Source organism: Lithobates pipiens, unplaced genomic scaffold, assembly GCF_037356315.1.
Source record: "Lithobates pipiens isolate NorthernLeopardFrog02 unplaced genomic scaffold, aLitPip1_a1.2 Scaffold_8, whole genome shotgun sequence".
In the NCBI taxonomy this organism is placed as follows: domain Eukaryota; kingdom Metazoa; phylum Chordata; class Amphibia; order Anura; family Ranidae; genus Lithobates; species Lithobates pipiens.
In genome coordinates this window covers 227517783-227589871 of record NW_027507903.1, presented here as the reverse complement: position 1 = coordinate 227589871, position 72089 = coordinate 227517783, and positions in this window count along the sequence as shown.

The following is a 72089-nucleotide window of genomic DNA, read 5'->3' as shown; positions in this document are numbered from 1 at the left end:
TTGATGTTAATATATCTCTCTCTTTGCCTTGCTGAATAAGCCCATACATATATTTTGCTTTCTTAGTGGTAGGGAGATGCATCAAGGAATACACAGAATATATTTTGTTACTCTGAATGTAAGATTTGATTTGGAATAGACTTCACTAGAAGTGCCCCTGACCCTATGGGAGCAGTCTTTAAACTGCCGTCCTTTGCTTTCCCTTGGGGCATTATTCTATCCAATGACACCAACAATGGGGCAAGATTCCGTCATTGACACCAACGATGGGCACAATTCCTTCCATTGACACCATTGATTAGGCATAATTCCTTCCATTGACACCAACAATGTGGCACTATTTCTCCAATTGACTCCAACAATGGGGAACTATTGCTTCTACTGACATCATCAATGGGGCACTATTCCTCCCATAGTCACCAAAGATAGGGCATTTTTTACTCCCACTGGCTATAATCTGCCCCTCTAAAGTCTAAAGGACAGTAAACTGGCCCTTTGTTTAGAAAGTTTGGAGACCCCTGCCCTATGGTAAAAATGATATATAGAATATGTCATATGGCATACATTTCCTCAAGTTTTTGCCCTTTTGAAGAACTTATGTCTGTCACCTTTGGGTGTGTGGGATACCTGTTTTTCCGCTGAGTGCTATGGTTCCTACCATTGGTTGCTACTTCACTACAGAACATAGTAAAGTAAGATTCCATAACTCTTTGGAATACTGATTGTGCCCATAGCTTTTTAAGAGAGTGAAGATTTAACTCACTGTCTGCTAGAATGATAAGTATGAAATCTCTTTTTTTGTTTACATGGTGCCTCTCTTTTATTTGTTGTAAAGTAACAAAAGGGTCACATTAAATTTCAGAAAATCAGTGCCAATGTTTAGGCATCACTTAATACTTTCTAAAAAATCAACCATTATTGTGATTGTATTTTGTGTTAAAATGTCATTAAACCCACATTAGGAACTACACATGGACCGCCATTATATACAAAAGTCTATACATCAAACATGAAAATAAGTCCCCCCAAAAAATATTTGTCTCTTCTACATACGGTGGTCATGTGACATCTGTTACTTGCTTCCTATTGCACTGTATAATCTGGAGGAAGAACAAGCAGAAATCCTCTGCTGAAGCCTGCATACATCAGTTCTGGGACTGCAGAGCTGATCGGCTGGGGGGGGGGGGGGGGAGAAGCCCCATCAATCAATCCTTCTAGAGCAAACCTGCAAGTAGACTCTGTGATAGCTGATCTGATCAAATTAATGGGGTGGGCAACTATATGGCAAATGAGGTTTAATGTAGAAAAATTTTAAATAATGCATTTGGGTGGCAAAAATATGAATGCGATCTATACACTGGGGGGAGAACATCTGGGGGAATCTAGGATGGAAAAGTACCTGGGGGTTCTACTAGATGATAGGCTCAGCAATGGCATGCAATGCCAAGCTGGTGATAACAAAGCAAATAGAATATTGTCATGCATTAAAAAGGGGTTCAACTTCAGAGATAAAACGATAATTCTCTCGCACTACAAGACTCTGGTCCGAGCCAAACTTAGAGTAATGCTGTCCAGTTCCGAGCACCAGTCCTCAGGAAGGATGTACCGGTACTGGAAATGGAGCGAGTACAAAGAAGGACAACAAAGCTAATAAAAGGGTCTGAAGGATATTAGTTATGAAGAAAGGTTGTGAGCACTGAACTTATTCTCTCTGGAAAAGAGACGCATGAGAGGGGATATGTTTTAAATTTACTAATACCGTACTGGCGACCCTACAATAGGGATAAAACTTTTTTGCGGAAGGGAGTTTAACAAGACACGTGGCCACTCATTAAAATTTAATTAAAGAGATTTAACCTTAAAATACGTAGAGGGTTCTTTACTGTAAGAGCAGCAAGAATGTGGAATTCCCTTCCACAGGTGGTAGTCTCAGTGCGGATCATCGATTAGTTGCAAAAAATGATTAGATAAGCACCTGAACGACCGCAACATACAGGGATATAGAATGTAATACTGACATATAATCACACACATAGGATGGACTTGATGGACTTGTGTCTTTTTTCAACCTCACCTATTATGTAACTATGTAACTGGGGCAGAGAGGAGGGGAGAAGAACATGCTGGGGTTACCCCTCAAGCTGACATAAAGAGTCATGTGGAGCAACTTCCAGACTAAAGAAAAATATGAAGCATGTGCACAGAGCGTAGCAATATGATAGCTGGAGGTTCCATTGTGATAGTGTTGCCACAGGCAAGAGGTAAGCGCATGGTAGTGGCAGGATCAACCAGGTATTTACAAATCTGAACTACATGGATGAGAGAAAGCTTTCGCAACAAGGTACAGAATAGACTTTTAAAGAAGAATACACATGGAAAATGTTTTGCTTTAATTGCACTTTAATACACCTAATGATAGTATTCACTTTTCTACTTTTTTTTTAATTCACAAACCTTTATTTATATTTTCTCTATATTTACATGCAAACCAGGTTTTCCAGCAAAGTGACAAGGATTGGATCAATCTATAATACTGTCTGAGGTGCCTAAAGTGGCCCTTCACCCTAAAGTGTGAGGTCATACTGCCATGCCTCCTCTTCTCTCTATTTGTTACAGTTGGTCATGTTTTAATACGGGTGACATTTAAAGTGGTTGTAAACCCTTACAAACCACTTTGACCTACAGGTAAGCCTAGATTAAGGCTTACCTGTAGGTCCAAGCAATATTTCCTAAACCTATATGGTTTAGGAGATATTTGCCCGAAAACGGCATGCGCCGTAGACAGCGGCGCACAGGCGCACTGAGCGCGGCATTCTCAGCGACGGAGCTGCCGCGCGTGTCGGCTCCCATGCGCATGCGCGGGAGTGACGTCATCGCGGCTTCGCCGAATGACAGCGGCGGAGCTGCGAGACCCCACCAACAAGATGGATGCGGCGGACTACAGGGGACAGCGGGGACTTCGCTGGCTCCTGTGTCAGGTAAGTGACACATAATGGGCTACTATGCGATGCATAGTAGTCCATTATGCTTTGCCTTTGCAGGGAATGAAAGAGGAAGTAAACTCATCAGGGTTTACTTCCTCTTTAATTGTGCATCAAAGCAACACTTCTTAATTTCATTCCATTGCCCTCCCCCCCATGCACGCACATGCACAGATGTGTTTTATGTGCATGCGCAGAAGCCAATCAGGGGAGGTTAGGAGACTTCACCATCTTTGTGCATGCACAAGATATCACCTGTGTGTACATAGATGTGCTGAAGGTCTCTTCCAGGACCCATAGGCCAAGCAGAGCCTTTCGGCACATCTGCACATATGATATAATGGTGGCACGAAAGAGGGGCAGAGCAATTACAGAGCGGAACTGAAGTTCTGTGTCAATTAGTTACCACAAGGGGTTTTATTTAAAGATGATTTAAACTGTGGGAATGACAGTTGTAAGTTATTCTTGCAGGATTTAAATCTTCTTTAAAAAAAATTAACTCTACCATTAATCCCATCAGAGTGAAACGCACCAAAGGGCAGTTCCTGAGCGGGGACTCTCTGCAGCTTATTGGTGGTCGTCATCATCATGTTACCTCCAGATTTTCATAAAAAAATTATTGTTGGAATTTCTCAGTAACCTTTATGTCCCAACTCAATTTTTTCTGAGGAGCTTGCTCTGCATATAAATATAAGGAAAACTATAAAGTAATGTGAATTAAAACAGGATTTTCTATATAAAATACTATCATTAATTATATCAACCCCATTTAGTTATCATAATACAATTATATAACAAAAAAAATGCAGCGCTATTGAAATAAACGAATGATAATAAAAAATTATAATTAATATAGCTGACATATTAAAGTGCATTAGTGCAAAAATCAAAAATAGTGAACCATACAAATCAATGGCAAAAATTAATTGAAAAAAAGTCCAGTATATCAATAATGCACAAAATATTCATATGATATATTTAAATAAATTACATCAGTTCATAAGGAATCTTGATGCGTTGTAAGGCGAATCATTCATAAATAGTGAAATAAGAACACTTGACCATGTGAGACCACCACCACAGGTAAAACAGGAGGCCTACCAGAAAGCCACTGACCACCCTTATTCAGGTGGGTCATTTCATTTTTACGCAGCAGTGCATTTCCCCTCATTAAAGCACTCTTTTATTTTTCCTTTTTTTTCTTTTATTTTCACTTACACTTTTGACCGTGGATTGGAGGGGGGTATTGCCCAATATCATCTGGAGGTGAGAGCTCAGCACATTGGATGATCGTTCCAGGCCTCTGGAGGTAAGAGCTCAGCACATTGGATGGTCTTTCCAGTCTTCAATCGTGTCTCCAAACGGATCACAGATCCAACAAGCCTTATAGGACCCCCTTGAATAACTGTGGTCACTGGCTTTCTGGTAAGCCTCCTGTTTTACCTGTGGTGGTGGTCTCACGTGGTCAAGTGTTCTTATTTCACTATTTATGAATGATTCACCTTACAACGCACCAAGATTCCTTATGAACTGATGTCACTTATTTAAATATATCATCATATGAATATTTTGTGCATTATTGATATACTGGACTTTTTTTCAATTAATTATTGTTATTGATTTGTACGGTTCACTATTTTGGATTTTTGCACTAATGCACTTTAACCACTTTCAGACGGACCAATTTGCTGGTCAAAGACCAGACCACTTTTTGCGATTCGGCACTGCGTCGCTTTAACTGACAATTGCGTGGTCGTGCGACGTGGCTCCCAAACAAAATTGACGTCCTTTTTTCCCCACAAATAGAGCTTTCTTTTAGTGGTATTTGATCACCCCTGCGGTTTTTATTTTTTGCGCTATAAACAAAAATAGAGCGACAATTTTGAAAAAAACGCATTATTTTTTACTTTTTGTTATAATAAATATCCCCAAAAATATATAAAAAAACATTTTTTTTCCCCAGTTTAGGCCGATACGTATTCTTCTACATATTTTTGGTAAAGAAAATCGCAATAAGCGATTATTGATTGGTTTGCGCAAAAGTTATAGCGTTTACAAAATAGGGATAGTTTTATAGCATTTTTATTAATAATTTTGTATTATTTTTTTTTTACTAGTAATGGCGGCGATCAGCGATTTTTATTGTGACTGCGACATTGTGGGGGACCCATCGGACATTTTTTACACATTTTTGGGACCATTGTCATTTATACAGTAATCACTGCTATATAAATGTAGTGATTCCTGTGTAAATGACACTGGCAGTGAAGGGGTTAACCAGTGGGTGGCAGTGTAGGGGTTAAGTGTTCCTAGGGGTATGTTACTAACTGTGGGGGGGTTGGGCTTTCATTTAGTGAACACTGATCTCTGCTCCATTCACATGGAGCAGAGATCAGCGTCACTAGTTGCTAGGCAGAATGGAGAAATGCTGTTTACAACAGCATTTCTTCATTTGGCCGCTCCGTGAGACGATCGCGGGTATGCTCACGGCGATCGAGTCCGCGGGTCCCGCGACCGGACTCACGGAGGTCCCGGCCAGCGCGGGAGCGCGCCGCCAGCGGCGCGCTCCCGATGGCAGGGCGGCAAATTTAAAGGGACGTACATGTACGCCCATTTGCCTGCCCGTGCCATTCTGTCGACGTACATCGTCGTGTGCTGGTCGGCAAGTGGTTAATACGTCAGCTATATTAATTAATCACTTTTTAATTATCATTAGTTTATTTCAATAGCACTGCACTTTTGTTTGTTATATATTTGCTTTTTGCCTACTACCCTGTTTCCCCTAAAATAAGACCTAGCATGAGTGTCGGTGATGGCTGCAATATAAGCCCTACCCCCCAAATAAACCCCATCCTCTTTCCCCAAAAATAAGCCCTACCCTGAGAATAAGACATAGAAGGACTTTAACTAGGGCTTATTTGGGGGTAGGGCTTATTTTGCAGCCATCGTCGACAATCACGCTAGGTCTTATTTTAGGGGAAACAGGGTATCTGGGTTTTAGTGCATAGCTGCTGTATGTTATTGTGGATCGTTTTTAGCGCAGATATTAATTTTTTTTTTTATCATAATACCATTTTTTTTCAGTTATGGTCATTTAAAGTATAACTTCAGGCTCGACACTATCCCACCAGTTGCCCTCCTCCCGTAATGGCCCCCCAGTGTGTAGTTTATGCTTTCACTTATTTTGTACTTACCTTTGACAGAGTCTCCAGGCTGGTCACGTGATGTTGCAGGCACCTCTTCATCAGTGCCTCTTTTCAGGGCTAGGTGGTTCTTGATATAGAGAGCAGTGCTGATGTAATGATGTCAGCGCCTCTGCCTGCACCCGTACACAGGGAATACAGGACTCCATAGTGACACCCCTTCAGGAGGTGGGCTCATGATGCCTTGCATTGACAACAGGTCCTAATTTTTTTTGGTTGATTGACCCTGAGCATCATTGAATTTAGAGGATTGAACACATCTTATGATGTTGCAATGGGCAGCTTAAGACTGAAGATTAAAAAAAAAAAAAAACAGCTCAAGCTGCTAAACTAAACACTTTAAAGGCCCCACAAATAAATAAATAACTCAGATTTGTCCTTTAATTAAAATTCACCGATTTTTTTGGCAACTGTCTCTGATGTTTGTCGGGTCTATCAGCAGATACTATAGTAGAAAGCATGAAGTTCTCAAAACTTTAAGATGTGAAAAAACACTGAATAATATTTTTACTAATCTAAGGCTGGTAAATAAGGGAAAAGTTAGGTTAATAAAATGAGTTTTGTGCATATAAAACACTTTAATAGTATTGAACGTTATAGGTTCACACATATGTGTGAAACACATTACACTGTAAATAGGTTCACATATAGAAAAAGTTTGATTGTATCATCACAGAGGGGTACTTTGGATACAAAAACCATACAAAAGTGCTGCATCCTGATAGGATTTGAAAACTAAGTGAAAAATTGATAATGGACTTTGTAGGCACCACAATACCAATGTTTTAGCATTGTTAAAACTTTTTTTTATAATATGTAATATAGATATTTGAATTTTATAAACATTCTTATTGTGGTGCCTACAAAGTCCATCATCAATTTGTCCACTTAGGTTCACATATAGCACATTGTAGTGCAACGCTGCCTCCTAAGATTTTCATAATGTCTATTGTTTTTTTCCCGAAGAAGTTAGCAGCTGTGCTCTATGTACAATTATTATTATTTTTTTGCACACAATAATCTATCTTTTTTTTATCATTTTTAGTAAGCAATACTGTGGCACAGTTCTGTAAAACTCTCTCTCTCTCTCTCTCTCTCTCTAACACTTGAATATGTAGTCAGAACAACACAAATAAAATTGTTTGTCTGCTTACTACATATATAGCATTTTTACTGTTATGAGTTTTCACTCCCTTTAAAGTAGGCCTTGTGAAAAGGGATATTCTAAAAGAATGCTTTTTGCACCTGTAAGTGGAGTTTGTAAAAATCTGAAAAGCAGTTATAAAAAAAATTCAGCAGATGGCAGCATAACGGTCAACATCTTTTACTTTAGCTTTGTCAGACTTCTGGCTTAGAATTTCCATCTTCATTCTGTGTCTAGAGGAAAACCTGGCAATCTTCTTGCCAGATTTTTTAATTATTAATTTTAGGTCTGTTTCCATAATTTGGTTGCTCAGCTGTGTAAAGTAAATATTTCAGCATTGTCCAATATTATGCTAGGCCATGTAATTAACTGAAAGGTTACTGGACAATACCAGTTGCCATAGTAGCAGTAATCCTGATGTCAATATAAATTAGTCAGATGACAGAAAATAAATAATTAAGAAAAAAATAATCACATTTACCAAAAATAGATGAAGGTACTTAGGTGTAAAGTTATACTTGCTGCTTAATAGGACTTTGTAAAATTGTTAGAAAAGTTATAGGCTGGAAATTAATCTACTGTTTCCCAATATACTATTTTAAGCTTCATTTGTATGTGATGTTTTTCATTTGTTACAGGCCTAATTCACAACCTGAACACACCAGATTAGGAAACAAGTGCAGCGCTCATATAAAATCCCTTATCAATAGTGACCAACGTAATTACAAAATATAGTCAAAACTTATATTGCATATAATAATGTGACATATAATAACGTGACAGTCAAAAATAAAAAAAAAGTGTCAAAAAGGAACTAAATTGTAAAGAGTCCCAAATCATATAGACATATAAAGTCCCAAGTAGCTCCGAAAAGAAAGCCAGTGGAGTGAATCAACCAGTGGGAAAATGTTATTATTCAATAGGTGATGATCCTCCATCATGGATAAATATAGAGGAACAATTGGATACAGATGGGCATGTACCCACTGGGTCCATTGAGCTTTAGAAAATGACAGCGTTCCACAGTAGCAGACTCCAGAAATCCTTTATAGAACTCCGAATAGCACGTATTTAAGGATTTAATTGCCAAAGAGGAAAGAAATAGATGGGCACATAGTGTAATTCTATTAAAAACTCAGCTCATTTATTAAAAAAGGAATAACACTCACATTTGTGATGAAAATTCAAGCACTTTACAAAGAGGCAGTAACAGTGGCATCAGCTATCCTTCCCGACGTTTCGTCCAATGGGACATCATCTGGGGTGAATAAGGGAACCACAGTTTAAATCATCTTTAAATAAAACCCCTTGTGGTAACTAATTGAAGCAGAACTTCAGTCCCGATTTGTACTTGCTCTGCCCCTCTTTCGTGCCATCCTTATATCATATGTGCAGATGTGCCAAAGGGCTCTACTTGGCCTATGGGTCCTGGAAGAGACCTTCAGCACATCTATGTACACACAGATGATATCTTGTGCATGCACAAAGATGGTGAAGTCTCCTAACCTCCCCTGATTGGCTTCTGCGCATGCGCATAAAACACATCTGTGCATGTGCGTGCATGGGGGAGGGCAATGGAATGAAATTAAGAAGTGTTGCTTTGATGCACAATTAAATGTCACCAGTATTAAAAAATGACCAACTGTAACAAATGAAGAGAGGAGGAGGCATGGCAGTATGACCTCACACTTTATGGTGAAGGGCCACTTTAGGCACCTCAAACAGTATTATAGATTGATCCAATTCTTGTCACTTTTGCTGGAAAACCTGGTTTGCATGAAGATATAAATAAAGGTTTGTGAATTAAAAAAAAAAAGTAGAAAAGTGAATACTATCATTAGGTGTATTAACCACTTTCAGACAGGACCAATTTGCTGGTCAAAGACCAGACCACTTTTTGCGATTCGGCACTGCGTCGCTTTAACTGACAATTGCGCGGTCGTGCGACGTGGCTCCCAAACAAAATTGACCTCCTTTTTTTTCCCACAAATAGAGCTTTCTTTTGGTGGTATTTGATCACCCCTGCGGTTTTTATTTTTTGCGCTATAAACAAAAATAGAGCAACAATTTTGAAAAAAACGCATTATTTTTTACTTTTTGTTATAATAAATATCCCCCAAAAATATATAAAAAAACATTTTTTTCCCTCAGTTTAGGCCGATACGTATTCTTCTACATATTTTTGGTAAAAAAATCGCAATAAGCGATTATTGATTGGTTTGCGCAAAAGTTATAGCGTTTACAAAATAGGGATAGTTTTATAGCATTTTTATTAATAATTTTTTATTATTTTTTTTTTACTAGTAATGGCGGCGATCAGCGATTTTTTATTGTGACTGCGACATTGTGGGGGACCCATCGAACATTTTTGACACATTTTTGGGACCATTGTCATTTATACAGTAATCACTGCTATATAAATGTAGTGATTCCTGTGTAAATGACACTGGCAGTGAAGGGGTTAACCAGTGGGTGGCAGGCAGTGTAGGGGTTAAGTGTTCCTAGGGGTGTGTTAATAACTGTGGGGGGGTTGGGCTTTCATTTAGTGAACACTGATCTCTGCTCCAATCACATTGAGCAGAGATCAGCGTCACTAGTTGCTAGGCAGAATGGAGAAATGCCGTTTACAACGGCATTTCTTCATTTGGCTGCTCCGTGAGACGATCGTGGGTATGCCCGCGGCAATCGAGTCCGCGGGTCCCGCGACCGGACTCACGAGGGTCCCGACCAGCGCGGGAGCGCGCCGCCGCCGGCGCGCTCCCGATGGCAGGGCGGCAAATTTAAAGGGACGTACATGTACGCCCATTTGCCTGCCCGTGCCATTCTGTCGACGTACATCGGCGTGCGCTGGTCAGCAAGTGGTTAAAGTGCAATTTAAGCAAAACATTTTCCATGTGTATTATGTGATTTACGCTCTATACTTATGGGAAAAGAACATCCTCCATCAACGAGTGATTTACACTCCATCATTGTGGGAAAAGACCATCCTCCATCAATGAGTAACTTATGCTCTAATTATTGTGGGAAAAGGCCATTCTCCATCAACATGCAATTTACGCTCTATACTTATGGGAAAAGACCATCCTCCATCAATGAGCAACTTATGCTCTATCATTATTGGGAAAGACCATCCTCCATCAATGAGCGATTTACGCTCTATCATTATGGGAAAAGACCATCCTCCATCAAAGAGTGATTTACTCTCTATCATTGTAGGAAAAGACCATCCGCCACCAAGAGCGATTTACTCTTTATCATTATGGGTGTTGCCTGTGGTGTGGAAATTTGCAGCATACTTTCTGCTATACAAATAAAATAAATTATACCTAAAAGATGTGTAATGCAAATAATAATTAGGAAATAATTTAAGTAGCCCTTAATAACATTAATGAGTGATCTAGATAAAAATCAACACTATACATATAACATATGTATAGTGTATAACATATTGGGGAGGTAATTTTCAGTACCAGCAGACTAGTTTTATACAGGAATACCCCACTTTTAAGTACACAATGGGGTTTATTTACTAAAGCTGGAAAGTGCAAAATCAGGCTCACTTCTGCATAGAAACCAATGAGCTTTCAGGTTTTATTACCAAAGGTTAACTGAACAAGCTAGGGTTAGAAGCTCATTGGTTTCTATGCAGAATTGAGCCTGATTTTGCACTTTCCAGCTTTAGTAAATAAACCCCATTGTGTACTTAAAAGTGGGGTATGCCTGTACTTTCTGCTATAGCCGCCTTAATAGGGCTTAAAATTTTGTACAACCACATCCTTGTGAGGCAGCCTGTGCAATTTCATTTCTCTGCCACTGCAGACTGCATGCAGCTTGGTGAGGCATTTCCTATCATTTTTGCTTAACCACTTGACCACTGGGCACTTAAACACCCTTAATAACCAGACCAATTTTCAGCTTTTGGTGCTCTCACATTTTGAATGACAATTACTCAGTCATGCAACACTGGACCTATATGACATTTTTGTCCTTTTTTTCACACAAATAGAGCTTTCTTTTGGTGGTATTTAATCACCTCTCAGTTTTTTATTTTTTGTGCTATAAAAGAAAAAAGACCGAAAATTCTGCGAAAAAATGAATTTTTCTTCGTTTCGGTTATAAAATTTAGCAGATTAGTAATTTTTTCTTCATAAATTTTGGCCAAAATTTATACTACTTCATATCTTTGGTAAAAATAAGTACAAATTGGTGGATATTATTTGGTCTTTGTGAAAGTTATAGAGTCCACAAGCTAATATGCCAATATCTGAAAATTGATCACACCTGAAGGACTGACGGCCTATTTCAATTCTTGAGACCCTAACATGCCAGAAAAGTACAAATACCCCCCAAATGACCCCTTTTTGGAAAGAAGACCAAATTCCAAGGTATTTAGTAAGAGGCATGATGAGTTTTTTGAAGTTGTCATTTTTTCCCACAATTCTTTGCAAAATCAAGATTTTTTTTCCTTTTTTTTTTCCACAAAATTGTCATATTATCAGGTTATTTCTCACACACAGCATATGCATACCATAAATTACACCCCCAAACACATTCTGCTATTACTCCCGAGTACGGCGATACCACATGTGTGAGACTTTTACACAGTGTGTCCACAAACAGAGGTCCAACATGCAGGGAGCGCCATCAGGCGTTCTGGAGCACCCAAGACAATTCTGACATTTCTCTCCTACATGTAAAAATCATCATTTATTTGCTAGAAAATTACAGAGAACCCCAAAACATTATATATATTTTTTTTTTAGCAAAGACCCTGGAGAATACAATGGTGGTCGTTGCAAATTTTTATCTCACACGGTATTTGCGCATCAATTTTTCGAACGCGTTTTTTTGGGGGAAAAACAGTTTTGTGCTTAAAAAAAACAAAAAAAACAGTTAAGTTAGCCCAATTTTTGCATAAAGTGAAAGATGAAGTTATGCTGAGTAAATAGATATCGAACATGTCACTCTTCAAAATTGCACATGCCCGTGGAATGGCGCCAAACGTCGCTACTTAAAAAATCCCCATAGGCGACGCTTTAAATTTTTTTTACTGGTTACATGTTTTGGGTTGCAGAGGAGGTCTAGGGCTAGAATTATTGCTCTCGCTCTAACGTTCGCAGCGATACCTCACATGTGTGGTTTGAACACACCGTTTTCATATGTGGGCGGGGCTTACGTATGCGTTCGCTTCTGCATGCGAGCACATGGGGACAGGGGCGCTTTAAATTTTTTTTTTTTTTTTATTGTTCATTTTACTTTATTTATTTTAGTTTGACATTTTTTTCCCCAAAAATACATTTTTGATCACTTTTATTCCTATTACAAGGAATGTAAACATCCCTTGTAATAGGAATATGGGGTGACAGGTCCTCTTTACAGTGAAATCTGGGGGTCAATATGACCCCACATCTCACCTCTAGGCTGGGAAGCCTGAAATAAAAAAAAATAAAAAAAAAAGATTCTGGCTTTGATCGTACTGGCGAGTTGGTAGAAGCACCGGAGGGCGGTGAGGGGTGGGGGGGCATCTATGGCTCGGTATTGCAGGGTATCACTGAGTATGGCTGGGTATCTCAGAGTATGGCTGGGTATGGCAATTTATGGCAGGGTATTGCAGAGTATTGGCGGGGTATTGGGGGGTATTGCAGAGTATTGGGGGGTATTGCAGAGTATTGGGGTATTGCAGAGTATTGGGGGGCACTGCAGAGTAATGGCAGGGTACTGCAGAGTATTGGGGGGTACTGCAGAGTATTGGGGGGTACTGCAGAGTAATGGGGGGTACTGCAGAGTAATGGCACGGTACTGCAGAGTAATGGCAGGGTACTGCAGAGTATTGGGGGGTACTGCAGAGTATTGGGGGGTACTGCAGAGTATTGGGGGGTACTGCAGAGTAATGGGGGGTACTGCAGAGTAATGGCACGGTACTGCAGAGTAATGGCAGGGTACTGCAGAGTATTGGGGGGTACTGCAGAGTAATGGCAGGGTACTGCAGAGTAATGGCAGGGTACTGCAGAGTATTGGGGGGTACTGCAGAGTATTGGGGGTACTGCAGAGTAATGGCAGGGCACTGCAGAGTAATGGCGGGGTACTGCAGAGTAATGGGGGGTACTGCAGAGTAATGGGGGGTACTGCAGAGTAATGGGGGGGTACTGCAGAGTAATGGCGGGTACTGCAGAGTATTGGCGGGTACTGCAGAGTATTGGGGGGTACTGCAGAGTATTGGGGGGTACTGCAGAGTAATGGCAGGGTACTGCAGAGTAATGGGGGTACTGCAGAGTAATGGCAGGTACTGCAGAGTAATGGGGGTACTGCAGAGTATTGGCAGGGAATTGAGGGGTTAAATTCGGTGAGCAGCGATGTGGGCACTGCAGATGCAGCCCACAGCGCTGCTGACACCAATCTCTTTTCCCTCCGCTGTACCGATCGGTACAGAGAGGGGGAGGGAGGAACCGGCGTCATAACATGACACCGGTTTGTTTACAAGTGATCACTCCGTCATTTGACGGAGCGATCATGTGGTAAACGGCCGCGACGAGCGGCCGTTTACCGTGATCCGTGATGCGCCGGGTCCACTGGACGCGGCGGTCACGGATGATCTTGTGTGCGCGCCCAAGGGGGCGCGCGAGAGCAGAATTCTGGGAGGCCGTTAATTAATGGCCTCTAAGGCCGCGTACACACGCGGGGACTGTTCGCCCAACTTTGTCCGTCAAACAGTTTCAGCAAACAGTCCGCTCAAAATTAGCATGGACGGACATGGCCACACACGACGAACGAACAGTTTGCTGAAACCGTGCGCGATGACGTGAACGGCACGTACGACGGGACGAAAAATACTACGTCCTATACACTGCATTATAACTTTCGGCGTGTAAATCCTTTCTGAGCATGCGCGGAACTTAGTTTGACGAACAAGCCTACACACGAGGGGACTGTTCGCTGAAACAAAGTTTCAGCGGACAGTTTTTCGGAATTTCCGAAAAACCTTGTTCAGCGGACTGTTCGCTGAAACTGTCCGCTGAAAGCCCACACACGGGCGGACTGTCCGCCGAAACACTGTTCAGCGGACAAAGTTGGCCGAACAGTCCCCGCGTGTGTACGCGACCTCAGAGTTAAACAACCGCCCTGAAGCCGTTAATCGGCAATGGGCGGTTGTTAAGTGGTTAAACGCATGTGACAATTTCTTGGATCCTGTCCTTTAACAGGTTAAGTGTAAACTATGCCTTTAGAGTGTATTGACCACATTCTTAATGAATGTGACAACCTGTTAGGTGTTGTCGCCCTAGTAAGGATAAAATGATCATTGGCGGGTCTTATGTTTTTTGGAGCGTTTGCGTTCAGGGTCTCTGCTCCTAAAACAATGCAAAACACCTTAATTTGCATAATTTCCTTGAGCACTCTTTTAAAAACCATATCCCACGTTGCCCACTCCTACCTTTGCTAATCTTCTTTGCCACTAATAGGTGTGGCAGTTATATTTGCACAAAATATATGGAGAAAAGCATATTATCTCTCACAAAAAAACATGGTAGCCTGTCTTTTTAAGACCCATCTGCCTTCCTCCACTCCATTCAGAAGTATCTGCACTTGAGCTCAGAAAGCATTTACAAAGGCAGACAGCAGACACAGTCAGAGCCTGAGACAAAAAAACAGTTAGGCCGCGTACACACGCGGGGACTGTTCGCTCAACTTTGTTCGTCAAACAGTTTCAGAGGACAGTCCGCTCAAAATTAGCATGGACGGACTTGCCCACACACGACGAACGAACAGTCCGCTGAAACCGTGCGCGATGACGTGAACGGCACGTACGACGGGACTAGAAAACGACGTCCTATACACTGCAATGCAACCTTCGGCGTGTAAATTCTTTCTGAGCATGCGCGAGACTTAGTTTGACGAACAAGCCTACACACGGGCGGACTGTCCGCTCAAACCAAGTTTCAGCGGACAGTTTTTCGGGATTTCCGAAAAACTTTGTTCGTCAAACTGTCCGCTGAAACTGTCCGCTGAAGCCCACACACGAGCGGACTGTCCGCTGAAACACTGTTCAGCGGACAAAGTTGAGCGAACAGTCCCCGCGTGTGTACGCGGCCTAAGACTGTCAAACCCACAGAAGTACACAGCATAGCAGGGGAGCCAGCACAGCCCATCCAGAGGCCTTTACCTGGCAGGACTGCAGAAAGAGAGGGAGAGAAGCCCTATCCTCTGCAGACCTCCAAGATCATTTACACCATTGCATGGCGTTTGGGCAAAAAAGAGAAGGGGCGGGGCTAGTGGGACTTTATATGAGGAAACGAATGGGTAAATTCATCTACCTCCATCCCTGTTATATGCTAAGAATTTGCAACATTGGCAAAAGGAATGTTGGGACTTTATATGAAGCGCAGCTAAGAAGATAAAGGTTAAAATCACGTGATCATGGGCTCCAGACATATAAACATTACGTCAAAAAATGTATGATAATAATAAATAGTAGTATAGTTCAATAGAATCTGAATAGTTTAATTATAGATAATAATGACATATTGCATAACAAAAATATAAATAATAATGAATTATAATAAATAATAATACAAAATGATAATTATCGTAATATACAATTCATGGACAACATGATTTAGTTGATGATAATAAAATATAAAATCAGTCTTATAGGTAATCGAAACGTTAGTACACGATAATGTAATTATATTAATTCATAAACAACAATCATGTAAACAATAAAAGAAGTAAATAAAATATAAAAATAAATAAATAAATAAATAAATACAAAATAAATAATAATAAAAAGTGATAATAAAATTAATATCACTAATTGCAGAGTCTCAAGATCACATGATGTTGAAGATGGAGCATAAGGCTAAGGCTCTACGCGTTTCGTGGGGACTCCCACTCATCAGGAGCAGTAAACAAGTATAAAGGATCTATAATAAAAAGGTAGAAAGTCACAAAGTGAACATTTGCTGGACAAAAAGGAAGGGGAGGCAAGAGTGTACTCAAACGTTCTTACCTATAATTACATAAAAGTATAATATAATTCAAAATGGAGGACGAACTGGGAGAAACAGAGCCTCCCCCGGAGCTGAGGCTACACAGGTAGGGCCACATCGAGGCACAGGGCAGGAGCAGAAAGAGCACTAAAAATTTGTGTATCATGGTGGGGTGTGTGGATACCATTAAGTTGTGAATTTTCTGTGGAAAGAGTGATTATGGTTAGTGTATATAACCTATCCATGTGCCCAAATTTGCAAGCAATTAAAAGAAAACCCAGTGAAAAAACTGGTGACCAAAGAATGTATATATATAATAGTGACCTGGAATTTTTTTTATATATACCTTAAACATCCCAGTAGGACATCATGAAAGCCAGTGTGTGTGAAGGGGGACAGGTAGTGTGGTGTGTGCTCCGTCAGCACACTGCCCTTAAGCCCAGAAACTTTTTCCTATGCTTTGCACTCTCCCTCACAAGCGGATTCCTATCCTCGACCATTTACTCACAAGAAACACACCAAAGTCACATGGGTTCCCTTATTTAAAAGGTTCCCAAAATGGCCGCTGAAATCTGATGAGAGTTTCAGTGTCCAATCAGACCAAATCGAGGCATTGTGTGGAACCTCTGACTTTTCGAGGGACTAGGTCCGACGGTCTTTCCAGCGGACTTTCGGCGGAGTTCCGACTGACTTTCCGAATGAATGGACTTGGCCACACACAATCACACCAAAGTCTGAAGGATTCAAACGTGATGACGTACGACCGGACTAGAATAAGGAAGTTCATAGCCAGTAGCCAATAGCTGCCCTAGCGTCGGTTTTTGTCCGTCGGACTAGCATACACATGGATTTCTCGGTCCGGCGGAGTTCCGGTGGAAAAGTTTAAAACATGTGTATAAAATAATAATAATAAAAAAAAAAGATTCTGGCTTTGACCATATTGGCGAGCCGGTAGAAGCACCAGAGGGCGGCGGGAGGGGGGGGATGTCTATGGCTGGGTATTGCAGGGTATCACCAACTATGGCTGGGTATTGCAGGGTATCTCCGAGTATGGCTGGGTATCTCCGAGTATGGCAATTTATGGCAGGGTAGTGCAGAGTATTGGCAGGGTATTGCAGAGTATTGGCTGGAATATTACTGCAGAGTATTGGCGGGTACTGCAGAGTATTGGAGGGTAGTGCAGAGTATTAGCTGGTGTTGCAGAGCATTGGCGGGTGTTGCAGAGTATTGGCGGGTGTTGCAGAGTATTGGCGGGTGTTGAAGAGTATTTGTGGGTATTGCAGAGTATTTGTGGGTATTGCAGAGTATTTGCGGGTATTGCAGAGTATTACAGAGTATTTGTGGGTATTGCAGAGTATTTGCGGGTATTGCAGAGTATTTGCTGGTACTGCAGAGTATTGCAGGGTATTGCAGAGTAATGGCAGGGAATTGAGGGGTTAAATTTCGGTGAGCAGCAATGTGGGCACTGCAGATGCAGCCCACAGCGCTGCTGACACTGATCTCTTCCCCCTCCGCTGTACCGATCGGTACAGAGAGGGGGAGGGAGGAACCAGCGTCATAACATGACACCGTTTGTTTTCAAGTGATCACTCCGTCATTTGACGGAGCGATCACGTGCTAAACGGCCATGATGAGCGGCCGTTTACCGTGATCCGTGATGAAGGACCCGGCGGTCACGGATGCTCTCGAGTGCGCGCCCCAGGGGGTGCGCGAGAGCAGAATTCTGGGAGGACATCATATGACGGCCTCCCAGAGTTAAACAACCGCCCTGTAGCCGTCATTCGGCTATGGGCCAGTTGTTAAGTGGTTAAAGTGGTTGCAAAGGGTTTACAACCACTTTAAAGTGAGTGGCAACCATTTTCATCCACCACACAAAGAGTCAAGGATTCTGCTCTGTGGTTAAATGCTATCTATCCTACCAAGTCATCTGGATCCCTAACTGCTTTAGTGGGTAAGAGGCTGCTACAAATATAAATCAATCAATTTTTATACCTTTTTACTGAATTCTTTTGTTTAACCACTTAGCACTTCTCTCCTACATGTAAAAATCATATTTTTTTGCTAGAAAATTACTCAAAACCCCCAAACATTATATATATATATATATATATATATATATATATATATATATATATATATATATTTTTAGGAGAGACTCTATGGAATAAAATGGCAGTCATTGCAACTTTTTTTTGTCACACTGTATTTGTGCAGCAATTTTTCAAAACGCAATTTTTTGGGGGAAAAAACACTTTCATGAATAAAAAAAGAACAAAACAGTAAAGTTATTCCAATTGTTTTGTATAAAGTGAAAGATGATGTTATGCCAAGTAAATAGATACCAAACATGTCCCTCTTTTAAATTGCGCACACTTGTGGTATGGCGCCAAACTTCAGTACTTAAAAATCTCCATAGGCAACGCTTTAAGCATTTTTACAGGTTACAGAAGAGGTCTGGTGCTAGAATTATTGCACTCGCTGTAATGCCCTGTACACATGGTTGGACTTTCCGACGGAAAATGTGCGATCGGATCGTGTTGTCGGAAAATCCGATCGTGTGTGAGCTCCATCTGACTTTTTCTGTCGGAATTTCCAGCTCTCAAGCGAAGTTTGAGAGCTGGATCTAAAATTTTCCGACAACAAAATCCGATCGTTTAAATTCCGATCGTGTGTAGACAATTCCGATGGACAAAGTGCCAGGCATGCTCGGAAAAAATTACGAGATGAAAACTATTGGCTACTGGCCCGTTGTATGTCATCGCGTTGTATGTCATTGCGTTCTGAACGATCTGATTTTCTGACAACTTTGTACGACAGTGTGTATGCAAGACAAGTTTGGGCCAAAATCCATCTGAAATAATCAGACGGATTTTGTCATCAGAAAGTCCAACCATGTGTACGGGGCATAACATTTGTGGCAATACCTCACATGTGTGGTTTGAACCTTGTTTACATATGCGGCGTGACCTATGTATGTGTTCACTTCTGTATGCAAGCTCGTGGGTATGGGAGCGCTTCAATTTAAAAACATTTTTTATTGTTTATTTTATTTTACATTTTTTTACACTTTCCCTTAAAAAATATTTTTTTGATCACTTTTATTCCTATTACAAGGAATGCAAACACCCCCGGTAATAGGGTGCAAAAAATGAAGCGCTAAAATGATCACACAAAAGTTCTCTGAACTTTCGACCGTCAAGAATGCGGTGATATATACAATACTATGATGAGCCAAGAAAATTAAGTTCAATGCTTCTGAGCATGTGCCAAATTGTTTCTGAGCATGCGTAGGAATTTTGCGCGTCGGAATTTGTACAGACGATCGTAATATCCGATAGGAACTTTTTCCGACTGAAAAATAGAGAACTTGCTCTCAATCTTTTGCTGGCTGGAATTCTGCCAGCAAAAGTCCTATGGAGCATGCACACGGTTGGAATTTTTGACTAAAAGCTCACATCCAACTTTTGCCTGAAGAATTTCTGATTCCGTGTGTATGGGGTTTTTACAGTGGAACTTAAAATTCAAATTCTTAAAATTAAGTCCCGCTAGATCAGTTCAGCCTGGCCCCTTTAGCAGGTATAGCTATGCAAAACATTAAAGTGATTGTAAAGTCTTGTTTTTTTTGTTTTTTTTAATAACAAATATGTTATACTTATCTCCTTTATGCAGTGGTTTTGCACATTGCAGCCTGGATCCTCCTCTTCTCAGGTCCCTCTTTGCTGCTCCTGGCCCATCCCTCCTTTCGAGTGCCCCCACAGCAAGCAGCTGGCAGACATGGAGCTTCCATTCAGCCCCACTACCTCTCTCTCCTTATTGGCTAACTGAATATGATTGATGGCCGCAGGAGCCAATGGTGCCGCTGCTGTGCGTCAGCCAATTAGGAGGCAGAGTCATGGGTGGCTGAGGGACTCGTGGACATCGCTTGACAGAAATGGGGCTCAGGTAAGTATTAGGGGTTCTGGGGAGGCTGCTACATACAGAAGGCTTTTTATCTTTATCTTTTTAGCTTTGTATCTTCTGCCTTCAAAACTCCTTTGAGAATAAGGGCCTATACTGTTTAAAATCCAGTAATACAATAATGTCTCCTCCTGCTCTGCACATGCTCAATTGCTCTCAGTTTTAGCACTGTGCCATAAATGTAGAAACTGATCTGCTAAGAATCTAAATATTTACTAATGTCAGGGGCTCTAAGCTTCAGCAAAATGGTAGCCTCCAGCAAGCACAAAGGGTAACAATACTGGAGGCAATTTACAGCACACACTATTTTTGGTAACAGTTATTATTAATATGGAATGTATGTTCCTTGCTAAATAACATTATTTTTTATCAAGTTGTTCTGGATAAAACTCCAATTTAAACCATAGCAACATAAAACTTACAAAATAGACACTTTTATTGTCTGAAATGACATGGTATAAACTTAAAAATTCCCTTAAAGGGGCATTCTATGCATTAAGGTGAAAAACCTTCTTTAGTGCAGAACCCCCTAGACCCCCCTTTTTACTTACCTGAGCCTGATAGTTACAGCAATGGAGAAGAACACAGCATCTCCAGCCAAGGTCCTCATTGGATAGATTGGCCATTGACTCCCGCTGCTGTCAATCAAATACAGTGACATGGGAGCTGGGGGTGGGGCAGAGTCCTGCTGTTTGTGTTAATGGATGCAGCAGCAGGACACGGGAGCGCACCCGCACGATTGCCCCCATGGAAAGTGGCTCTCCTTAGGGGCACTTGTGAGGGGCGCCGCTGAGGTACCCCAGAAAAGGAGGATCGGCCATTCTGTGCAAATCCCTTGCACAGAGGAGGTAAGTATGAAATGTTTGTTATTTAAAAAAAAAAAAAAAAAAAAAACACATACAAAAAACAAACCTTTAAAACCCCTTTAAGGTCTTGGTAATTTCAATCTTCAATCCAGGAAGCAGTAACTGAGTGGGCACAAAATGAGTCTGTTAATTAGAATAGTTACTTCATTCATTAATAATAAAAAAAAAGACATATGTGTGTAGCGCCCTGCTCCTGATGAGCAGACGCTATTGTTTTACTTAAATTTAATTGTCTGAAGCTGTAGTTTGGCTCAGGCTAATTTCTCTAAAAGTTCTTGTTTCTGTACCAGTCCAGCTGGGTTACACTGATTCCCACCTGACCGTAGGTGTCGCTGTCACCGTCGGTGGGCGTGGAACAGCAGCAGGCTGGATACATTGAATGCCACCTCTTGCTCGAAAATGGTTCAGTGGGTGTGGTTTGCCTGCTGTGCTTGCTAAGAGAGGGTATTTAAGGTACCGATGCCATTTTTTTTGGTTATTTTCCAGGGTACGTGATCCCAACCCCAGGGCCCTCCTGGCCTGGGGTCTGTGTCGCATGGTCTTGCGCCTCGGGGCCGGCTGGCCCAAGGCTTCGCAACTGAGAGTGTAGGCTCAGGAATGTCTTGGGGCCTACTGATCCAGGGGTAGCCCTGTGCTGTCTCACCTGCGGGGAGAAGCCAAGAAAAGATGGAGGATCCAGGGGAGGACTTTTCCAGTGGAGGATCGAGCGCAAGGCTGGTATCTCTGGAGGAGCCTGGAAACTCAGTTTGAGGATGCAACCCGGATCAATACTCTTACAGTATCGCCGGTTTGGCTGAAAGAATCTGGTACTGTATGGTAGTTCTTCCTAAAAACTCTCAAAAATCTCTAAGTCCAGTTAAAAAGGCTGTGGCAAATACTTTTTTTGCGCATCTACTCTCAAAATCACTAAGTTCAATTAACAAGTCTGTGGCTTAGACTTTGTTTGGCATCTCATCGGCTGCTAGGTCAAGTGAGAGGGGCCTATCCGATGACTGCTGGATCCAGTCTGTGGAGCTTTTTGTCCTCTGGATCTGATTAATACCTCTAACTCGCAATTACTAGGTGCCTGAACTCCCCCTTATCCTCTAACCCTCTATTGAAGTAATTGTTCCGTGACTGCTGCCCCTCTCTGCCAATCCCTTCGCTGGCTTCCCCTACCCCACTGTGTAAAATTCAAAATGCTAACCATAACATACAAAGCCATCCACAACATCATCCCCATCTACATCACCAACCTCATCTGCAGATATCGCCCAAATCGTCCCCTCCACTCCTCCCAGGACCTCCTGCTTTCTAGCTCCCTTGTTACCTCCTCTCATGCTCGCCTTCAAGACTTCTCCAGAGCCTCTCCCATCCTCTGGAACTCCCTGCATCAGTCTGTCCGATCAGCCCCTACCCTGTCCACCTTTAGTAGTTCCCTGAAAACTCAGGGAAGCCTATCACACACCCACCTAACTGTCCCCGAGCCACCCCATCAAATCATTCTCTGCAGCTATTACCTTTTGTACCACCACCCTCTCCCTTTAGAATGTAAGCTCTATGAGCAGGGCCCTCCTGTACCTTTTGTGTTGTACTGTAATTGTGTTGCCCCCCCTATACATTGTAAAGCGATGCGTAAACTGTTGGCGCTATAAAATTAATGAATAATAATAATAATAATTGAAGGACTGTGTCTTGTGTCTTTCTTTGGTGTTACCCCTAAATAAATCTTCAAAAAGGACCACATGTCTGATCTATCATCATTTGGGCTACTTTCCACGGGACCCCCCTAAGATGAAGAGGCAAGCAGATGAGGTAACGGTAAGCCTGAATAAAACCAGCAGCTCCTTCGGGGGTTAGTGCTACATGTGTGATTACTTTTCAATTGCTTTTGATTGCTTTTTCTTTGATGGTTATAAGATGCTGAAAATGTTCAGTCCTTGTCTATAGGGCTGTGATGCATGTGCATTTAAATGTGATGTGATCACCTTCTATTAATGTGAGCATATGTATAATTTATAAATACATAAGTACACACCAGCAGCCATATATGCTCAATGCATAGGCAATCTGTTTCCTTAGAATAAACAAAAGCTTTCTCTCAGGCTAAGCCTACATCTGAGCGCTCCATAAACCTTAAATGCTTGACTTGGATGAGATTTTAAGTAGTTGCTAGAGGGGCAGGTGGAGGAAGGACTGAAGAATATTATCAATACACACAGGTTTCCCAACCTGATTGATTCTATTGATTGATTGCTCTTCCTAGATTATGGGGTTGTACTGCATGAAAACCTAATTCCAGTTAGTGCAAGCAATAGGCATCTCAGGTCTATCAGCAATCTTTAACCACTTTCAGACCGGACCATTTTGCTGGTAAATGACCAGAGGTCTTTTTACAATTTGGCACTGCGCTGCTTTAACTGGTAATTGCGCGGTGATGCAATGTTGTACCCAAACAAAATTTGCGTCCTTTTCTTCCCACAAATAGAGCTTTCTTTTGATGGTATTTGATTGCCTCTGCGATTTTTATTTTTTGCGATATAAACGTAACAAGACCGCAAATTTTGAAAAAAAATGATATTTTCTACTTTTTGTTATTAGAATAAACTCAATTTTAGTCATACATTTAGGCCAAAATGTATTCAGCCACATGTCTTTGGTAAAAAAAAAGTCAATAATTGTATATTTATTGGTTTGCGCAAAAGTTGTCACATCTACAAACTAAGGTACGTTTTCTGGAATTTACGCAGCTTTTAGTTTACGACTGCCTATCTCATTTCTTGAGGTGCTAAAATGGCAGGGCAGTACAAAACCCCCCCAAATGACCCCATTTTGGAAAGTAGACCCCCTAAGGAAATTGATAAGTGGCATATTGAGCCCATTGAATATTTTATTTTTTTGCCTCAAGCGATTGAATAATGACAAAAAATACATTTTTTTTTTTTTTTACACAAAGTTGTCACTAAATGATATATTGCTCACACATGCTATGGGCATATGTGAAATGACACCCCAAAATAAATTCTGCTGCTTCTCCTGAGTACGGGGATACCACATATGTGGAACTTTTTGGGAGCCTAGCCGCGTAGGGGGCCCCGAAATCCAAGCACCGCCTTCAGGCTTTCTAAGGGCGTAAATTTTTGATTTCACTTCTCACTACCTATTACAGTTTTGAAGGCCATAAAGTGCCAAGATGGCACAAACCCCCCCCCAAATGACCCCATTTTGGAAAGTAGACACCCCTAAATTTAGGGGTACACTAGTGAGACTAGGTAATAAATGGCGGGTGCCCTGAAACTATAAAAAAAATAACTAACCAACCAGCATCACCTGTAACAGTTATATGGTGATCACTGGTGAAAGGGTTAACTAGGGGGCAATCAGGGGGCTTTATGCGGTAGTATATGGGGGTCCCTGGCGCTATAAAAAGCTGCGGCGAACCTAAATACCTACCTGCCTAACTAGCGTCACCTGTGACACTAATACAGCGATCAGAAAAACGATCGCTTATTAGGCTGGGTTCACACTGGAGCGATGCGGGAACGCCACGAATCCGCGGCGGGTTCCCGCATCACATGCCTCCCGGCGGCAGTTCACACTGTCCTATGCGAACTGCTGGGAGTGTCAGTGAAATGTTAATGACACCCCCAGATCAGTTCGCATATCGCAGTGCGATCTGCAAACTCGGATCGCATGGTGTGAACACCCATGCGATCCGATTCTGCTGCGGACCAAAAAAAGGGTCCCGTGCGAGTTTGCGATGGGTGCGACACGAATTCAGCCATACTATCTGTATACTATCTGTATGGCTGAACTCGAATCGCACAGAGATCGGATGTGATTTGCACTGCAGTGCGGTGCGAATCACATCCGTTCTCATAAACCGCTGCAATGTGAACCCAGCCTTAGTGACACTGGCGACGGGGGGTGATCACGGGGTTAAACCTTTATTGGGGGGGTTAGGGGGGTACCTTAGAACTAAAGGGGGCTAACCCTAACTGCCCTAACAGTTATTACAGTCACAAATGACACCCGCCGGGTGATCAGGGGGTTAAACCTTTATTAGGTAATAAATGGCGGGTGCCCTGAAACTATAAAAAAATAACTAACCAACCAGCGTCACCTGTAACAGTTATATGGTGATCACTGGTGAAAGGGTTAACTAGGGGGCAATCAGGGGGCTTTATGCGGTAGTATATGGGGGTCCCTGGCGCTATAAAAAGCTGCGGCGAACCTAAATACCTACCTGCCTAACTAGCGTCACCTGTGACACTAATACAGCGATCAGAAAAATGATCGCTTATTAGGCTGGGTTCACACTGGAGCGATGCGGGAACGCCACGAATCCGCGGCGGGTTCCCGCATCGCATGCCTCCCGGCGGCAGTTCACACTGCCCTATGCGAACTGCTGGGAGTGTCAGTGAAATGTTAATGACACCCCCAGATCAGTTCGCATATCGCAGTGCGATCTGCAAACTCGGATCGCATGGTGTGAACACCCATGCGATCCGATTCTGCTGCGGGCCAAAAAAAGGGTCCCGTGTGAATTTGCGGCAGGTGCGGCGGGTGCGATGCGAATTCAGCCATACTATCTGTATGGCTGAACTCGAATCGCACAGAGATCGGATGTGATTTGCACTGCAGTGCGGTGCGAATCACATTCGTTCTCATAAACCGCTGCAATGTGAACCCAGCCTTAGTGACACTGGCGACGGGGGGTGATCACGGGGTTAAACCTTTATTGGGGGGGTTAGGGGGGTACATTAGAACTAAAGAGGGCTAACCCTAACTGCCCTAACAGTTATTACAGTCACAAATGACACCAATGCAAAAAAAAAAAATGACATTGGTGTCACTGTGACTGGGGGGCAGGGGTAATTGGGGGGGTGATCGGGGGGGTGTGAGTGTGCCTGGCATGTTCTACTGTGAAGTGTCGTGTTGGTGCAACTCACCGATCCTCTCTCCTCGGTGTCGGAACGAAAAATACCGACACGGAGGAGAGATTACATCACTTCCTCTCCTGTGTTTACATTACAGGAGAGGAAGTGATGTCACGAAGGATTTCTATTCGTCGGGAGCGATCGCGAGGGGGTGGCCATGAATGAATGGCCGCCCCCTCATCCCGGATCGCTCACGAACGAATACCGACCGCCGCAGGCACCGGGCGGGGGCCCGATCGGGCCCCCGACCCGCGGGAAGGCAGGGACGTACAGGTACACCCATATGCCTGCCCGTGCCATTCTGTCGACGTACATCGTCGTGCGGCGGTCGGGAAGTGGTTAAACAAATTGTTCTTATCTAAAGGCAATCCTTAAGCATCGGAATAAATTACTCAATACAGAGATGGCCTGTGAAAGAAACATTTGCAAAGATGTGTATACCATGCAGTCCTAAAAACAGCAGACAACATAATTACACAATTAGATAGTAAGGTTGAATAAAGACACCAGTCCATCCAGTTCAACCTGAGTGAGTGTGGGTGCGTGTTTACAATTGTCCCTATCCCTGTACATCGTGTCTCATTAAGATGCTCTTCTATTATATTATTATTTATTTAAGGTACCGATATAGCACTGTCAATTTATGCAGCACTCAAGAAGCCCACAATCAAGGTCCCCAACTCACATTCTTATACTAGGGCCAATTTTGGACAGAAGCCAATTAAGTTACCAGCATGTCTTTGGACAAATTTGGACAGAAACAAATTAACCTACCATGCATGTGAAAATACAATTGATGCATCAAAATTTTATTTCTGGAGATTTTAGTTGTATGATTAGGAAGCTAAAACTCATGTGGTCAACCCTAGGCTTAGTAGTTAGGATTCTGATTCTACAGTACTGAAATCCTGGCTTCAAATTCCACAAGAGTTCTATCTCCCTAGAATACATATCATCCTCCAATGTTTGAGGGTGTGCTCTGGTCACTCTGTTTACTCCCAAATTCCTTAAAACGTCAGGTAGGTTAAATGTTTTCTCTTTAAGGTCCACCACTGGGAAACTTGAATCTGCAAGAATTAATTGTTTGTTTAGTCTAGTGGAGAGTAAATATACTTTTACTTAACAGATTCTCCACTTCCCCAGCAAGTGGTAATCCCCTGTGCTCTGGAAGTGGACTGTCCCTCAATGACACCACACCCAGTACAGTCTTTTGGTACTTGTTGTCCAGTCCTTGGACCCCAGAAGCCTGTAGAGGTGGTGGAATCACCAATTTGTCAACAGGATTTACCAGTTATCTCTACTATCTTACCTAGTTGCATAGTTAGTTCAACCAATAAAAGGGAAAAAAAAGAATCATACAATCTTATATATACTATCCTATACCCACAGTTGATCTAGAGGAAGGCATAAAACCCAAGCAACGCATGATCTAATTTGTTCCAGCAGAGGAAAAAATTCTTTCTTGATCCCCCAAGAGGCAATCAGATATTCCTTGGATCAACTTTATCTATAAATGTTAGTATCCAGTTATATTATGTACATTTAGGAAAGAATCCAGGCCTTTTTTAAAGCAGTCTATTGAGCTGGCCAGAACCAGCTCTTGAGGGAGTCTATTCTACATTTTCACAGCTCTTACTGTGAAGAAACCCTTCCGTATTTGGAAATGACTCTCTTTTCCTCCAGATGTAAAGAGTGCCCCCTTGTCCTCTGTGATGACCTTAAAGTGAATAATATGAATCACTTATGTATTTATACATGTTGATCATATCCCCCTTCAATCTCCTCTTCTCAAGAGAGAATACATTCAGTTCCTCTAATCTATTCTCTAACCCAAAATAAAAAAATCTTCATCTGAGGACATGCGTTTTACATGTGTGTTGAATGTAAATGTATACATATATACCAGATGCAAAAAGTGCATTCTGATATTTAAAAAAGCAGGAGGATATAGCAATTCAATGTGACCAGACAAGAAATAGGGGATGTAACTCAAGGCTCCAGCCGGGCCCTCTCCTGTAGAACACTGCTGGGAGTGCTGGCTAGGGATGAGCTTGATGTTCGACTCAAATGTAAGTTCAACTCGAACTTTGGGTTTTTGCACATTATGGGGCGTTCGCATGAAATTTAAGTGCCGCGGAATGCCCCATAATGCACTGCGAGATTGCTGTGAGATGATTGGCCAAAGCATGCACCTGACCTGCATGTTTTGGCCAATCATGGCACGCTCTGCTGAGAGAGACATAATTGGCCAAAGGCAGGGTGCTTTTGGCCAATCATGGCTCAGGGGGACTAATTCCACTCCTTAAATCTATATAAGGCTGCTTACATAGCGGCCGCGTGTAATGTTGGTGGCGTGGACGAAGAGATAGCTTGAGTTAGATTAAGCAGGCAGGTTATTTAGTTAGTGTCAGTGTATTTGATATATATATATATATATATATATATATATATATATATATATATATATACAGTCATATACATATATATATACAGTCATATATATATATATATATATATATATATATATATATATATATAGATATATATAGATATATATATATATAGACTGTAATGGAAATTTGTAGGTTCTGTATATAATTGTAGTCTATTTTATATGTATTGCACAATGCCCTCACTCTGCACACAGCACTAATAATGTTTTCAGTACATGTTTTGCATTCTTTAGAGTCCTGATTAGAATTAGCCTGCCTATGTAATACGTAATCATGTGTATAAAAACCTTCAAATGCATCATAATAAAGGAGAACGGTTATTTGGAAAGATGCTGAGCATATCTTTTGTGTCTGTTCCCTACTGCAGTAGTTATTATTAATTTGGAACCACTAATCAATATGAGGATAGGAGTTGCCTATCTATAAAATATCAATTTCAGGTGGCGAGCCAGCCAGGAGGGGTTACCAGGTGACCCTGAGTATCCGAAAACGAGGAGCTTGAGACGATCCGGGAATTTCTGATAATCAGCGGCTGAGGTAAGTCTTTTGCTTACATTTGAGTTATCAGACTTCCTTGATCGGTAAGGCATTTTCGGGACAAAGGGTACCTATTTTACTCCCCTTAATCGAACTGTATTGATTGGTGCTTATATGTTATGCTTATATGCTTATATGTTATGTTGTCACTGTCTACTTTCCTTCGGAGTGTTATAGAGAAAGGGAAGAATAGTGCTGTTCACAAGTATATGTAGTACATCTGCTAGATAAAGTAGTTTAGAGGCAAGAGGGTATAGGCACACGTAGAGAAGACTGGCCAGTCATTATGGGCATTAAATTAAGTAAGGGAATGAAGGGTAAGAGACCCTCAAAAATGCCCAGTGCAAGAGGAGCGCTATATATGAACCGGAGGTGCGTTTCCGCCTATACTGAGCCCCTAGATCAGAGATATGCAATTAGTGGACCTCCAGCTGTTGCAGAACTACAAGTCCCATGAGGCATAGCAAGACTCTGACAGCCACAAGCATGACACCCAGAGACGGAGGCATGATTGGACTTGTAGTTTTGCAACAGCTGGAGGTCCGCTAATTGCAGATCCCTGCCCTAGATTAATGGTTAGAGTGGACAGGGATCCACAAAGGGTAACTGGGTTACCACCAAAGTCCACAGGGACAAAGAATCATGCAGAGTATACAGCTAGAGAAACAGCTATCTATGTGAGCAGGATGGATCAAGGGTGACAATTAACACTAGACAGAAAGGGACATTTTGATGTTAAGTTGTGGGATGAATTTGGGGTCAGGCACTACAACTAGTAAAGTCAAGAAACAGTAATGAGTGTTAAAACAGAATGCTTTATATATTGTCAGAGAGGAAAGATGGGATGAGCACTATGACTGCCTGTCTGATCATAGAAGGTACAGTATGTGTAGTATGGTATTACAATACATTGGATGCAAAGGATATCAAAGCAAAATAAAGAAAGCAGAAGTTTAAGCAAGGAAGTATTAAAAAAGTTAAAAGAAAGTGAGAGAATGATATGCATGTGTAATGTAAGCGATTTTAGAGAGATATTTGTGTATGTTTGTGAATGCTGGAACCTTTAGTTCTATCGCTTGTATGTGTCATGTACGCAGATGTGGCCCCCTCCTTTGTGCTCTCCTGAAAGAATGTAGCTGGGATGAGAGGTTGGTTATAAGCTGGAAGGACACCACGCCAATTTCAGTTTTTTAGACAAAACATTTATAACAAAATGTGCCGGGTTAACAAATCTAATGATAAACAATGTGATCACAATTATTTTTCAATCTGTTTTCCAAACATGGTAAAATGAAGGTTACATTTAACCGTGTCTTACACAAATTGAATATCCTGTGATAGTGGAAACAGTGCATTAAAAAAAAGAGAGAAATTGAGTAAAATTAAGTAATATGTCCCCCTTTAAGGACATTTATCTGTGCATGTATATATTAGTGTGTGATATTGAAATTATCATATGAGTATTAATTTCTAATACGAGCTTAACAATTTTATTAATAAATATAGATATATTGAAACTGGTTTAGACAACCTTTGGTTGGAAATGAAATCTAGGTTAATGGGGAAATTGGTAAAAATGGGATTAGTTTAGATTAAGATAACAATTTTGTAATTTTGCATTTATTGAGTGGAAAAAAAAAAGATTAAGATAAGGTTGTTAACCTCCCTGGCGGTATGATTCAGTCTGGAATTAGGTGCTGAAAGCGGTACAATTATTTTGCACGGAAATCTGGCTTTTATTTTGTAGTCCTGTAATTCTTAGGAATAACGCTCTTAAATCTGTTCAAACCAGAGTCTAGCAGACATCCCAGGTATGATAAAGTTTATAATATAATAAAGAATAATAAAAATTATTCAATAATGTAATCAAATCCAAAAACACTGAAAAATTGACACTTTTTGGTTGCTATGGACAATCTCCTAATTCCAGGCAGTAAAAAACATTTTTTTTTGTAATATAAAAGTGCATGCAGGGCACTGCACAGACCACTAGGGACAAAGGGGGTGTGTATTTTTTAATACAGCACTGTAATCTGTAAGATTACAGTGCTGTGTGTGTTTTGTGTGTTTTTATTTTTTTGAATTTGCCGCCGTTCTCCGCTCCCGTGCGCCGTAACACCGCAGGGAACGGAGCTCGGCGGCATTCGGCACTGTGTGAATCGAGCGGAGGACGGCTCGATCACACAGCGCGGCGGACATCGCTGGATCCAGGGGACAAGGTGAGTAACTCTCCCTGTGTCCTCCCCTGCATCGAGCGAAGCCATCCCGAGTCTGGCTCGGGGGTTACCGCTCCTATCAGTATATTCCTACCCCGAGCCAGACTTGGGATTACCGCTAGGGGGGTTAATTTGAATACAGCTGCAATAATGTTTAACAAAGCCAAGATGGATGGGATACATGAGAAGTTTTTCTACAAAAATGAAAGCTTAAAGTCTGATAATAACTTGATGTGCGGTCCATGATTTGAGAGTAATAATAAATAACATTTAAGTATAACAGACCCATCACCTCAAGTCCACACACCCTGTTAGGATAGCTGCTGCCTGCAGCCAGTTGGTTTATAGTTTTTGATGGCTGAGTGCTTTCTGGTCCATCATCCATATTGTTGGTCCTTTCTTTTTTATGTATTTTTGTTTTTGAAATCCAAAGCAGAATGTGTGGATTGTGAAATGATGTGCCCATTTTCCTTGTAAATGCAGTGGGTATAAGTAGAAGAATACTTAGGGTTTATGGACATCTCTGCATGACTGCAGGGTATTCTTATCATTTATTATAATATTGCCAGGAAAAAGTTGTCTTTTTGAAACATGAAACTTGAGTTCTTATGCCGCGTACACACGGGCGGACTGTATGGCCTACTTAGTCCTTCGAAACACATTTCAGCGGACAGTCCGCTCGTGTGTGGGCTTCAGCTGACTTTTTCAGCGTGCAGTCTGGCGTACTAAGTATTTCGGATTTTTCTAAATTCTGTCCGTCATACTTTGGTTTCAGCGGACAATCTGCTCGTCAGTGTGCTAGTTCGACGGACTAAGAATGGCGCATGCCCAGAAAGGATTTACACGGCGGAAAGGTGCTTTGCTGTGTATTGGACTTCCTATTTCTAGTCCCGTCGTACGTGCTGTACACGTCATCGCGCAAGCTTTCGACGGACTGTTTGTGCATCCGTGTGTGGTCAAGTCCGTTCAGTCGAAAGTATGACGGACTGTCCGTCGGATTGTATGACGGACTAAGTATGCCATACAATCCGCTCGTGTGTACGCGGCATTACACAAACAGCATGATAGAAAACAAGCCATTGATATATTTATGCAAGCTGGACCCAGTGATGAAGGGTTCACCCCGATATATCAGAGCTGTAGCTTTATGCAAATATGCTATTAAACAAAGTTACAGACATTATTTTGGTTGAATATTTAATTTTTAATGGTCCGACATTCTGCACAGCAAATATATAGCTAACTAAATGTTTGTCTAATGAAAGGTTCAAAATATGAATTTGTTTTGTGTTTATGTACAAATCTAGCAATGAAAAATGTATACATTTGAATACAGCCACCTTATTGCCTCTATTGGAGGAGGCTGGAGACAAAGAAAAACCACATGTGTTAAATTGATGACGTGGGAATCAGCTGCTGTGAGCCCAGTGCAGGACACACTCCCTGAAGACCGGAGTATTTACTTTTTTGTAGTGTTATTTCTGGTTTTATACTGAGGATGAAGTTTATCACCCAGAAGGATTCTCTGTATTCAGAGTCATTGGATCCTTTTCCCCAGCTCAAGAAGCAGAGCTCCATGTTTTAGCAAAGCCTGTGAGCTATAAAAAGAGTATATATTTATATAGATAGTTGAGATAGAGAGAGCTTTTGGTTCCATTTGAAGAAATTTGTTTTTACTTCGGCAGGTAAACCAATCAAGCATGCCAAGTTAATTTGATCGGCTGTTTTCAGCCTTCCAGGTCCTTGCTGAGGTAGCTATACTAACAGTAAAACTCACATATGGAAGCAGACCAGGCGACTCTAAGGATGCTTCATTTACAGCCCCGGACACTTGCTGGGTCTGTGCAACTCACAGATTCCACCCTAGTTCTGGCCCAGTATAGCTGGGATTAATAATTCAACTTTAAGGACCCCAGAACGAGAAGAACAAGTGGTCCACAGAGGGCAACTTCTTACAAAACAAGAGTTTGGGAAACGTGATCATTATGTCTGCCAGCGACTCTTCTCCCTTCAGCTTGACACATGGACCATGTCATCAGTCACAAGCAGTTATGGCTGCCTTAGTAAATGAGCATGGGATAGAGGCAGGGTTCACCACAGTTTGTTTTTATAACATACCACGTCTTGTTTTACCTGTTACCAAAGCTGTTACCAAAAGCTGAACCTCCCTTCCAGAGATAACAAAAAGATATATCCAGATGCCCAAGTCAGGATCTTACGAGTAGGTATTTTGTTTGTATGGACATGTTTTATGGATGTCCAGTGGCAAAGAGAGAATAGAGGGGAGGCTCAAAATACACTTACTGGATAACTTTAGAAGGTGGAAAACATTTTGTTGTTTAAAACCAAGCAGAGATCCAAAACCTCAGGTTCCAGATTCATGCCAGAGAATTCCAAAGGACTGAGAAAACACTCAATTGCAAACTTCACATTGTATCTGATGCTGTCAAACAGGCAAAAAGTTAGCAGATGGCCCAGTCAGATGAAACATAGTAACGCAGACTGTGGCCCGCAAAAAGGACAGCTGTCCCTTTAACTCTATGGCCAGGAGAGATGGAGATGAGAAAACAACCATGTCCACAAGGAGCAGCTCTATGCAGGTGGGAACCCCCTAAATGAATAGCAAAATATATATGTTGTACTAAATAATATGAGGAAAAAATCTACAAACGCCACTAAATACAATATATATATATATTTTTTTTTACAAAATATATATATTTTTTTACAATATATATATATTTTTTTACAATATATATATATTTTTTTACAAAATATATATTTTTCAGAAGGGAAAAAGAGAGGAGAAACCTCAAAACAGACCAAAGTATTAATTTAGCTGATATAGCAATATAGCATGAGTAAAAAAGCAAAAATTCACTCTAATGCAGCGTACACACGATCGGACTATCCGGCGGACCAGAGTCCGCTGGGCAATCCACCCGTGTGTGGGCTCCAACTGACTTTTTTTCCCAAAGTCCGTCAGACTTAGAAAGGAGTTTTGATTCAAAATTGTCCGCTGGACTCGGCAGTCTGGCAGACAATCCGCCCGTCTGTGTGCTAGTCCGCTGGACCTTTGAAATGAACGGACTTGCCCACACACGGAGAAAAGTTAGTTCATTTTGAATGTGGCGCCAGGTAGATGGGACTCAATGTCGCTGCCTCCGTTGGCGAGATTGACACGTCGCTGGCCCTGTCACCTAGTATGGACTTAAAGGGGAAGCCCTACGCCTAAAAATGGCGTGGGGTCCCCCCCAAGTCCATACCAGACCCTTATCCGAGCACGTAGCCTGGTTGGTCAGGAAAAGGGGTGGTGATGAGCGAGCGCCCCCCCCTCCTGAGCCGTATCAGGCCACGTGCCCTACACATGGGGGGTGCTTTGGGGAAGGGGGGCCCCCCACCCCAAAGCACCTTGTCCCCATGTTGATGAGGACAAGGGCCTCTTCCTGACAACCCTGTCCATTGGTTGTTGGGGTATGGTGACCCCGCCCCCCTATGATGTCCCAGTCTCAGCATCCTCTGGGACTGTGACATCATAAGGGGCGGGGTCACCATGTGACCTCGCCCGGTGACCCCGCCCCTTGTCCCTATATAAGTCACCGCACAACGTATCCCTGCCATTGCGGCCAGAGAGAGCATCGTGTCAACATCGCAAGGAAGAAGAAGAAGAGAAGAAGGGAAGAAGAGAAGAAGGGGACGGTGACAGAAGACCGGGCCAATGCTAGTAAAAGAGCTATAAGAAGATAGTGGCGGCCCGGCAGAAGAACTGAAGAGGGGGACAAGACCCCCGAAGAGCGGGACAAGACCCCGAAGTCGGAAGAATACCCCCGGAGAGTGGCGGTGGTGAAGAAGAAAGCCGGGCTCCTCCGCTAGTAAAAGAGCTAGCAAAAGAGAAGAAGATAGCGGAGGAGTCCGGCTAGAAGACCCCCCAAGACGGAAGAAGACCCTTTTTTCACCAGGTGAATGGGTAGGGGTACATCGTGCCCCATACTTATTCACATAGGGTGGGGGCTGGTATTTGAGGACCCCCTTATTAAAGGGGGCTCCCGGATTCCGATAAGCCCCCTGCCCGCACAACCCGACAACCAATGGCCAGGGTTGTCGGGAAGAGGCCCTTGTCCTCATGAACATGGGGACAAGGTGCTTTGGGGTAGGGGGGCCAAAGCACCCCCCCATGTTGAGGGCACGCGGCCTGGTACGGCTCAGGAGGGGGGGGGCGCTTGTTCGTCCCCACCCACTTTCCTGACCGGCCAGGCTACGTGCTCAGATAAGGGTCTGATATGGACTTTGGGGGGCCGTTTTTTCAGCGTAGGGCTTCCCCTTTAAGTCCATACCAGGTGACGGGGTCAACGACGCGCCAATCTCGCTGACGGAGACGGCGACATTGACTTCCTTCGTTAGTCCCGTCTACCTGGAGCTGCGTTCAAAATGAATGGACTTTTCTCTGTGTGTGGGCAAGTCCGATCATTTCAAATGTCCGGTGGACCTAGTCCACCGGAAAAGTCCGGTCGTGTGTGTGCAGGTCCGCTCGGAAAAGTCAGGCGAACCTCCGCTGCAAAGTCCTGGCAGGTTGTCCGCCGGACTAAATCCACCATACTAAGTCCGCTGGATAGTCCGATCGTGTGTACGCTGCATAAGATTTAGAGCAAAAATGTCAAATGTAACGGAGTCCCTGTTTTCTCAGTCCTTTGGAATTCTCTGGCATTAATCTGGAGCCTGAGGTTTTGGATCTCTGCTTCGTTTTAAACAACAACATTTTTTCCACCTTCTAAAGTTATGCAGTAAGTGTATTTTGAGCCTCCCCTGTGTTCTCTCTTGCTTACTTTGCTGCATATGCTATTTCAACATGCTATTAATACTTTCTTATATATTTACTAGATATTGCAGTCTCTCTTTGAGATCCCTGAAGAAGGAATTAGACAGAAATATTAATCCGAAACATGTTGGATATCAGGAGTATATTGAATGACGCTCTTACTATTTAGAGTTTCTGTGTACACCCTGCAAGAGTTTCTGCATATATATTGTTGTTTTTTGTTTGTTTTTCTTTGTTATTGTTACTATGATGTATTCAACATGCTATTAATACTTTCTTATATATTTACTAGATATTGCAGTCTCTCTTTGAGATCCCTGAAGAAGGAATTAGACAGAAATATTAATCCGAAACATGTTGGATATCAGGAGTATATTGAATGACGCTCTTACTATTTAGAGTTTCTGTGTACACCCTGCAAGAGTTTCTGCATATATATTGTTGTTTTTTGTTTGTTTTTCTTTGTTATTGTTACTATGATGTATTAATAAAAATTCTGTTTTATATACTTTTTATACACTTGTTTCTACTGACTATGTTATTAACCCCACCTATACAATCCCTATACAATCCCTTGGGGCATTTTCTCCTTTTTTGACTTTATACAATTGGGATGTGGTGGTGGTTATAGTCAATTGCTGGTTGATTTCTCTCCTTTTCTTATGACACTGGCAGGGAAGGGATTAACACGAGGGGACAATCAAGGGGTTAATGCCCTCCCTGGGCGTGTTCTAACTGTTTGGGGGATGGGTTTACTGGGACAACACAGAGATCGCTGTTCCTGATCACTAGGAACAGCAGATCTCAATGTTGTCTCTGTCGGAACGAGGATCCGCCTTGTTTACATAGGCAGATCCTCATTCTGCCTCTCTTTACAGCAAACACAGGTGGCCAGCGGACATCAAGTCCACCGCGAGCCCCCGGGGGCGACTCCCAGAGTGCCCGCTGTAATTAATGCACAGACTGACGTACAGGCACATTGGTTTGCGCAGCCGGGCCACCCTGCCGCAGTATATGTTGAGTTAAGAGGTATCTTATTATAGCATGAAGGGTCATGGGAAGAGAGGGCACAGAGACCAGAAGCAGCACAGAGCGGCAGAAAGGTAGAAGAGAGAGACTATGCAGGAAAAACCTGCGTGAAAATTGTGGGGGCCTCCTGGAGCTTGACAGGGAGGCTATTCCATAGTATGGCACCCTGGTGGGAGAAGGCCCGATCACCAAGCCGGATCATCTTGGGCACTGAGATGTAGAGGAGATCTCTACCGGTGCGATGGGTGGTCTGGAAGTGGTTAAAGGGTAAAAAAAATTGCAAATAAAAAAAAATAATATAGCGTATACAATTGCGAAAGTCATATTGTAGTTGAATGCTATTACAAATGACTTTTCCTTTCCAATGTGCAGCGCTTTAATTTTCTGTAAAATGCAATGCAATATGGCTACCTGGAGGAACGTCACCCAGAACATGGGCACAGACAAACACACAGGGATTTTTTCAGAATAACAAAAGGTGGGAATCAGCAAAAAAGTTTGTTAAAAACCTTGTAATGTACAGTACATAGATCACCCAGAGAGGGGAATGTTTTTTTCTCAACAAAAGTGGAGTTACTCTTTAAAGTCTAAAGCACTGTGTACTACATTTGTGCCACATGAATAGAAAATGAAAGAAATATATATTTTATCTAGTGTGGACGCATGAAGCTGTTGTGTATGTACCATCAAAAGGTCATCTCTTTCATTTCTGAATTTTATAGACTTCATTTTTATCACTTAGGGAAACATCTGATATCGCGGTGTGTAGCATAACTTTGTAGGATGAGTGATTTATTTCAGAGCATGTCTTGAAACGCTTGCTAACCACAGTTAGATTATTTACTTGAGTGGAAAACTTGACATTCATGCAGGTTAAAAAGGTCAATAGCTTGTTAGCTAAAAATACATTTCTTTAAAGTTGATGGCACTTGACAGGTTCTGTGCCAGTGTAGCTTTCATTTGAATCCCATCACATTTATTTGAAAACAATTGTCAAAGAAGGAGAAAATTGACAGGAAACAAATGATTATGCCCCTCTACTAAATGTAATCAGTTGTCATTAGTTGTTGATGAATTGTACACAATATATCCCATACAATATGTCCCATTCAGTCATGTGTTATTATTTAGGAAACAGTAACTAATTATATCAAACATTCCTGAAACCGGATAGAAAGATACCATACAGGATTTTATCCTACTGTGACAAGTGACAAAGCAATCACAATTTTCACAGAAGAATTCTGGCATCATATCGGAAAGGCAATACCTAGGTTATGTAAGATGTGTCTTATATATAGACTGTAAAGAATAAAAAGTCTTGTTTATTTCAACAAAGAAATGAGACAGACAGTGGTCCAGGTTGAAGATTTGGGGGGACAAAAATGTGAACAGCATATAATTAGACTGCTAGACTCAGAGGGGAATTCATAACAATGTTCCCTTCAAATCTGAAATTTTTATCTAAACCTGCTACCTCCTTTGTGAAATGTGCAATCTGGTTTCCTCAGTGGCAACATTTTCTAGGTATTGAAGGGTTATATTTAGATTTTAAACTGTAGCTCTAGGGCAGTGATGGCGAACCCTGGCACCCCAGATGTTTTGGAACTACATTTCCCATGATTCTCTTGCACTCTGCAGTGTAGTTGAGCATCATGGGAAATGTAGTTCCAAAACATCTGGGGTGCCAAGGTTCGCCATCACTGCTCTAGGGAAACCACAGCCACCGTAGAGGTGACTTCGCCTCCCCCTTACTACCTCCAAACTGGGATAACTAGAGGGACTTTGAAAGTACCAGGATGGCAACAAAGCAATCCTAAATATGACACAATATTAGTCCTGACAGAGCTTGGCTCTCCTTCTTCCCCGACCTCTTTTTGTGGACTCGTAGTGGACTAATGGCCCGTACACACAATCCGAAAATTGGACAACGTATCGTCCGTTTTTTTTTTTTTTTTTGCATGCTAGCCCCTTATCGAAAATGGAGAGGTTACTAAAGTTACGAAAATTCTTGTATGACAGAATAAAAAAGTCGGAAGTGGTGTCATGTTTTTATAGTGTATTTCTATTGTATTTTCGGATGACAACTGTACTGATTAAACGAAAATCGTACAATATGGTATCATACGAGAAAAATGTTCATGTTTGTCCGATCGGACAATATCAAATGAACTAGTTATCGGCTCTCAAAAGCTGTATACTAACGATCTGGTTATCGTACGATCACTTCGAAAGTGGTATTTTTCATCTGATTTTCGGATCGTGTGTACGGGCCATAACTCTAGAGGAGATGTCCTATCTTTTCCAGAAAGTTTGCAATTGGTGGCTGTGTTTATCACTTTGTTCATGAATGTTTTACATATAAAGTACAGAGCTTGACTGTAGTTATCTTCCTGATGAAGCAGGCATGGACCCGTGAAACGCGCCAAAGTCACAGCAAGCATTCCATCGCCCAAGTTTGACAGGGAGGATGAGTGATGATATATAATATAACCCCATGTACTTGAAATGCCTACATGCAATATTGTTGTCTTTTTAAATGTCATATATGTTTTTCTAGAATAAAACATTGACCTTTTACATAAATATGTGGTACCTTTTAAAGTCCTTTCTTTAGTTAGTTTTTTTTTCTGTGTTTTATATATAGACTGTAAAATCTTGTTTATTTCAACGAAGAAATTAGACCGACAGGGCTCCAGGTTGAGGATTTGGGGGAGTAAAATGTGAACAGCATATAATTAGACAGCTAGACTCAGAGGGGTATTCATAACAATGCTTCCTTCAAATCTGATATTTTTAACTAAACCTGTTACCTCCTTTGTGAATTTTGCAATTTGGTTTCCTCAGTGACAACACATTTCAAGGTATTTGTATTCAGATTTTAAAGTGTAGCTCTAGGCAAACCTTTTTTCAGTGGGGAACAGTGGGGAAGAGTTAAGCCCCGTACACACGAGCGGACTTATGTCCGACAGACTTCCAAAGGAGTTCCGTCGGAGTTCTGCTGGAATTCCGACGGAGTTCTGACAGGCTTTTCGGGCCGAACGGACTTGGCCACACACAATCACACTAAACTCCGACGGATTCGAACGTGATGACGTACGACCCGACTCGAATAAGGAAGTTCATAGCCAGTAGCCAATAGCTGCCCTAGCGTCGGTTTTAGTCCGTCGGAGTAGCATACACACAAGCGGAGTTTTCGAAGGGGACCGGGTCCGGCGGAGTTCCTTCGGGAAAATTTGAAGCATGTTCCATATTCTAAAGTCCTTCGGACTTTGGCGAGTCAAAAGTCCGTTGCAGCCCACACACGATCGGATAGTCTGACGGACTCAGTCCTTCGGACTTTGGATGTTGAAAAGTCCGCTCGTGTGTACGCGGCATTAGACCCTCTGTCAATTTTTAATTACTGTGTCCATGCTCAGGGCATTGATATTTATACTGTTGAACATTGTCACCGTCCACCCAAAATTTTAGTGCTGTCCCTAGAGCAATCACTAGGGGGGAAATCCTCCAACAGGAACACCTATTTTGGGGACAGCTGTCTAAGCTAAAAATTAACTCTGCTTTGGGAGATTTCCTCTGTTGTGTCTCTGGGACAAGACATAGGAGGAGAAAAGGAAAAGATGATTCTTTAAACGAAACACGTGGCTGCGACTAGGTAAAATGGTCAATATGTTGTCATATTTATTGATACATATGTCTATATGTGTCAAGGTAAATTTACAGTAACACATAAAAATGGTTGGTGTCCCATTGAAAATGTATGTGTGTGTATATATATATATATATATATATATATATACACACACATATGGCAACATAGCACAGTACAGTTGTGAATGGTAATGTAGATCTGTAACCTATAGGCTCTCTAATCCACATCTGTAATAATTGAAATAAAAATTGCCAAACAATTCATATGAGGAATCTTGTATACACATGATATATTTCAAAACGGTGTGCAAATAGCTTGATGCATTTCGTGGAATAAATCCACTTCTTCAGGAGAAGGTGGGCCTTATGTATCTGCAATGAAATATATGAATTCCCATATTATCTGTCATTTAACAGAAAAGGGAAAGGGGATGGGATAAAAAAGAAAAAGAAAAGTCTCATGTTTCTTGAAATGCTGTGAGTTTCGTGACTACTCTCATCAACCATGGCAAACACTTCTGTCTATAGTTTGCTGGATTTATCTATAAATGTCTGGTAGAGAAGAGTTGAGTGACCTTTTGAAAGTTTCAGTTTGGCTCATTGAGCTGCTTAAAATAATCTACTTTGTTTTTTTAGGGTAGTTTATTTTATATAATTTAGAATTTTTTTGTATTATTGATTTTGTGTTATTTATTTGTGAATGTGTTATTTATGTACTTATGGTTTTTATATTATACTTTTTCACTGCCTGTTTTTACATTTCTATGAAAAAATAGGCTAATGAGGAGACATTTTTCCAGAAGCACAGATTCAGGATAATTTAAAGGCACTGTGTAATCCTCAGGAGCCATTCTAACCCTTTTAACCCCTAAAATAACTGTCAGGAGAAAATTACAGGCAAATGGAATCATTTATAAAGGGCACTTTGTATGAGAATACTGCTAGCATTCATTTTATGAAATAGACAGTCCATGTCTGGTTTAGTGTTTTAAGGGGAATTCCTAGTAAGTATTCATATTAGGTTTAATATTTTAAGTTAGCCATTTGATGGTATCACTTTGATAATATAGTATACAGAATTTTTTTTCTTTTTTCTTGGTGAAAATCTTTGACAGGGCTCAAAAATTCACAATTCGATCTGCAGTAATGCATTGGTGGGCCCAGTACAACTGACCTTTTAACTACCGTATATAGATATGGTGGACCTGTTTCTGAATTGAAGATGTAGTGCATATGTACAAGAAAAGCTCTTGCTAGCACTCCCCGCAATCTGTGTTTTCAGCCTAACAGGCTGTTAGCAGCAATCTTCTGGCCTAATGGGCAATTGCTACGCATAAACTTTTTAAATGGAAAAAAGGAAGACACAGCACAGAGAACTTATTTTAAGCTTCTCACTTGGAGCCTTTATATTTGATTTTAAAGGCTAACACATAATGACTTTCTACAAATGTGAAAAGTACATTACAAACACATATAGACAGGAGGAACATTGGCTTCAATAAACAGTACATTAGCCATAAAATTTGATCCAGACATACACCTACATATTTATCTCAAACATGGTCTCAGCAGCCTTTTAATGCTTTTAGTGGTTTCTTATAAAAAGATGTATTTATTTTGCTGGAAATCCAACATTCTGTGTAGAACATACCTTTTGCGTCTATAGTAATATCATATACTGTGTAACATATATATGTTTTATATATATATATATATATATATATATATATATATATATATATATATATATATATAGTATCTCACAAAAGTGAGTACACCCCTCACATTTTTGTAAATATTTTATTATATCTTTACAATATAAAGTAGTGAGTGTACAGCTTGTATAACAGTGTAAATTTGCTGTCCCCTGAAAATTACTTAACCCACAGCCATTAATGTTTAAACCGCTAGAAACAAAAGTGAGTACACCCCTAAGTGAAAATGTCCAAATTGGGCCCAAAGTGTCAATATTTTTTTGTGGCCACCATTATTTTCCAGTACTGCCTTAACCCTCTTGGGCATGGAGTTTACCAGAGCTTCACAGGTTGCCTCTTCCACTCCTCCATGACGACATCACAGAGCTGGTGGATGTTAGAGACCTTGTGCTCCTCCACCTTCCATTTGTGGATGCCCCACGGATGCTCAATATGGTTTAGGTCTGGAGACATGCTTGACCAGTCCATCACCTTTACCCTCAGCTTCTTTAGCAAGGCAGTGGTCACCTTGGAGGTGTGTTTGGGGTCGTTATCAAGTTGAAATACTGCCCTGCGGCCCAGTCTCTGAAGGAGGGGGATCATGCTTTGCTTTAGTATGTCACAGTACATGTTGGCATTCATGGTTCCCTCAAGGAACTGTAGCTCCCCAGCGACAGCTCCAGACCATGACACTCCCACCACCACACACTTGTCTTTGTACTCCTCACCTGGTTGCCGCCACACATGCTTGACACCATCTGAACCAAATAAATGTATCTTGGTCTCATCATACCAAAGGGCATGGTTCCAGTAATTCATGTCCTTAGTCTGCTTGTCTTTAGAAAACTGTTTGTGGGCTTTCTTGTGCATAATCTTTAGAAGAGGCTTCCTTCTGGAACAACAGCCATGCAGACCAATTTGATGTAGTGTGTGGAGTATGGTCTGAGTACTAAAAGGCTGACCCCTCACCCCTTCAACCTCTGCAGCAAAACTGGCAGCACTCATATGTCAATTTCCCAAAGACAACCTCTGGATATGACGCTGAGCAAGTGCACTCAACTTCTTTGGTTGACCATGGTGAGGTCTGCTCTGAGTGGAACTTGTCCCGTTAAACCACTGCATGGTCTTGGCCACCATGCTGCAGCTCAGTTTCAGGGTCTTGGCAATCTTTTTATAGTATCTTAGGTAGAGCAACAATTCTTTTTTTCAGATCCTCAGAGAGTTATTTGGCATGAGGTGCCATGTTGAACTTCCAATGACGTGCGGGTGAACCCGCCCCCCTCTGATGTAACGGAAACCCAGCTTCAAACCCCCACAACCACTGGCCAGGGTTGTGGGGATGAAGCCCCTGTCCTCATCAACATGGGGACAAGGTGCTTTGGGGGGACCCCAAAGCATCCTCCCAATGTTGAGTGCATGTGGTCAGGTATGGTTCAGGAGGGGGGATGCTCTCTCATCCCCCCTCTTTTCCTGCAGCCTGCCAGGTTGTGTGCTCGGATAAAGGGTCTGGTATGGATTTTTATGGGGAACTCCACGCCATTTTTTCCAATTTGGCGTGAAGTTCCCCTTAAAATCCATACCAGACCTGAAGGGTCTGGTATGGATATTTGGGGGGAACCCCACGCCATTTTTTTTTATTTGACGTTGGGTTCCCCTTAATATTCATACCAGACCTGAAGGGCCTGGTAATTGAATTTGGGGGAATCCAATGCTTTTTTTTTATTTATTTTTTTATCATTGACTTTCAATGACTGTTCTCTGTATTACGGGGAACAGACAATTCATTATAGCCGCAAGTGATTTTAAATGACTTTTTTTCCTGCAGAAATGTGCAGGGACAGTTCTAAGCATGGGAAAAATGCTCCCCTTCACAGGCATACTATACACACCCCCCACGTACGAAATTTAAAGGAATATTACACTTTTATTGTTTCACTTTAACTCCGATAACATGTAGGTATTATCTCTGAATACCTACAGGTTACAGTCTGCTAACGTGCATATTGTATTTCTCTCTAAATAGTCCTTTACAGCCATGACTTAGCCCAGCACTTGGAGCAAGATAGAGTCACAAGGGTGTTTGTATTCCTACCAATCTGGGAGTCTAAATTTCAGAAAAAGGTGTTGATATTGACTCCTTGTCATGTGGAACATGTATTATTTGTCACCTCTTCATTTGCGTTAGAGCAAACAATATAATAATATTTAAAGAATCTTGTCAAGTCTCATTAAATTGTTACCAAATGTCTTATTTTTTGTTGGAAGGATACAAATCTCCTAATAGGAGATAAATGAGTGGTGGTCCAGAAAAAAATCTTCTCTGACCCTGGGATGTTTGGATTTTGGGGAGGAGAAGTTAGAACCTAATTTTTCTTGTAGTGTCTGCCCTTTTTTGTATTGCTTTGAATGGTATAAATTATAATACTATAATAAATTGTAATATAATAAATAACCATAAAAAAATGACATAAGGTAATAATATAATAATATTAATATAATAATAATAACATGTATTCAATAATGTAATCAAATCAAAAACACTAAAACTTGCTCAGTTGCAGAATTGTCGCTGTCGTCACTTTCAGTGTCTGATGACAAATTTGCTCACGAATCAGTATCGCTCAATTCTGCAAGTTATGAATGAATGAATGAATGAATGAAGTAGTATTTGTATAGCGCACAACGCGAACTGAATCGCCTCAAGGCGCTGTGAAGAGCTTAGGTTGTCCAACATCTAGAAGAGGAAGGTCTTGAGTTTTTTCCTAAAGGTTTTCTTCCAGGCAAATGTTGGTTGGTAGAGCGTTCCATAACCGAGGTCCTTGGATAGCGAATCTCCGATCCCCCTTTGATTTGTACCGGGATTTGGGCACGAGGAGGAGGTTTTTGTTAGCTGATCGAAGACTGCAGCTTGGTGTATAATGATTTATTTTCTCAATTAGGTATTGAGGAGCGTCTCCATGCACGCATTTGTGGGTGAGGCAGAGGGTCTTGAATGTGATCCGATTCTTTACGGTTAGCCAATGTAGGCTCTTCAGGGAAGGGGCAATTGATTCCCAGGGTTTTTTTCCGGTTAACAGCCTTGCCGCCGTGTTTTGGATAAGATGTATCCGCGCAAGTTGATATTGTGGTAATCCTATCTAAAGCGAGTTTGCGTAGTCCAGTCGTGAATTAATGACTGTTCCAACTACCACTGCTTTGTCATTCTTTGGGATAAAAGGGATGAGTCTGTGTAGCAGGCATAGCAGATGGTGAGAACCACTGACTACTGCTCCTATTTGTGCATCCATTGACATTTGTGAGTCCAAAATGACCCCGAGACTCTTGGCCTTGGTATTTGGGGAGATGGTCTGCCCAAAGATGGCGGGTGGTGTCCAGGAGGTTTTGGTTAAGGAATTAGGGTTTGGGTGTAGGATAAGAAGCTCTGTCTTTTGATTCGTGGAGTTGGTGGTCATCCAGTCTTCTCTTTAAATTGAGGCAATTTTCTAATTGTTGGTGGTGATCTCTTAGTCCAGTGATACGGAAATAAAGTTGCGTGTCGTCAGCGTATGAGTGGAAGCAGAGGTCTGAACATTTGATAATTTGGAGGAGTGGGCGGATGTAAATGTTGAAGAGGACTAGTGACAAGGGTGATCCTTGAGGGACTCCGCAAGCGACTGCCTGGGATTCAAAGAAGAATTCTCCTAGTTTCACTGTCTGTGAACGATTTCCTAGGAAGGACGTGAACCACTGGAGATATGAACCTTTGACTCCTGCTATTTCTGTGAGGTGGACGAGTAGAGTATTGTGGTCTACTGTATCAAACGCTGCGCTGAGGTCTAACAGTACCAGGAGACATGACTCTCCGTCATCCACTGCTTCGAGGGCGTTGTCCCATATCTTGAGGAGAGCCGTTTCTGTCCCATGGCCCAGGCGGAAGCCTGATTGCAGCGGGTCCAGGAGTTTGTGTGTATCCAGGTGGAGTTGTAACTGTTGTACTACAGCTTTCTCCATGATCTTGGCAATGGTGTTAAGGCTTGTAATTGGCCTACAGTTGTTTGGGTACTGAGGGTCGAGGTTAGGTTTCTTTAGCAAGGGTTTGATGATGCCTTGTTTGAAGGTGCCAGGAACGATCCCTTCTTGGAATGATCGGTTTATGAGGTGCGTTATAGTGGGAGCCACGATGTCGGAACATTGTTTCAGTAGTTTTGTCGGGATGATGTCAATTGGTGATGTACTTTCACAAAGTTTATTGATGATGTTTTTAGTGGTGTCCACGGTAATTGGGTCCACGGTTGTGGGATGTTGGTGTAGACATCATTTTTGTTTTTGATGGCTTAGGTTGGCTGTTTTCTTCTGAAAAATAGTTTTCCTGAATGTTTCGACTTTATCAATGAAAAATCAGTTTGTTGCAGTAATCCTGGGTTTCGTTTGCTGGGGGCTCTAGGCATACCGGGTTCATTGATTGAGTGACTATTTTAAACAGTTCCCGAGGGCGGTTTAAAGGCTCTTAAAGAATCACGTACCCGTACGTGATTGTGCCCAGCAGTGCCATTCTGCCGACGTATATCGGCATGAGGCGGTCCTTAAGTGGTTAAACTTCCCTCCTAAAAGTTTTTTTCTTTAAAATCCCCTCCTAAACTTGGGGTGCATGTTATACGCCGGCGCGTGTTATAAATACGGTACGGTAACTTTGCCTGGATCCTGCGATGTGGCTCTGGGTTACTGGTTTTGGTAGCGAAACTTCACCTCGAGCCACACTCGGGATTAACGCCAGGGAAGTTAAAGGAGACTTATAATAAAAAGATTAGTTATACACACAGTGCTTTTTTTACCACTACTATTCCTTTGTACTGGCTTCTGGCTTTTGAAATGTACAAATGCAGCAATGTAGAAATTAAATGAAAGGTTTAGCACAGGGAAACACATTTTCAAATATAAATAGTGCATTTTATATACAATTACTGTACAAAGATCAGAGTAAATGAGGGACAAAGGAGGGACAGAGACTTTGTTCCAAATTAAGGACAGTCCCTCAAAATCAGGGGCAGTTGGGAGCTATGCAAAACTGATCAGTATGAGGTTCTACATAATCAGCCTTGGGGGTATACAGTCAGGGGCGTAACTAGAAATCACAGGGCCCCATAGCAAAATGTTGCATGGGCCCCCCCCCCCACAAAAAAAAATGAACTAATGCCATTGAACAACAGATTACCACACTCATGTAGCACAGTACCCAGGCAACAGCTTATATTAATTTCATCCAACAAAGTATGCAGTATACTGTATGCAGCCCCTGAAGGACACACATGCATATCCCCATCAGTACAGGCCCCCCCTCAGTGCAGACACCACCCTCAGTGCAGGACATCCCCAGCAGTGCAAACCCACCCCTCTCAGTGCAGACCCCCTCAGTAGTACCGACCCCCCAGCAGTGCAGACACCCCCCTTAGTACATACACCCCACTTAGTGTAGACCCCCCCATCAGTACAGACACTCCCCACCTCAGTGCAGACCTCCCCAGCAGTACAGACACCCCCACCTCTGCAGACCCCCCCAGCAGTACAGACACCCCCCATTACAGACCCCCCTCAGTGCAGACACCCCCCATCAGTACAGACCCCCCACCCAAGTGCAGACCCCCCAGCAATGCAGACATCCCCCTTAGTACCCACACCCCCCATTACAGACCCCCCCAGCAGTACAGACCCCCCCAGCACAGACTCCCCCTCAGTAGTGCAGGGCCCCAAGCAGTGCAGGCCCTCCCTCAGTAGTGCAGACCCCCACCTCAGTACAGACCCCCACCTCAGTACAGACCCCCACCTCAGTAGTGCAGACCCCCACCTCAGTAGTGCAGACCCCCACCTCAGTAGTGCAGACTCCCCCTCAGTAGTGCAGACTCCCCCTCAGTAGTGCAGACTCCCCCTCAGTAGTGCAGAGCAGACCCCCCCTCAGTATTGCAGAGCAGACCCCCCCCCCAGGAGTGCAGAACAGACCCCCCTCAGTAGTGCAGAGCAGACCCCCCCCCCCAGTAGTGCAGAACAGACCCCCCTCAGTAGTGCAGAGCAGACCCTCCTAGTAGTGCAGAGCAGACCCTCCTAGTAGTGCAGAGCAGACCCCCCCTCAGTAGTGCAGAGCAGACCCCCCCAGTAGTGCAGAGCAGACCCCCCCCCCTCAGTAGTGCAGAGCAGACCCCCCCCTCAGTAGTGCAGAGCAGATCCCCCCTCAGTAGTGCAGAGCAGATCCCCCCTCAGTAGTGCAGAGCAGACCCCCCCCCTCAGTAGTGCAGAGCAGACCCCCTCAGTAGTGCAGAGCAGACCCCCCCCAGTAGTGCAGAGCAGACCCCCCCCCAGTAGTGCAGAGCAGACCCCCCCTAGTAGTGCAGAGCAGACCCCCCCTAGTAGTGCTGAGCAGACCCCCCCTAGTAGTGCAGAGCAGACCCCCCCTCAGTAGTGCAGAGCAGACCCTCCTAGTAGTGCAGAGCAGACCCCCCCCTCAGTAGTGCAGAGCAGACCCCCTCAGTAGTGCAGAACAGACCCCCCCAGTAGTGCAGAGCAGACCCCCCCCCAGTAGTGCAGAGCAGACCCCCCCTTAGTAATGCAGAGCAGACCCTCCTAGTAGTGCAGAGCAGACCCCCCCCCCTCAGTAGTGCAGAGCAGACCCCCCCCTCAGTAGTGCAGAGCAGACCCCCCCCTCAGTAGTGCAGAGCAGACCCCCCCCTCAGTAGTGCAGAGCAGACCCCCCCTCAGTAGTGCAGAGCAGACCCCCCCCCTCAGTAGTGCAGAGCAGACCCCCCCCCCCCTCAGTAGTGCAGAGCAGACCCCCCCTCAGTAGTGCAGAGCAGACCCCCCCCCCTCAGTAGTGCAGAGCAGACCCCCCTCAGTAGTGCAGAGCAGACCCTCCTAGTAGTGCAGAGCAGACCCTCCTAGTAGTGAAGAGCAGACCCCCCCTCAGTAGTGCAGAGCAGACCCCCCCCAGTAGTGCAGAGCAGACCTCCCCAGTAGTGCAGAGCAGACCCCCCCTCAGTAGTGCAGAGCAGACCCCCCCCCCCCTCAGTAGTGCAGAGCAGACCCCCTCAGTAGTGCAGAACAGACCCCCCCCAGTAGTGCAGAGCAGACCCCCCCAGTAGTGCAAAGCAGACCCCCCCAGTAGTGCAGAGCAGACCCCCCCTCAGTAGTGCAGAGCAGATCCCCCCTCAGTAGTGCAGAGCAGACCCCCCCCCTCAGTAGTGCAGAGCAGACCCCCTCAGTAGTGCAGAGCAGACCCCCCCCAGTAGTGCAGAGCAGACCCCCCCCCCCCAGTAGTGCAGAGCAGACCCCCCCCCAGTAGTGCAGAGCAGACCCCCCCCAGTAGTGCAGAGCAGACCCCCCCTCAGTAGTGCAGAGCAGACCCTCCTAGTAGTGCAGAGCAGACCCCCCCCCCTCAGTAGTGCAGAGCAGACCCCCTCAGTAGTGCAGAACAGACCCCCCCCAGTAGTGCAGAGCAGACCCCCCCCCAGTAGTGCAGAGCAGACCCCCCCTCAGTAATGCAGAACAGACCCTCCTAGTAGTGCAGAGCAGACCCCCCCCTCAGTAGTGCAGAGCAGACCCCCCCCTCAGTAGTGCAGAGCAGACCCCCCCCTCAGTAGTGCAGAGCAGACCCCCCCCCCCTCAGTAGTGCAGAGCAGACCCCCCTCAGTAGTGCAGAGCAGACCCCCCCCCCTCAGTAGTGCAGAGCAGACCCCCCCTCAGTAGTGCAGAGCAGACCCCCCCTCAGTAGTGCAGAGCAGACCCCCCCCCTCAGTAGTGCAGAGCAGACCCCCCTCAGTAGTGCAGAGCAGACCCTCCTAGTAGTGCAGAGCAGACCCTCCTAGTAGTGCAGAGCAGACCCCCCCCAGTAGTGCAGAGCAGACCCCCCCCAGTAGTGCAGAGCAGACCCCCCCAGTAGTGCAGAGCAGACCCCCCCTCAGTAGTGCAGAGCAGACCCCCCCTCAGTAGTGCAGAGCAGATCCCCCCTCAGTAGTGCAGAGCATATCCCCCCTCAGTAGTGCAGAGCAGACTCCCCCCCCTCAGTAGTGCAGAGCAGACCCCCTCAGTAGTGCAGAACAGACCCCCCCAGTATTGCAGAGCAGACCCCCCCAGTAGTGCAAAGCAGACCCCCCCAGTAGTGCAGAGCAGACCCCCCCCAGTAGTGCAGAGCAGACCCCCCCTCAGTAGTGCAGAGCAGACCCTCCTAGTAGTGCAGAGCAGACCCCCCCCTCAGTAGTGCAGAGCAGACCCCCCCCCTCAGTAGTGCAGAGCAGACCCCCCCCCTCAGTAGTGCAGAGCAGACCCCCCCCCTCAGTAGTGCAGAGCAGACCCCCCCCCCCTCAGTAGTGCAGAGCAGACCCCCCCTCAGTAGTGCAGAGCAGACCCTCCTAGTAGTGCAGAGCAGACCCCCCCCTCAGTAGTGCAGAGCAGACCCCCCCCCCCTCAGTAGTGCAGAGCAGACCCCCCCCTCAGTACTGCAGAGCAGACCCCCCCCCCCCCTCAGTAGTGCAGAGCAGACCCCCCTCAGTAGTGCAGAGCAGACCCTCCTAGTAGTGCAGAGCAGACCCCCCCCCCCTCAGTAGTGCAGAGCAGACCCCCCCTCAGTAGTGCAGAGCAGACCCCCCCTTACATACCTCACAACAGCGCTGACATTCTCCACATACAGCGGTGTGTGTTCCTCGAGGCTCGAGCGCAGGCTCCTCCTCCTCTGTGCATGTAAACAGAGAGGAGGGGAGGTGGCTTAGGTCCACGCTGCTGCGTCCCTCAGCCTGCGCTCGAGCACCGAAGGCACAGGTGCTAGTGGTGCGGCTGCCGCTACTCAAGGGTGTCACCCCGCTGGCGGGTGTCACCCGGTGCGGCCCGCACCCGCGCAGCAAAGCCACTCACCGGGCCCTCGATCGGTTGCGGGCCCCATAGCGCCCGCATGGGTCGCTATGGCGGTAGTTCCGCCACTGTATACAGTATATATCTAACACCTTAGAACACTAATAGAACATTTAGCAAATTATTCAGTCAAACACAACAAACAATTTACTTGCCATATACATAAAGTAAACAGTTGGTCCAAAATGTATCAAGGTTCAGCAAAGCAGGCCACTTTTTAAGGTGTCAACTCTCTTTGCTTTCACATCCAAAATGACCAGCGTTCATTAAATGCTTAACAAATGTTCTTTGCTAACCATACAGTACACATGTAGTAAGTCCTATTTCCTACCCATAGGAAGATAGATTCATACTCTGCATCATCCATTCAGTTGCAAAAAATTACACATGTAAGCTACCAAGACAACTAATTCATTGTGAGGCTGTGAATTGTTTGAAGCTCATGTAAATTAAATGTCACATTAATACACAGTCTAATGAAAAATGAGTTCCATTATAATTTGTGTGAAAGAAAGTGCAAGTCCTCTGAAGCAGTCTTTCACATTTACGTACAATTAAAATTTACTGTATGCAAAAGGTAACCAAGGAGATATGAAAATGATAATTTAACAGATTATGCAAATCTGCAAAGAAAATCAGCAACATTTTCAGTTATTTAGCAAAAATAAATTTATGACCGTTTAAAGCATGACATTTTATGTGATTATTACAAAGTCTTAGGTTAAGTAGATGATCATAAATTGTCCTCTGGGAGAAATCTGTTTTTAGTAAGAGGTCAACAATAAGATAATGTTGGTTTTAAAAATATACTTTCCTACTGTTGCCTTTATGGTTTTCGTTATCAAATTTCTATCCCGAAGTAGTATTGGAAAGTATTCTAAGCCATAAAGTTACAATGCACACGTGTTACACTTGCTATATTAAATGTCTATATTAAAATAAATCTATAACATACAAAACTGAAAAAAACCTGTTGCAAGATCATGCATTAAAAACTCTTCCTTTAAAACTAAATGTACATTTAACATATTTTATACATGTTTTTTTTTTACCTGTAAAAGCCTTGGTTCTGTACAGTAGACATTAAAAAACTCCTAAGACGGCTGCTGGGTGCCACTATCTTGGATGTGATGTTGACATCCCCAGGAGACTTGGAGCTGGCTCTCAAGTTATAATCTATAGTATTCCCCTTTGCTCCTCACCTGTAGAGAAGTAAAAGGAGGGGTGGAGGAGCTTGGCCAGCACACAAAGTAGAAGCTCTAATGCTGCGTACACACGATCAGATTTTCCGACAACAAAACCATGTTCAAAGGATGTTGGCTCAAACCTTGTCTTGCATACACACGGTCACACAAATGTTGGCAAAAAATTCTGAGCGTGAGAACACAGTGACATACAACACGTATGATGAGCCGAGAAAAAGGAAGTTCAATAGCCAGTGTGGCTCCTTCTGCTTGATTCAGAGCATGCGTGAACTTTTGTGCGATGGACTTGTGTACACACGATCGGACTTGTTGTCGGAAAATTTGAGAATCAGTTATCAAATATTTGTTTGCGGAAATTTTGACAGCAAATGTTCAATGGAGCATACACACGGTCTGACTTTCTGACAACAAGCTCACATCAAACATTTCCCGTCTGAAAATCCGACCGTGTTTACACAGCATAAGAAGTGGAGGGCTGTGACATACAAGGAGGGAGGAGACTGTGCTAGGGAAATTACTTTTAATTTTCTAGCAAGTTCAAAGGCACATTGTGAGTGAACAAATAATAACTGTTGGAAAAAACAGTGCAAGTAAGCATGCAGCATTCTTAAATTGATACTAAACTGACAACTGTTAATTGTCATAATTAATTTACATAAATCAATAGTGATGGACGAACTTCCGACGGGACGTTACGCAAACGCGGACCGTGAACGCGGCCGATAGTTCGCGAAACGGAACGTTCGCGGCGGACCCTATTGACTTCAATGGGAGGCGAACTTTGCAAACCTACAGGTCAAATTTGCAGCTACAAAATAATTAATAGCTGTGCAAACATAGTCCCACCACATGGCCAATGACATAACACATGTATGAGGTGAATCTGGGATCGACAACTACAAGCATTCTTTTTTTATATGGGAAATTGTTGTGACAATTCAGGACTGTGGAGCGCATGAAGGCAATGGAGGAGAGGGAAGGTCAGGGTAGGCAAAGAAGAGGGCGCAGGAGATGATCACCAGCAGCGTGACATACAGCAATGACACCTGCACTGTGATAGAGTCATCTGACAATAGCACCGTGATAGAGAGCACTGACATCAGCAGCGTGACATAAAGCACTAACACCAGCACCGTGATATACAGCACTGACAGCAGCACCGTGATAGAGAGCACTGACATCAGCAGCGTGACATACAGCAATGACACCTGCACCGTGATAGAGTCATCTGACAGCAGCACCGTGATAGAGAGCACTGACATCAGCAGCGTGACATACAGCAATGACACCTGCACCGTGATAAAGTCATCTGACAACAGCACCGTCATAGAGAGCACTGACATCAGCAGCGTGACATAAAGCACTAACACCAGCACCGTGATATACAGCACTGACAGCAGCAGCGTGATAGAGAGCACTGACATCAGCAGCGTGACGTACAGCAATGACACCTGCACCGTGATAGAGTCATCTGACAACAGCACCGTGATAGAGAGCACTGACATCAGCAGCGTGACATAAAGCACTAACACCAGCACCGTGATATACAGCACTGACAGCAGCACCGTGATAGAGAGTACTGACATCAGCACCGTGATATACAGCACTGACACCTGCACTGTAAGCAACCCCAGGAGGAAGTCAGCATAGAACAGGGATGGTGGGAGCCCCTCATAATGAGCATAGCACAGGGATGGTGGAAGCCCCTCATAATGAGCATAGCACAGGGATGGTGGGAGCCCCTCATAATGAGCATAGCACAGGGATGGTGGTAGCCCTTCATAATATGCACAGCAGAGGTACAGCCCCAGGAGGAAGTCAGCACAGCACAGGGATGGTGGGAGCCCCTCATAATAAGCAGCCCCAGGAGGATGTCAGCATAGCACAGGGATGGTGGGAGCCCCTCATAATAAGCAGCCCCAGGAGGATGTCAGCATAGCACAGGGATGGTGGGAGCCCCTCATAATAAGCATAGCACAGAGATTGTGGGAGCCCCTCATAATATGCACAGCAGAGGTACAGCCCCAGGAGGAAGTCAGCACAGCACAGGGATGGTGGGAGCCCCTCATAATAAGCAGCCCCAGGAGGAAGTCAGCACAGCACAGGGATGGTGGGAGCCCCTCATAATAAGCAGCCCCAGTAGAAATATGACACCGCTCAACCTCTTCAAACAGGAGGGTACGGGCATATAGTACGGTGTGCTTTTTTTGGACAAGGAAGTGAGCCAAATGAAGAAAGAATCGTCCTCTTCATTCTCCTCTCCCCATCCACGCACAACAGGGATCCCAGAAAGGTTTAAAGCATGCTCTTCTTGCTCCTCCTCATCCGCCCCGGCACCATCCTCCTCTGACTCCTTTTCAGACTCCTGTCATTTTTTAAATGACCCTGTGACAAAACTCTCAGTCCCTATACTGATAAAGGATTGCTGCAGTATAGGGCAGCGGTCAGCAGTAGTGCACCTCAACCCTATGTATTGTGGACCTATACCAGTCCTTATAGAATAGCAGACTGTACCTCACTCAACTCTATGTACTGTAGCACCCTAGACCAGGTTACCAGTCCTTATAAGGACCTTTGTGGAACAAGTAGGTTGTGTGTGACTGATTAGCAGGCTGTACGTCAGTCCCTATACTGATGAAGGACTGCTGCAGTATAGGGCAGTAGTCAGCAGTAGTGCACCTCAACCCTATGTATTGTGGACCTATACCAGTCCTTATAGAATAGCAGACTGTACCTCACTCAACCCTATGTACTGTAGCACCCTAGACCAGGTTACCAGTCCTTATAAGGACCTTTGTGGAACAAGTAGGTTGTGTGTGACAGATTAGCAGACTGTACGTCAGTCCCGATACTGATGAAGGACTGCTGCAGTATAGGGCAGCGGTCAGCAGTAGTGCACCTCAACCCTATGTATTGTGGGCCTATACCAGTCCTTATAGAATAGTAGACTGTACCTCACTCAACCCTATGTACTGTAGCACCCTAGACCAGGTTACCAGTCCTTATAAGGACCTTTGTGGAACAAGTAGGTTGTGTGTGACAGATTAGCAGACTGTATGTCAGTCCCTATACTGATGAAGGACTGCTGCAGTATAGGGCAGCGGTCAGCAGTAGTGCACCTCAACCCTATGTATTGTGGACCTATACCAGTCCTTATAGAATAGCAGACTGTACCTCACTCAACCCTATGTACTGTAGCACCCGTAGCACCCTAGACCAGGTTACCAGTCCTTATAAGGACCTTTGTGGAACAAGTAGGTTGTGTGTGACTGATTAGCAGACTGTAATTTAGTCCCTATACCGATGAAGGACTGCTGCAGTATAGGGCAGCGGTCAGCAGTAGTGCACCTCAACCCTATGTATTGTGGACCTATACCAGTCCTTATAGAATAGCAGACTGTACCTCACTCAACCCTATGTACTGTAGCACCCTAGACCAGGTTACCATTCCTTATAAGGACCTTTGTGGAACAAGTAGGTTGTGTGTGACTGATTAGCAGACTGTAGCTCAGTCCCTATACTGATGAAGGACTGCTGCAGTATAGGGCAGCTGTCAGCAGTAGTGCACCTCAACCCTATGTATTGTGGACCTATACCAGTCCTTACGGAATAGCAGACTGTACCTCACTAAACCCTAAGTACTGTAGCACCCTAGACCTTACCAGTCCTTATAAGGACCTTTGTGGAACAAGTAGGTTGTGACTGATTAGCAGACTGCAGCAGAAGGGCAGCAGTCAAGTATAATATTCTTTCTATATTTGGAAGAAAGAATATTATACGTGTACAAGCCTATTACCATACCAGTCCTGAAAGGAACCTTTGTGGACCTAATAGTAGTAACAGCTACTGATTAAACTGACCCTCACTGCCTCACACACCTTCCTGCCTGTCCCTATATAAACTGACAAAACAGAGGCTGCTGGAACAATAACTTGAATAGCACTTTTGTGGACCTGATAGTAACAGCTAATGATTAAACTGACTGTCCCTGCAGCACACACCGTCCTGTCCCTTTCTCTACACTGACAAAAGACACTCAGGCTGCTGCAACAATCACTAGCACAGCACTGCCTCAAACCTATATCCTGAACTACACCTAACACCTATATCAGTCCTGAAAAGAACTTTTGTGTACCAAATAGCTAGCGATTTGGGTCACTGCAATCTCTCCCTGCTCCACAGAGCAACCTCTCCCTATAGTGACAGAAAAAAGAATGTAAAATGGCCGCCTGATCGGGTCTATTTATAAGTTAGGGGGAATGTCCAAGTGTCCATGTGCTGTAATGTCTCAATTGGCTGTCCTGTACCCCATGATGGATGTGTCATCATAGGTCAAAGTTCTTTTACACAGTAAACACGGAAGTCCACCGGGCGAACGGCGGCAATAGTCCGCCGATCGGGTGGACCGCGAACAGCCGAAATTCGCCGCAAAACGACCGCCAGGCGAACCGTTCGGCCATCACTATAAATCAATATATCATGTCACTGTATTTTGTTGTTTGCTTTTTTCTCTGAACTCATTGTTACTGCAGTTCTTTTGTGTGGTCATGTGATATTTCCTTGTCTTTGGCATCTGCAGGGCTTTGTCTACTCTGCTGATATATGCTATCTACAGTATGAGTTTGTGCCTGGCCAGCCGTGATTGGGAACAGTTTCAAAAGATCAATTCAAATAAATTATAAATATTCAAAAATAGTATTTTTTTTACTCACCATAAAATCCTTTTCTCTGTAATTCACCGACCGACTCAACTCCTCTCTTAGCCATTGGGTTGTTTGCCCTATTACTGGGAGGTACTAGGCATTAGTTGTAATGCAACACTCAGAACTCTTAGTTCTGCTCAGGTGGTGGTCCCTTGGGCAACAACCCTCCACCCTGCCATGCAGCCATCAGTACGTCAACAAGCAGGATAAGGATAAAAAGGAGGGACGGACAGTAAAACAGCCGAAATGAACTATAAGTGCCTAACTAGATGGTACAACACGCCGGATAAGACTGCAAAATACCAACAGGGAAGATTGGCAGAATGTTGGAGGGGCTGTAAAACCACAGGCACAATGGCACATCTATGGTGGGGATGCCCAAAAATCAAAATCTATTGGGGAAAGATCTTGCAAAAGATAAGAGAAATAACTAAAATAAGCGTGAAGGCGGATCCTTGGATTGTACTTCTCCATGGAACAAACAGTAACGAAAAACAATATCAAGAAACTATTATCCCACACCTCCTTAACGCAGCGAAGAATTTGATCCCTAAAAAGTGGCAGGAGGTGGAAAGTCCAACGATGTGGGAGTGGGTAGATGCAGTTGAAGAGGTATATAAGATGGAAAAGTTGAGTAGTGGAGAAGATAATAAAAGAGAAGCAGTAATAAAAAAATGGGAATGTTGGAAAGATTTTAAGAAGGATTGGAGTTACGCAGAATATTTAAGACCATATTAGACCAATATGGGAGGAGGATAGGAGGAGACGGGAAAACGCTGACATTTAGCTTGGGAAAGGAGGGGGGGGGGATGGGTAATGGGAAGGGAAATAATAAAGAGGTGTACGATGAATAAAAGCTATGAATTTAATAAGGGAAAAATATCTAATTTAATTGTTATTGATAATTTCTGATAATGAGATGCCACAATGATGTGAAGACAAAAGGAGACAGTGATGAACGAAAAGTTGATTTACGTCCCTCTAGAGAATTCGCTGACGTGGCAAAAAAAAAAATAAATAAATAAAAAAGGAGGGACGGGTGCTGTGTCGGTCTGTGAATTACAGAAAAAGGATTTTACGGTGAGTACAAAAAATCCTATTTTCTCTTACTGTATATTCACAGACAGACACAGCTCCTCTCTTAGTCATTGGGACGTCCCCAAGCAGTGCAAAACTAGGGGTGGGAAAACAGCATAGAAACTTCATCCACCATGGCAAGTGAGAACTAGTGAAACTTTACCCACAAAAAACAACAGTGCGTGCAACAAACCACCACAAAAACCAGGGTACCCTCAACCGAAGTGACTACCCATAACCGCAACAAAAACTGCGGAATGTAGTGCAACAGCGCATTAACTCAATGGTACTGTGTTTTTAACGAAAAAACTGGAAAAAAGGAAATATATATTGCATATCCAATTGCAACTATATGGCCGCCTGCAAAACTTTGCGGCCAAAACAGGCATCAGCCGATGCACTGACCTCACCTTGTAGAACTTGGTAAACGTGTGGACAGACGACCAGGTTGCCGCCTTACACACCTGAGCAACAGACACCTGGTTGTTTCGGAAGGCCCAGGACGTTCCGATTGCCCTTGCGGAGTGGGCCATGACCAGAAAGGGGGGCAACTGCCCCTACAAGGCGTAGGCTTGTACTACAATCTGTCTGATCCACCTGGAAATGGTGGCCGACGAGACCACCATGCCTTTCTTTGGACCAGCCACCGAAACCAACAGTGAGTCTGACTTCCGAAAGCGAGCAGTGGCAGACAAATACACCTTCAGAGCCCGAACCATGTCCAGAGCTTGAAGGGCCACCTCCTTAGGGTGCTTCGGCTTAGGACACAGAGATGGTAATACAATGTCCTCATTGATATGAAAAGCTGAGACACCTTTCGGTAGAAAAGACGGTTGCGGACGCAACACCACCTTATCCTTGTAGACAACCAGATAGGGCGACTTGCAAGACAAGGCCACCAGTTCCGAAACCCTCCTGGCCGATGTGATGGCCACTAGAAATACCACTTTCTGGGAAAGAGTCAGCAGGGGAATCTCCCTGATATTTTCAAACAAAGGTTTTTGAAGCGCCGCTAACACCAGGTTCAAATCCCATGGGAGTAACGGCGGACGTTCCGGAGGGACTACATGTCGTACTCCCTGAACAAAGGTACTCACTAATGAGTGAGACGCCAGGGGTCACTGAAAAAAGACAGCCAAGGCAGAAATTTGCCCCTTAATGGTGCTTAATGCCAATTTCTGGTCTACTTCTTGGTGAAGAAACAGCAGGATCCTCACACATGGAGATGTAGGCCTTCCAGGTACGATGGTATATCTTCCGGGAAGAAGATTTTTGTGCTTTCAACATAGTTGGGATCACCGAGTCCGAAAGACCCCGGTTCCTCAACACCTGGCTCTCAATAGCCATTCCGTAAAGCCAGCGATGGTAAAGCAGGATGGAGAATTGTACCTTGAGACAGAAGGATCTCTTGCAATGGCAGTCACCAGGGAGCGCCTGCCACCAGACGCACCAGGTCCACGTACCAAGGATGCTGAGGCCAATCTGGGGCAACCAGTATTACTGGGATCCCCTCGGCTTCCACTCTGCGAAGCAGGCGTGGTAACAGTTTCAGTGGAGGAAAGGCGTAGATCAGCTGGTACTGATCCCACAGAGCCACCAGTGTGTCTGACACGTCTGCCCAGGGATCTCTTGTCCTGGACACAAATCTTGGCACCTTCTGATTGAGATGGGAGGTCAGAAGATCCACATCTGGTGTGCCCCACTTCAGGCACAGTAGCCTGAATATCTCCGGATGCAATGCCCATTCTCCTGGGTCCAGCATCTGTCGACTAAGATAGTCCGTCTGCCAGTTCTTCACTACCGGGATGTAAATGGCCGCCAGGGCCGATACGTGTTGCTCTGCCCACCGAAGTATGTGAGCGACCTCCCGTGCAGCGGATGAGCTTCTTGTTCCCCCTTGGTGATTAACGTATGCCACAGCGTTGTCTGACTGGATCCTGATCAGACTCCCTGAATTCTCATCGACCAAGTGGAGAGGCATAGCCTGATCGCTCTCAACTCAAGCAGATTGATCGGCAACTTGGATTCTTCCGTTGACCAGAGGCCCTGTGCCGACTGAACCCCCATAACTTCACCGCAGCCGGATAGGCTAGCGTCCGTTGTGATCACTGTCCACTTCAGAAGCAGGAACGATTTCCTGGACTGAATCACCGGGGACCTCAAACTTCAGTGAGTCTCTCACTGACTGGCTTACCTGGATCTGATGATCCAGGGACAACTGAGATTTGTCCCATTTTGTCAATATCTCCTTCTGCAGGACTCTGGTGTGGAACTGGGCATAAGGTACTGCCTCGAAGGAGGCTACCATGAGACTCAGGACTCGCATGCAAAAGCAGAGCGATGACCACTTGTGGCCCATAAGTAGTTTCACTGCAAATATGAGAGTCTGCAGTTTGTCTGAAGGGAGAAAAACTCTTGCTTCCCTGGAGTCCAGCAGCAAGCCTAGCTACTCCAGACGCTGGGTCCTTACACCCAAATTCTTGCAGGGTCTGCATGGTGATCGCCACATCCTCCTCTAATTCTGAGGCGGAAGATGCCCTCAGGAGGAGATCGTCTAGGTATCCCACGATCGCGATTGCTGATGCCAGACCAAAAGGAAGGGCCTCAAACTGGTAGTGGGCTTCTCCGACTACAAACCGCAGAAATTTTTGATGCCGAAGGCATATGGGTATGTGCAGGTATGCATCCTGGATGTCTAAGGACACCAGGGAGTCCCCTTGATGGAGTGCAGTGACTACTGAGCGAACTGATTCCATTCTGAACCTCTGCACTTTTACAAAGTGATTGAGGGCTTTTAGGTCCAAGATTGGATGTACCCCTTCCTTCTTGGGAACTACAAACAGATTTGAGTAGAATCCCTGGAAGGGTTCTGATTCCAGAACCGGTACAGCCACCCCACGATTCAGCAGGTCCCTTACTGCCCCAAAGCGGGCCCCCTGGCGAGCCGGGATACGGGTATGCTGGAGGGGAAGAATCTGTTGGCGGCCAAAAGAGAAACTCTATCTTGTAGCCTGTGGAAATCAGATCGCAGACCCATTGGTCGGATAACCGAGAGGACCACCGGGCTCCAAACTCGCGAAGCGATCCCCCACCTGAGACATGTTTGGGGGCAAACCTTCATGCGGTAGCACTTTTATTCACAGGCTTGGTAGGCTTGCGGTTCCAGGGACATTTTTGACTACGGCGGGGCTCCTTAGCCTTCCTGGCCTGTGGGAGTAGGGTACACTTACCACTGGGGGCATTTTTAATAATGTCATCCAAGGAGGCTCCAAAGAACCGGTCGCCAAGGAAGGGAAGATCCGTCAGGGCTTTCTTGGATGCCTGGTCAGCAGACCAGCATTTTAGCCAAATCAGGCGCCTCAGCACCACAGCTGACACTGAAGCCCTGGATAACAGAGGGAGAGTATCCAGGGCCATGTCACAGACGTACTTAAGGCCTTGCACTAGTTGGTCTGCTAGTTCCACGCAGACAGGAGAAGCCTGTTGCTCTCCCAGTTCACAATGCAAAACTTTTGCTCACTCAGTCAGTGTCTGCGACACAAGTGCGGATGCCAGTACTGGTCGCACGGCTGACCCCACAACCGTAAACAAGGAACGAGTCACTGCCTCGGCGTTCCTGTCCATGGGATCCTTGAATGCAGGAGTCCCCTCAACTGGGATCGTGGTTACTTTGTTTAACCTGGATACTGGGGGGTCCACAACCGGAGGAGCCGACCATTTTTTGAGAAGGCTCTCCTCAAAACGGTAACGCAGCGCCATGTATTTGGGGACCGAAAAGGTCCATTGCGGGCTACCCCCAACTCCTTGTAAATGAACTTGTCAAAATAAGTCAGATACGGGAACACCTTAGGTGAACATGCTGGTTTGTGGGACCCAAAAGGGACCCGTACATCAGCAGAGGGATCTGCTGGCTCCTGAATCTTCAGGGTATCACGCACAGCTGTGATAAGCACTCCAACAAGCGATTTGACGCGCACGGACCCGGACGGGGACTCATCCTCACTGTCCCAACAGTCCTGTTTAGCGTCTTCTGACAAGACAGAGCAGGGGGGGTCACCAGCCTCAGCAGGACCCGAGTCTGCGCCAGAGCTCTCCCCGGAGGATGGGGGGGCAGGGGCCACTTTAGTGCACCTTTCTTTCCACGCACCGCCTCCATCTTGGCAACTAACAAATTGAGGACTGCCGTCTGGGTGTCCATGGGCACTGCGCAGTCTGCAGGTGACCCGGTTGCAATTGCCTGGATTTCAGGGGAAGAAACACCAGTTTCTGAAGCCATGCTGTCCCTACCCTGTCTGCCACCCAAAGGGGACTTAGGACAGTCCCACCCTCCTAGCTTCCGCTGCCTGAGGGGCTCTTTCCCGCTGGACTCACCACCCTGAGGAGTTCTGCGCTATCCAACAAGCAGTGCCTGTAGTCCCGGTGGGCTCCCAGGTGCAGAGGAAACAAAAGCTGTGTCGGTGTAAGCCGCTGAAAATAGCGTCAAGCCGCTCTGAAGTGTGCTCAGGCTTCAATAAAATGGCCGCCCAGCGTCCAGTACAAAGACATAAAACACAGGGAAAATGGCTGTGAGAGCATATGAGCACATGCTGCTGCTGGAGAACACTGAAAAAATGTGTTCAGGCTTCCATAAAATGGCCACCAGTGTCCTGAATAAGAGATCACTAGGAAAATGGCCACTGAAGCCCAGTAAAGCATGCTGCCCTTACCCACACCTAAAATGGCCAAAGCAGCTCCATGAGGTACAGTGAGAAAACGATGACAGTGAACACAGCACTGTACCAAACATCAGCAAAACCTCACAGACACCTTCCAGGGGCATGAAGAACAGGACCCAGGACACCACCAGCCAGTACAGCCCCCCAACCCAGGTGAGAGCCCCCCAGAGAGCCCCTTTATAGGCACACACACACCGCTAAGCAGCCACATGCAGCATCTCCCCAGAGAGGGGGGGGAGGGAAGGTAGGGACAGGGGACAGAAGAGAGGGAGGTGAGGCAGGGAGAGCTGTACTTACCAGGCCTGAAGAGCTGGGAGACATTCCATCACAGACCCACTCACTGATCAGTACAGGGTGGCTGCTGGCCCGGCATACTGTGACGCAGACATCAGTAGCTCAGTCATATGTATGCCCCGGAGCACTGACCACCTCTGGAGTTGAGGTTTCGTTGTGGCCTGCCAAACGTGTAGCTGCAGCCTGCACACGCTCGATGGCTGGACTGGGGGAGACTACAAGGATAAGGGTATCCAGCCTTTCACCCAGCCAGCTGTTGATCTTGCGCAAAAAGTCACACTTCTGCATAAAAAAGCATGGACCGATGGGCCCGCAGGGTTCCTAGGTCCTTCTCGTTCACTAGACAAAATAAAACTGATGGCTGCATGGCAGGGTGGAGGGTTGTTGCCTAAGGGACAGCCCCCTGGTCAGAACTAAGAGTTCTGAGTATTGTATTACAACTAATGCCTAGTATCTCCTAGTAATAGGGCAAACAACCCAATGGCTAAGAGAGGAGCTGTGTTGGTCGGTGAATATAAGAGAAAATTGTTTTACAGCTCCCTATATATACACATCTTTATTGAACACCAGATGTGCATTACTATAATGTAGGGGGAGTCAAAGATGATTGATGCTAGCTTTCATTTTGTTCAGATGGTATCTGCATCCAAGGCTCTTTTTTTATTTACTTTACAGGTATTGGCAATTACATTAGATATATGTGATACTGATTTATATTCAGCAAGTAGGGATGAGCCCGATGTTCGAGTCGAACGCAAGTTCGATTGGAACATCAGGTGTTCGAACAACATGCAATGTTCGATGCAAATTCGAAAGCTGCCGGAACACCGTTAAAGTCTATGGGACACTAACATGAAAAATCAAAAGTGCTAATTTTAAAGGCTCATATGCAAAAAAGTGTTTGGGGACCCGGGTCCTGCCCCAGGGGACATGTATCAGTGCATAATTTTTTTTTTAAACTGTCGTTTTTCTAGGAGCAGTGTTTTTTTTTTTAATGCTTAAAGTTAAACAATAAAAATGAAATATTGAAACTATGGGAGTTACTAATGCGCAAACCAAATGGTGGTGATAATCTAACTAATTAGCTGCCAACAGAGAAAAGTGGTCACACACTCAGTATAAATGTAGTATGAAAAACTTGACTAAACTAAAATATACTAAAACTATCTTAATATAACCTAAAAATAAATGTGCAAAAGTCACGTTGACAGTGACGCAACGTGTCAGGGAAAAGGGCCATGGTGACATCAAGTCCGGTCGCGGGCGAGGTCAGAAGTATATGTGTACCTGCTGTGTCTGCTGTTTATTTATTTCACCAACTGTGTTTTATGAATTATATTAAAGAGCGTTTTTAAGATACTACACTATGGAGCCCTCCCCTTATTCTTGTATATCAATAAATGTTATCACCCTGTGACTTTGAGTGTTTTGGGACCACCGGGGGATGGATCGGCTAGACATTAAAAAGCCAGTGTGGAATAGCTGTGTGGCTCATTCATAAGATCTATGAGGTGAGAAGCTGTGGGAAACTTTATCATCCGCACTGGACGGAAGAAGCTTGCTACATTGTTGCACATTCACTTTATTACTGGATGGGATAGCCTGCATGTTTTCATTGAGCACCTGGTTTGAGTTTATTGCACTGCATCAAGAGACTCTATTTCACATTATTGAACTTGATTATTCTATTGCTATTTTGCACTATTTCAGATTTACAATTGCACTTTTATGCCAACTTTATCATTGCATTATTACTGTTTGAATGGTATTTGTTGGATATCAGTATTATTGCACGGATTTGCATTTTTTATTGCGTTTTTGCACAGTATTCCTGCACAATCACTTTTTAGTTAAAATATTTATCAAGTTTTGAAGTTTATCGTATCATTATGCCTATTTAATATTGCATTATTGTTGCTTGCATGTTAATTGCTGGAGATCAGTGATTTGCACGGACTTTGCAGTATTTTGCACTTTTATTGCTTTTTAGCACAGCACATTTGCACATTTATTTTTAGGGCACATTAAGACAGTTCTAGCACATTTTAGTTTAGTCAAGTGCCGCAGTTTGTAATATTACATTTTTATTTACTGTGTGAGCATGGATTTTTCATTAATTTGCCTATTATTGCTTTTTTGCACAGCATTATTTTGCACAGCATTATTTTGCACATTTATTTTTAGGTTATATTAAGATAGTTTTAGCCACGTTTTTTTATACTACAAAAATGAAATATTCCTTTAAATATCGTGCCTGGGGGTGTCTATAGTATGCCTGTAAAGTGGCACATTTTCCCATGTTTAGAACAGTACCACAGCAAAATGAAATTTCTAAAGGAAAAATTGTGATTTAAAACTGATCGCGGCTGTAATGAATTGATGGGTCTCAGCAATATAGATACAGATAATGAAAAAAAGATCATGGGATCCCCCCTCTATTACCAGGCCCTTTGGGTCTGGTATGAATATTAAGGGGACCCCAAATCAAAATTTTTAAAAAGAAATTTGCGTGGGGGTCCCCCTAAAATCCATACAGGGCCCTTCGGTCTGATATGAAAATTAAGTGGAACCCTGAGCCTTGTCCAGTGGTTGTGGGGGTCTGTGGGCGGGGGGCTTATCGGAATCTGGAAGCCCCCTTTAACAAGGGGACCCCCAAATCTCGGCCTCTCCCCTGTGTGAATTGGTAACGGGATACAAATGCACCCCTACCATTTTACAAAAAAGTGTCAAAATGGTAAAAAAAGACATGACACAGCTTTGGACAAGTCCTTTATTAAAAAAAAAAAAAAATGTCCCATGAAGTAAGTTCACGCCGCCCGACGGACTGAAAAAGAAAAAAAGAGCCGTGACCGACCCAGCTCCATGGGAGGCTCCCACCATCTGACACATCTTCGCTTTAACAGCTCTTATATAACTGAGGGTGGGGCCACCCAGTGATGTAACCGTGTGATCCGTCAGAGGGGGCGGCACCACCCGGTTACGTAAACGGGGGACCCTGCCCCCTCTGTGCTATGGGGAAGCCATGAGGAAGTCCCTGTGGCATCAGAGGGGGCGGGGGTCTCCCGGTTACGTCATCAGCTGGCCCCCGCCCTCAGTTATGTAAGAGCTGTCAAAGTGAAGATGTGTCAGACGGGAGGAGCCTCCCATGGAGGCGGGTCGGTCGTGGCTTTTTTTTTTCAGTCCGTCGGGCGGCGGTAACCTACTTTGTGGCACATTTTTATTTATTTATTTTTAATAAAGGACTTGTTCCAAGCTGTGTCGTGTCTTTTTTATTATTTTGACACTTTTTTGTGAAATGGTAGGGGTACATTTGTACCCAGTTGCCAATTCACATAGGGGGGAGGCCAAGTTCTGGGGGTCCCCTTGTTAAAGGGGGCTTCCAGATTGTGATAAGCCCTCCGCCCGCAGACCCCCACAACCACTGGGCAAAGGTTGTGGGGATGAGGCCCTTGTCCCTATCAACATGGGGACAAGGTTCTTTGGGGGGCTACCCCAAAGCACCCTCCCCATGTTGAGGGCATGTGGCCTGGTATGGTTCAGGAGGGGGGGGGGCGCTCTCTCCTCCCCCCTCTTTTCCTGCAGGCTGCCAGGTTGCTCAGATAAGGGTCTGGTATGGATTTTGGGGGGACCCCAATGCCATTTTTTTATATGGTGCAAGGTTCCCCTTTTTTTTCATATCAGACCTGAAGGGCCTGGTATGGATTTTAGGGGGTCTCCCACACAATTTCTTTTTTATTTTGATTCGCGGTTCCCCTTAATATTCATACCAGACCCAAAGGGCCTGGTAATGAAGTGAGGGAGATCCCATGCTCTTTTTTTCAATTATCTGTATCTATATTGCCGAGACCTGACAATTCATTACAGCCACGATCAGTTTTAAATGACAATGTTTCCTTTAGAAATGTAATTTTGCTTTGGTACTGTTTTAAACACGGAAAAATGCTCCACTTTTGGCTCGGTTCACACAGGGGCGACTCCGATCCGACTTCAGGTCGCCCCTAGTTGCCTCAGGTCGGACAACATTTAAAAATCAATGTAAGTGAATGAGAGCCGTCTTAATGCACGCTACTGACAGTCGCTCCGACTTCAAAAGAAGTTCCTGTACTACTTGAATCCGACTTGTAGGCGACTTGTACCCATTGATTTCAATGGAGGTCGCCTCCAAGTCGGATCTCTGTCTATACGGAGGCGACTTTAACAGAATTATTAGCTCTGAAGGGGGACCTCCACGCCAAATTTCTGAAAAAAATTTGGCGTGGGTTCCCCCTCCGAGAGCATACCAGGCCCTTAGGTCTGGTATGGATTCCAAGGGGAACCCCCTACGCCAAAAAAAACGGCGTGGGGGTCCCCCCAGATCCACACCAGACCCTTATCCGAGCACGCTACCCGCCCGGCCAGGAAAGGGGGTGGGGACGAGTGGGCGGCCCCCCTCCTGAGCCGTACCAGGCCACGTGCCCTCAACATGGGGGGGTGCCTTGGGGGAGGGGGGGCGTGCGGCCCCCCCACCCCAAAGCACCTTGTCCCCATGTTGATGAGGACAAGGGCCTCTTCCCGACAACCCTGGCCGTTGGTTGTCGGGGTCTGCGGGCGGGGGGCTTATCGGAATCCGGGAGCCCCCTTTAATAAGGGGGCCCCCGGATACCGGCCCCCCACCCTATGTGAATGAGTATGGGGTACAATGTACCCCTACCCATTCACCTGTAAAATAACGTACAAAAAAAAACACAACACACAAGATAAAATAGTTTATTGCACAGCTACGGGGTCTTCCGTCTTCGGGGGTCTTCTCGCCGGACTCCTCCGCTATCTTCTTGTAGCTCTTTTACTAGCGGAGGAGCCCGGCTTTCTTCCTCGCTGCCGCCCTCTTCTTCCGACTTCGGGGGTCTTGTCCCCCTCTTCGGTTCTTCTGCCGGGCCACCGCGCCTTCTTATAGCTCTTTTACAGGCGGTGGCCCGGTCTTCTATCGCCGCCGCCTTCCGTTCTTCTTCTTCTTCTCCTGGAGATGTTGACTCGACACTCTCCTGCCGCAATGCCAGGGGGTGACTTATATAGGGACAAGGGGCGGGGTCATCGGTTGATGTCACATAGGTTGATGTCAATCTTTTGCCTATTCGCATGTTATGCTGCGAACCGAACAGGAGGGTGTTTGGCTCATCCCTAAAGCTAAGCTTTTTTGTGAGTCTCTTAGTAAAGGCAATCAATCGGCATACTGTATTCTGCCCCCATAGTATTTAGCAATAAGAGGACATGATAAGGAGGGAGGGGAGTGCCATTTACCACTGTATATATGCCCACATGTGTGACTCTGTAGTCATGTCGGCTGCAAAGATAAGAAGGGAGGAAATGAAGAGCTTAGAAAAGAACTGAAATATGAGCATCAATTCCAGCCTGCAGTGGGGACACCAAGAAGATGGGAGGGACAGCTGAAGGCAGGATCAATCATATATATTTCACACTACACAAAGCAAATGCTTTAGTGGCTTTATGAGTATGAACATGCTGTTATATAGCATGTAATGACAATATTATTCTGGGTTTAATGAAACTTTATTTTTTCTGTGCCTTCAACTGAAATTTCGATGTAAAGTTGTGACAGGCTGCCTTTGAATAACAGTATTACACATTGCCACTCACTGCACTAGGTCATCATTTGGCTGTGCGCCCCTTTTATAATCATAAATGAGGGATAATATTTCAATAATATTACAGGGCGTGGGGAATATTTTCTGTAATCATCCTTATTGTGATCAATAAATGCAGAATCCCCATTGTATTCCTCTCATTTACAGACCAGCCTAAAGGACCCATTTACAGTTTGCTACATTCCAAGAAACATCTTCCTACAGAAGCAAGATCTGCAATTTGGTGGAGATATACTGAGATCTGCTTGTCAAATCTGATTATAGAGCAGACTGCTTTGGATATATACAGCCCAGAGAATTACCCCCTGCTCCTCTTAACCCCCAATAACTCACTTTTAATCATAATAATGCTGGAAAAATTATCATGGCGAAAACTTTTACTGACATTTTTCATTAACATTTAATGATTTGAAAATATCCAGTAAGATATCTGCAATATTAATGTACTAATACCTACCAGTAACAGTTATGACCATTATCATGTCCATTATTAACAGCAGCGCAGAGTACAATGTGTATGAGTGCCATTAATCGGCAGCAGCAGGCCTGTCTGTAGAACTGATGGCCATTACATGCCATTAGCATTAATGTTAAGAGGGATTTCCGTTGTTGTAATCAGTCAAATTACATTTGTAATTCTCAGTCATATTTTCATTAACAATTGCAATATATCCAAAAGTATTTTATACACTATTGTATTTTAGTTATTAATCACAATTAGATGATAGCTTACAAGATGGCTGCAAGTACTAAGAGCCAAACAGTCTTTTCATACTGCTCCTATTTACACAGCATGGGTTAACTATGCCTTATTTACCCTTCACAACACTCCTTTATTTATGATGCCTACCTATGCCTTGTTAAAAGTTTGCTAGCAATATGAAGTACCTAAGAAAAAAAAAATTAAAACAGGTCTCTGGGCAACACAAATATACATTACATTATACATTTTTCTACACCTGCCATCTACGTGGAATAATCCATCATTAGAGTTCACAAAAAAAGAAGAAAAACAATCAGCAGTGGCTGTCAGGGAGATGGATCTGAGGGGTATCATATGTATTTTTCTGCTCATAAGGGCCCATGCCACAAGATTACAATAGCCTTGTGATTGCTGGTGGCTGACTCCTAATTTAGCCTGCGGATTCAGCAGGTACTGGAGGAAACGTGATCCATGTATGGCTTGCAATAGACAGCCAGGGACCTCCTCATGTAGGTCTGGACTCCCTGTTTTAATATGTGGAGACTAACCTATACTTGCAGAAGCTGATAAGTGCAATGGCATTCTAGAGGCTGTGGTGTAGACAGGAACTGTGCTAAATAAGACTGTAGAGCTCACTGGAGCAGGCCAGAACATGGAACGGGAGCATACAGGAGGAAACAGTAGACCCAGCTGAGTAGCAGAACAGCTGACCTCAGCACTAGAGCAAACTGGATGTGAACCAGACCACACAGCAAGACTACAGACCCCAGCACAGGAAAGTACTGAATCAGCGAGGCGCTCACCAGGATGTTCGCAGTGCTACACAGTGCATTCTAAGCCCTGATTGGACAAAGCTTTGCCCAATCAGATCATAGTGAATAGCTGGTTGTTAAGAAGTGGAGCGCGAAGGCCGGCCACTGCATCCTTAACAACCTTCTTAAAGATCCTTAAAAATGACATAGCCCCCCCCCCCACCCCCCAATTCATTCCAGGCCCTTTTGGTCTAGTATGGATTTTAAGGTGAACCCCATGCCAAAATAAAAAAAAACCTGGGCTGTGGTTTTGGAGGTCTGCGGGCAGGGGGCTTATCGGAATCTGGAAGCCCCTTTAACAAGTGGGCACCCAAATCCTACCCCCTCCCTTTTATGAACAAGCATGGGGTACATAGTTCATCTAAAAAGTGTCAAAAATAAATAAAAACACACTCAGGTTTGACAATTCATTTATTAAAAATAAAAAAAACAATGTCCCCTCCCCCCCCCCCCCGATGTAGATCCATCTTCAATAGCGACACTGCCGCCCCCGCCGAACCCGTTAAAAAAAAATACGCCATTCGACGAAGGCTAAATTCATCTCCAATTGGTGATGTCACACGGGGGCGGTGCCACCAGTGATGTTGCCAGGTTGCTCTGCCCCTTACCTATTTAAGAACTGTCATTGTGGAGTGTTTTTTTTTCTTTTTTTGGGTCCAGTGGCGGGGATGCCATGATTGACGATGGCTCTACATCGTGGGACTTTGTTTTTTTTATTTTTAATAAATGAATTGTCAAAAACGGGTGTGTGTTTTTATTTCTTTTTTGGTGAATGACAAATGGGCTTCCAGATTCCAATAAGCCCCCTGCCCACAGACCCCCACAACTACAGGATTGTTGGGAAGAAGCCCTTGTCCCTATCAACATGGGGACAAGATGCTTTGAAGGAGTGTGGCCTGGTATGGTTCAAGAGGGTGGTGTTCGCTCTCCCTCTCCTTTCCGGACTTGCGGGACTGCATGCTCACATAAGGGTTTGGTATGGATTTTGGGATGTAGCCCACACCCTTTTTTTTATTTTGACATGGGGTTCCCCTTAAAATTCATACCACACCCGGAGGGCCAGGCATGGATTGGGGGGTGGGGGCATGACTTTTTTTAACATTGTTCTATTGCTGGCAATGGTATCATATTGCCGGTAATTTAAATGTATTTTTATTTTATTTTGAAATGTCAGTTTTGCTGCAGCAGGTTCTATACATGGTATAGATATGCCATTTTACAGGCAGACTAAGGGGATCCACCAGGCATGACTTTTTTAACATTGTTCTATCTCTGGCAATGTTATCATATTGCCGGCAATTTAAATGTAATTTTTTTTTCTTTATAAATGTCAGTTTTGCCGCAGGCAGGTTCTATACATGGTACAGATGTGCCATTTTACAGGCGGACTAAGGGACCCCCCCCCCCCCCAGGCACTATATTTAAAGGACTTTTTCATTTTTAACCACTTGACCACTGGGCACTTAAACCCCCTTCCTAACCAGACCAATGTTCAGCTTTTGGTGCTCTCTCACTTTGAATGACAATTACTCAGTCAGGCAACACTGTACCCATATGAAATGTGTGTCCTTTTTTTCATACAAATAGAGCTTTTTTTTGGTGGTATTTAATCACCGCTGG